At 47.0% G+C, this 72089-nt stretch overlaps 2 protein-coding genes and 2 non-coding genes across 4 annotated transcripts; 1 reads left to right on the forward strand and 3 right to left on the reverse strand.

Moving 5' to 3' along the window:
• Window positions 1-21093: 21093 nt before the first annotated feature.
• LOC120657789 lies at window positions 21094-21202 on the forward strand. The gene has a single exon (XR_005668326.1). It is a non-coding gene; the product is annotated as a small nucleolar RNA R71 (small nucleolar RNA).
• Window positions 21203-26366: 5164 nt separating this feature from the next.
• Window positions 26367-41728, reverse strand: LOC120653342 (extensin-like). Its single transcript, XM_039931101.1, has 5 exons — window positions 41630-41728; window positions 41229-41453; window positions 28845-29163; window positions 27529-27672; window positions 26367-26581 (listed from the first exon to the last, which is right to left on the reverse strand). Exons 1-5 carry the CDS (start codon window positions 41726-41728, stop codon window positions 26472-26474), a joined length of 897 nt encoding a protein of 298 aa, XP_039787035.1. The 3' UTR covers window positions 26367-26471.
• A 13500-nt stretch (window positions 41729-55228) lies between these two features.
• Window positions 55229-55337, reverse strand: LOC120657748. Its single transcript, XR_005668288.1, has one exon. It is a non-coding gene; the product is annotated as a small nucleolar RNA R71 (small nucleolar RNA).
• A 10817-nt stretch (window positions 55338-66154) lies between these two features.
• On the reverse strand, window positions 66155-67394 carry LOC120653343. The gene is made up of 2 exons (XM_039931102.1): window positions 66840-67394; window positions 66155-66235 (listed from the first exon to the last, which is right to left on the reverse strand). Exons 1-2 carry the CDS (start codon window positions 67392-67394, stop codon window positions 66155-66157), a joined length of 636 nt encoding a protein of 211 aa, XP_039787036.1.
• Between the last annotated feature and the right edge of the window lie 4695 nt (window positions 67395-72089).

The raw sequence follows: 72089 nt of genomic DNA on the forward strand, positions 1-72089 counted from the left end.
TTCGACTTTGCAGACTAACACCACGCAAGCTGCACTCTGCAACCTACATTGTCGAACAATCAGACTATCAGAGGCTAAGCATTGCACCTTTATTGCCCCGGTACTTGAAACTCCAAATTCATTGTACCTGGACTGGACACAGGACGAGCAGCCCGTCCTGCATGGTGACGAGACGAGCAGCTTTAGATTGGATAAGGTACGTACCTGGACAAGAGGCTCTAGCTCGGAGATGCGAATAATGAACAGTCTGCCCTGACGCCTGAGTCAGTGGCCGAGTAGTGTCCAGTGCAACGGCTAGGTAGCTCCAATCCATGTTGCTGGGGGTTGGGCACACACGAACATGGATCTCCGTGGCCTCCAGTCGCTGTCCGCGTACACGGCCGCCTAAGCTAGCTAGCGGCCTACCGTGATCCTCAGCGAGATCCTCCAGCCTCCAGGCGTGCACATGCCAACATGTGCGGGCAAACTGACAAGGGGTTGCACTAGCAGCAATAGCAAGCAGGGGCATCATGAAGGCAAGCAATAGACATATAGAGCCTGCCCCAGCGCGCGCCATGCCGGGAGGAGCGAAGAATCCGGAGACCTACATGCTTTGTTGGGAGTACTAGCTAGCTTGGCACAAGCTTGGCCACACGAGCTAGCTAGGCGGATACACAAACACACTGTTGTTGCCTGAGATCTTCGCCGTACTCCACAGTAGTGACATCGCTTTGCTTTTCCTATCCGTGCGTACGAGAGTGAAAAGTTATGAAAAAAAAGTTTTGTTAGTTTGGGGCAGGGCCGTGGTGCCCTTTACTCTAAAAAAAGTTTTAAGACGATGACAATAAGACAGACTTATCGATATATTGTTCGATTGGAACACTTTCATCTATATATGGTACTGTAACGAACATGGCCCCATTTAGACCATTTCGAGTGATTTTGGTGATCGTGTGACAACGTAATCAATGGGACTAACGAGTTTGCGAGATCATATTTGTAGGATTTTTTAGATCCCTTGGATGACGTCCAAGTCATATCCGATACGTCCAATGCACCGTTGAGACGAAGTGTCCAATGCACCGTTGAGACAAGACGTCCAATGCACCGTCGAGACGAAGTGTATAACCCACCGCATATATTTGAAGTGTCCAAATGACCGCTGCGACAAGTTGGACAAGTGCAACAAGGAAACAGGAAGTTCTCAGTGGGATCGGATAATCCGAATACACAGGGTCGGATAAACATATCAAAGAACCCAGATTATTCAACGCAGCAAGAAGCAGGTCGGATTTTGACTCGTAGCATTCTGCAGAGAGCTTGTCACGCGAGTTGGAAAAATACCTTCAGGTTCGGATTATCCGACGCCAAGGATTTGGGAATCGGATTAAGGCTCGGGTGATTCTGTAGAGAGCCTGTATTTTCAAGATGGAATTTTGGCTTCAAGGTCAGATGATCCGACGTGACACTCTCTGAGCGTCGGACTAATGAGCAGTGGCAATGATCAGTGGCTGTTGTTCTGGAATTCAAATTGACCGTTGCACCGGATGATCCGACGCCTCAGTCAAGAACGGGTCGGATGAACAGGTCGGATAAATGACGTCAGCAAAAGTTGCAGAGAGTAACGGCTACCGGGGAATCTCAGTGGGGTCGGATGATCCGACGCCTACGCAGAAAAAGCAGTAATGGCTCAAAACGGCTAGTTCGATTTGGTAGCCTATATATATGGTTTCCCCCGGCCATTTTGGAGTTGCTGGAGTTCAGTGAAGATCTAGACACATTGAAGAACATCTCCAAGCCAACCCAAGAGCAAAGTGATCAAATTCTTTAGGTTTAGCACATCCTTTGTAAGTGAGAGTGCTAGGATAGCTCATGAGTGAGTATAGTAGCAAGGTGTTGTACCTTGTGGCTGGTTCTTGAGTGAGCCAACAAAGAAGATCTCGGTGAGCCGGCAATCCTTGGAGTCTTGGTGACTCGCCGGCACGTCTTCGACCCTCCGGTTTGGTATGGAGCGGCGACGACAAGCTTTGTGCGGGGCACGTGGAGACCCCATTCCTTAGTGGAGAAGCTCCTTAGTGGAACCCGGGGCCAAGGTGACCGTGATTGTGTTCACGGGAAAGACTTGGTGGCCGAGAAGCAATACTCTTTTTGTGAGTGCTTCAACAACGTGGATGTAGGTGTGCCTTTGTGGCTAACCAAACCACGGGATAAATCCTCGTGTCACAAGAGTTTGCATTCTCTCATCCTTCTTTAAGCTTCCGCATTTACTTATTGCAATCCTTGTTTGTCTTTACTTTTTAGAGTAAAATCTTGATAGGATTGGCTATAGGTTGCATAACTCTTTTGAGATGAGGGTTTTCACACTAGTTGAACACTAGTTGCATATCTAGATAGCATGATCTTAGTTTAATTTATATGCAAGTAGTTGGAGCTTGAGGTTAAGATTTTTAGTTTGCCTAATTCACCTTCTACCCCTCTTAGGCTACGAGCACTCGATTCCTTTCAGGTACTAGATTAATCATGTATGTAAGTGCTTTCAAATTAAAAGTGCTGTGTCTTGGATGCACTCGGGCGAGTTTCAGAGCGACACCCACCTTGATGTGTGGCTATTGGATCAAGATCCAACGTCCCACGTGTGCTTCTTCTCTACCTCCATCTTCATCAGCGTGTTCCGGGATCTAGCTAGGGGGGAGCTCACCAGAGCACAAATTAAGATGCGCCACCCAAAAAAGGTTTTTACAACAGGTAAAATACTATTAGTAGGGACGGGTAATATCTGCTTCTACTTTTTGCAGCTAGAAATAGCTATTTATAAAGACAGGTAACGTGTGTGTCCATGCAAATGCTTTCCCATAGAGGAATGGGTCATGCCCTAGCCTACTCCTCAAAATGCATTCTTAGTACGTGGTGGGCTCATCCACCATGCATTAGAAATGGTATTTGTAAGGAGGGACATGCCATGACCCGTCCGTGCAAATGCTTTCCCATGGAGGAAAGGGTCATGCCTAACCTGCCCCTCAAAATGCATTCTTAGGGTGGGCCCCTCACCTACCTATGGAAATGGTATTTGAAGGGCGGGATATGTCATGATGCGTCCTACAAATTAATTTCAATAAATAAATAAATAGAAAAATAAAAACAACAAAATAAAAAAGAAAATATTTCAGCCAACCAATCACTTTACAACACAGGTACAATTTTTTTGACAAAATATGCACCACTTGTGTTAACCGGGATATGAACCGCTTACCTCAAGTCTCGCGCATATCCTCCTTTCCACCAAACTACATAGGCACTTCTGACTCTTTTGATTAACTCTGAAATAAATTTGTTGGAGGCTGACACCATCACACGCCCCTAGAAATCCATTTCCAGGGTGGGTGACACCACCACCCACCCCTAAAAATATTTTTCTATTTTATTCCAAAAGATCATTTAAATCTTATAATATATCAAAACAAATAAAAAGATGAAACTTCTACACTATGATTATAGTGACCTATAGATATAGAAAAATATTTCAAATATATTTCAGTGTATATAAAGATTAAGATTGTGGAAATGACTTGAATAGTTTGTATGAGATACTATATAGTACAACAAGTCAATCATGGGTATCCTAAATGGTCTTAAATGAATAATTTTTAAACTATAAAATTTTTAGATTTCACCACTACAACTTAGATATGTAGCTACTCTACATCCGAGGTTGTTTGAAAAAAAATCAAAACTTCTAGATTTTAGAATTAGAAAAGTTGCAATTATTTTTTGGACTATTAAATGACTATATAAATAAAAAAGTTCTCAACTAAAATTTTAGATCTCATCAACTACTGTAAAAAAGTTTGACTTCATCCGAGATCATACGAAAATATGGTGAATTTATATCTTGACCATGGTAGGAGCGGGCCATCACCTGTCCCAAAAAAAAATGATTTAGGAGCAGAAGATGCCATGTCCTGCTCCTAAAAATACATTTTAATGGTGTCACCCACATCTCTAAAAATATATTTTCAGAGAGGGGTGATGGCGTCACATGCCATAAAAATTGCATTTTTAGGAGCGGATCGAATGCTACGATAACCCTATTTTTTTGTTGGAGCAGGTTATTTTGGGCCTCCCCTAGAAAAAAGGCCCTCAAAATTATTTCCGCAGTAGTGATGAAAATAAGGCAACCACAAATCTAAGAGGCAGTAAAGCCCAGCCATAAATGCTCATGTATGTATGGTATAAACTCTATCCTCTTCAAACTATAGGTTGTTTTGAGGTTTCTAAATATATAGGTTTTAGTATATGTGCATATATATAAAGCTATATAGCAAGAAAAGATAAAACAACCTAAAATTTGGAATTAAATGATTAATTTTTTCGAGACGAAAAAGAGGAGGCAGGTGTGTGTGTGGGGGGGGGGGGGCGCACTACTGATCATCTTCTGACTAATCTAAGGCAACAACGCATATGCCCTCGTCCTTCTCAGCGATGGCTACCTTTTTGCAGCGATCCCAAGGTCATTTTCGTCCATACAAAAAAAACGTTGTCTCACGTTACATTTTTTCCCCACGACAATAATGCATCTATCACTCATCCAACCTATAAAAACAAAAAAAATGTATCTATCGTCACCGGTCGTGTGTCGCGACATGTGTGTGCACAATAATGTGCTGATCCCAAGTGCATTAGGTGGTGACGAGTGAGATGAAGCAAACGGAGCACGGTGTTTGCCGTCGTCGTCGATGGCCTTCCTATAGTTACACGAACACGACGCACGAGCTTCTACTGGAGACAGAGCGAGCGACAGCTAGAATAGAGAAATATAATCTCCGGTGCTGCTGTCACCTCGCTGGACGCAGCGTTCGCTCGTTCTTGTGTTGGTGTCCGCATCCACCCCCCGTCAATGCGACTTGACGCGTCATTAACCAGTGAAGAGTGTGCCTTTTGTCGCTCTATCACAAGCTTTTAAAAAAAAAGCTCTTAGTAGGTACTATGGACTAGCGTGGAGCCAGGCAAAAGTCACTGGACGATTTTTTTTGGGGGGGGGGGGGGGGGGGGGGTGGCGGGGGGTGTCACTGGACATGCTACTCACCCAGCCGGTGTCGGACGCAAAGCAACCATAAGTACGAGGGGTTCATGCGCCTCTCTTTTCCTTCCTCTTCTTTTCTTCAGATCGTGCCTGCCCTATAGATATTCCTATATGCTGGTGCTGGTGCTGCAATGAATCGATCATAGCAATAATAATATATTCGATCGTGCCTGCCCTCATGGTCCATGAGCATTACACACTTTGTTTGTCTTCACTCTTATCTATGCATTTGTGCGTTTCATGTCCTGAAATAATAAGAGAGTAAAATGCACCGCCGGTTCTCAAACTTGATTTGGGATGTTATCCCGTTCCTAAAATTTTAAAATACACATTCAGATATGTAAATTTGTTAATCGTATCATGTGAGGTCCAAATCACATTTGCTTATGCTAAGTCGAAAGTTATATAATTTATTTAAAATAATGCAAAATATATACACAAAAATAGTTCATATTGATTTACTTATTGAAGAAATCGGGTGCTCATAGCCTAAGAGGGAGAGGAGATGAATTAGGCAACTAAAAACCTTAACCTAAGGCTTCAATTAGTTTGCACATAAATTTAAACTATTGCAGCTATCTAAATGTGCAACTACGGTACTCCTAGTGTAAAACCCTCATCCCAAAAGGATTTTGCAATCTATAGCCAATCCTAGCTTTAAACTACTCTAAGAAAATAGAGGCACACAAGTTGCAAGTATGAAATGCGGAAACGTAAAGAGGGGATGAGACGAAGCAAACTCTCCAAACGAAGATTTATCATGCACGTGGTATCAGTAGGTACTAAGCCACCCCTAGTCCACGTTGTTGAAGCATTCTATCAGAGTATTGCTTCTCGGTAATCAAATCTCTTCCGGAACTCTTCTTGACTCGCCACAAAGGCTATGCTAAATCACTACGGTCACCTTGATCCCGCTTTCCATTAAGGAGCTTTTCCACGAAGGATGAAGGTCTCCAGGTCCCCCGCACAAAGATGTCGACGCCGCTCCGCACCAAGCCGGAGGGTCGAAGTTGATCAAGTAGCTCTTTGGGTGGAGAACTTCTCTAGTGTGTGTGTGACTTCTCTTGACTCCAGCAATCTCCAAATAGTTGGGGTGAGACATATATATAGGCCACCAACTCGGAGTAACCGCTACTAGCTGTCATCCACTTTCTGCACAAAGCATCGGTTTAACCAGTGAGGGATCATCGGTTCAACCAGTCACACGGAGTGCTGAAGTTGCCATTGGGCTTCTAACACCGACTGCTGCTGACAGAACAGCCACCAGTCACAGCAGACCTGCCTTAGCCGTTGCACTTCGTCTTCTTCTGCTAACGTCATTCCACCGACGTCTTATATCGACGCACCGGCGGTTCAACCTGTGCTGAAGACTTTGCTCCTGGCTAGTTGCATGATCTCTGGACAATGGCATGGTGAATGCACATATCGATGCACCTTGTTGCACCGTCGGTTTAACCGATGCTAAGTTTCTTTACTTCCTCCCCAAATGCATTGTCCAATGCACTTATGATTGAGCATCGGTTTATCTTGTATTTGGTCGTCGGTTTAACTGGTACTGTGTTTTCTGCATCCACTTGTCCAACTTGTCGCGGCTCTCATTTGGACACCTCAAATATATTCTCTTTGCCTTTTCACTAAGATTTGACGTCTCGATAGCGAATTGGACACATTGGATTATATCCATGAGACCTAAAAGTCCTACAAACTTGAGGTCATAAACTTGTTAGTCTCATTCATTATGGTGTCACACAATTACCAAAATCACAAATAATGGACTAATATGGCCGTTGTCCTTACACTTGTATAAATATATTCGAATTTATAAAACATGACCGAATTTGTAAAAAACCAGAAAATAAAAAGGACAAAATTTGGAGGAAATATTGAACAGAATATTCAGCATAAAGTTTTGAAACAAAATTTTGAAGAAATATTAGAAAATGTTAGAGTTGAGCAGAAAAATTTAAAAATAAATTTCCACATGTAAGCTCCGCATAAATTGAAAATTTGAACTTCACATGATATAATTAACAAGTTTGAGGATTTAAATGTGCATTTCAAAAGTATAGAACCAGAATGACATTCCGAACCAAGTTCAAAAACCTCCAGTGCACTGTACTAAAAAAATACTACTTGTTTGGTGGATTTTATCCGTATGTCAAGAAACCCAATCCACATACGGTTCACCGCCCATACGACTTTTGGCTCCAACAAAGATAACAATGGTTCCCCAAAACATTCAACGCCTAGATAACTCGATCCAAATTAGGCCCCATGCACAGAATCACAGCTCGTGTACTGTCCACACGCTCATCGCCCGTAGAATAATATACCCTAGCTCAGGCTCGGCCATCAAAGTCAAGTGGTTAATTTGGCCGGCTTGCCGAGAAGCTGGACAGCACTGCAAGCATGTGCGCCCCGAACCGTCGAGGGATGTTAATTGGTGACTTTTAAGTGTATCTTTAATCTTTTTTAGTTCAAAATTTATACTACAATTTCATATTGAAATTTTATTTTAGAAAAACTGTACAAAAATTTGAAGTAAAAAGAATTGGACACTCCTAGCGCCGCCTATCAAACACATGCGCACATGGCGTGGGTCGCCCGCAAGCACGCGCGATGGAGGAGACGGTTGGAAGGGAGGAAAGCACGGGATGCACGGGGATGAAGCGAAAGGCAGCATACTATCCGGATGTTTTTGGTCCGAGAAAAGAGCTACGAGGCCCATCGTTATATCACGCTCATTCTTGTTTTGGTTGAAAAATAATCCCTCCATTTTAAAATATAAATGTTGGAATTGCGGGCTTCGTCCATTTATTCTCTTCAATGCAATTAAAAGAATTCAAAACCCACTATTAAATGCTAGGGAATCAATTGCTTAATTCCGTATCGGGATTTGAGTAGGATCTTAACCGATTTAAAGGGTGGACCCTGTGTACACCACTGGTGAAGCCGGTAAGAGGAGGTCGGTGAACCACACGCGCGCTCGCTCGCCTCGCCGGGCCGAGAACGTTTTGCTGTTAAATGCAATAATTCAGAGATTCTTACAGATGAATGATAACACAGAATAAAATCTTGGCGGTTAATGATTGGCGGTTAATGAGATTTCTGTGATTCAATTGCACCAGTAACTGCCGCTCATCAAAGCCCATTATAACGTCCAAGTTCCTCGTCCAGGTTCCTATCCCTGATGACACAAAATAAAACCTTGGCGGTTAATGTGATTCCTGTGATTCAATTGCATCAAACCCATTATAACGTCCAGGTTTCTCTCCCTTCTCCCTCAGCTGCTTTTTGCAATCTCCATTGCTAGCTCTGCGCGCACAAGCGCACAGTCAACTGCTTTCTGCAATCTCCATCGCTAGCTCTGCACGCACAGTTCTAGCGAGAGCATTCAATTGCACCAGTAAATGCCCTTTCTGCAATCATCAAAGCCCATTATAACGTCCAGGTTCCTCTCCCTTCTCCCTCAGCTGCTTTCTGCAATCTCCATCGCTAGCTCTGCGCGCACAGTTAGCTGCTTTCTGCAATCTCCATCGCTAGCTCTGCGCGCATAGTTCTAGCGAGAGCAGGCCTCCGGAACCTCTGCTCGCTCATCAAAGCCCATTATAACGTCCAAGTTCCTCTCCCTTCTCCCTCAGCTGCTTTCTGCAATCTCCATCACTAGCTCTGCGTGCACAGTTCTAGCGAGAGCAGGCCTTTGAAACCTCTCCTCGTTGAAGGTCCTGCACGGGATAGCGAGCCATCAGGTTTTTGGGGAGCATCTTGACGCGACTGCTCATTCTCTGAACGACTACTTCCTGGCGGCGGCATGAACGACTACTTCGTCTACATCCCGGTGACCAGAACGACTACCTCGTCTACTTCCTGGTAATCGTTCGTGGGACTGCACTGCGAACATCTTCCTGCATCAACGTCGTTCGGCTACATCAAGCAAGGTCAGTCGAATAGAATGTCTATTCCAGCTGGTCCCGTCTTGGGGTATATACTAAACCTATTCTGGTTTAAATTTTTGTTCATGCTTATTAGTGAGAATAACATGAACACAAGCACATATTTTGTTCACACATTATCACTCATTTATATCATGAAATTATTAGTAATATTTGGAATTAAAATATACCGAAAAATACCTAGATTTCTAACAATCCAAAAACCTGATCTTGCTAATAGGCTTTCGGTATCTAGCTTTGCTGCAACAATCGAACCACCACCTTTTGATGGTTCCAATTACAAATGTTGGCATGAGCGGCTTATACTATAGTTGACAGTACTGAGAGTGATGCATGTAAAAGAGGGTAAGCCTGAACCATTCACTCCAGAGGAAGGGAGTGCGTTCGATGAGGCTGATACCCTCTTTCGAGGCTGCATCATTAGTGTTCTCGCTGAAAACCTGGTGGATTCTTATATCCAGCTGTCAACTGGCAAAGCGTTGTGGGATGCTCTTGAGGCTCAATATGGAGTGTCTGATGCCGGTAGTGAGTTGTATGTGATGGAGCAGTTCGTTGACTATAAGATGGTCGAAAACCGTTCTGTGGTGGAACAGGCTCATGAAATACATACTCTAGCAAAAGATCTCAAAAATTGTAGCAAAGAGTCTCCATGTGTGTTACCCAATAAGTTTGTGACCGGAGGTATTAACTCTAAGCTGTCACCTTCTTGGAGGGACTTTGCTACTTCACTGAAATACAAGAGACAGGAGTTCACCATAGATGGACTCATTGGGACTCTTGATGTTGAGGAGAAGGCGAGAGCAAAGGACATACGTGAGAAATGAGTTGTTGGTGCTTCAATCTTGTTCAGAAGAACAACTCCCACAAGGATAAGAAAAAGCCACTGCTGAACCAACCAAAGTCTAAGAAGACAACTACTTTCAAGAAGAAGAAGAAGGGAGCTTGCTAAGTGTGCGCTAGTACGGATCACTTTGCTGCTAAGTGTCCGGAGCGCAAAGGCAAGAAATCCGCCAACATGGTAATTAGCGAGCCTAGATGAACATCGGAGTACGGTAATTCATTACCTACAGTTCTTTCAGTACTTTGTTCACCCAAGTAGTGGGTTCACACTAGTGCTAATACTCATGTTTGTGCCGATGCTTCTTTGTTTTCTTCTTACCAGGTCGGAGGGACTACCTCCTTGCTTATGGGGAACGGATTGCATGCGCGTGTTCTTGGTGTTGGTACGGTAAATCTGACGTTTACTTTGGGGAAGACTGTGCAGCTGAAGAACGTGCAGCATGTCCCACTATCAAGAAGAATCTAGTCAGCGGCTCTCTATTGTGCAGAGATGGTTTTAAGTTAGTCTTTGAGTCCAATAAATGTATCTTGTCTAAGTTTGGTACTTTCATTGGAAAAGGTTATGAAAGCGGAGGATTGTTCAGTCTTTCTTTGGCAGATGTTTGTAATAAAATTGCGTACAATGGTATTAATGTTGATGAGTCAAATATTTGGCATTCGAGGCTTTGCCACATTAATTTTGGTTGTATGATGCGCTTAGCTAATTTGAGTTTAATTCCAAAGTTTACTTTTGTCAAAAATTCTAAGTGCCATGTATGTGTTGAATCAAAACAAACTCGCAAGCCTTATAAGGCCACGGAGGCGAGGAGCTTGGCACCCTTAGAATTAATTCATTTCGGTTTGTGCGAAATGAATGGCGTGTTGACAAAAGGTGGTAAAAGATATTTCATGACTTTGATTGATGACTGCACTAGATTTTGTTACATTTATTTGTTGAAGTCAAAAGATGAAACTTTACACTACTTTAAAATCTATAAAGCTGAAGTAGAAAACCAACTTGAGAGAAAGATCAAAAGAGTTAGTTCAGATCGTGGTGACGAATACTTCTCAAATTTATTCACTTTATTCTGCGAGGAACATGGTATTATTGATGAGAGGACGCCTCCCTATTCACCTCAGTCAAATGGGGTTGCCGAAAGAAAGAACCGCACTCTAACTGATTTGGTTAACGCCATGTTAGATACAGCGGGACTTTCCAAGGAATGGTGGGGTGAGGCTATATTGACTGCATGTCATGTCCTAAACCGTGTTCCTATAAAGAATAAAGAGATAACACCATTCAAGGAATGGGAGAAGAAAAGGCCAACACTTTCATACTTACGTACATGGGGTTGTTTGGCAAAAATGAGTGTGCCAATAACCAAAAAACGTAAGCTTGGACCTAAAACTATGGATTGTGTCTTTCTAGATTATGCTATTCACAGCGTTGGGTATAGATTTTTAATAGTGAAATCTGGGGTACCTGACATGCATGTTGGTACAATAATGGAGTCCAGAGATGCTATATTTTTTGAAAACATTTTTCTCATGAGAGATGGAACAAGTTCATCTAGGCAAGAGTTCATCGAAGATTATAGCTCTGGTGAGCCGATAGAACACAATGAACCTACTTGTGGAAAATCCTGAGGAGTATAACAATGATGCTCCTAGAAAGAGTAAGAGACAAAGGACTGTAAAGTCTTTTGGTGATGATTTCATTGTATACCTCATAGATGATACACCCAGAACCATTGAAGAGGCATATTCTGTCAGACCCGGGGCAACGGGACTGCTTATAGGCATAGAATGTTCTAGAGTAAGGGATAGCTCATGGATGTACCTTACCTCTTTTTTAACTACCCGAATAGGCGTAGAACTAGTTGTAAGTACAAAGGAAACTACCCGATCGTGCTGTAGAAGGACTCCAACTGTACTCGGCTAGGACTTTCCATGTAACCATGTCCCCCCGGACATATAAGGGCAGGCAGGGACCCCCTCAAAAGATATCAACACCTAAGGCAATACAAACCACCACACAAGACGTAGGATATTACGCAACTCGCGGCCCGAACCTGTCTAAATCTTTGTGTTCATTGCACCTTCGAGTTCCAGAGCAGTCGATCCCTACCTACAAACCTTATTGCTAAGGGTATTCCTGAGCAGGCTTGGCGGTAAACACCGACAGCTAGCGCGCCAGGTAGGGGACTCGGCGAGTTCATCGGCGAATCCGATGGCCACTTTCGCTTTCAACCCCATGGCGCATCCTCAAGGCGCCACCTTCGTCTTCGGCTCGTGGGTCTGCGTCGCCAACGGTTCGGGCGGCTTTGACAGCCACCTAACCAATCCACCCATGCTGAAGGCGGCCACGTCGGAGAGTTTCAGCAAACTCGCCGGATCAGATGATCAAGGCGTCATGCTGCTTCCCGACTTTGCTAAAGAGGTCGAGATGAAACTCGAAGACAACTCGGGTTCTACTTGGACTTAGATTGGTCTCAAACTGAATTCTACTCGGATTGAGACTCCTCTCGTTCAACCCGTCCTTGGGTTGCGCAATGCTTCATCTACTTACAAACAGATGATCAGATCCATCTATAAAAATAGCTTGGATCGTCTCCTCTACGTCGAGAACCACTCAGTCACCGCTAGCCGGGAGGCACCCATTTTTGACGTATATCCAGATCCAGTCGAGTCATCTCAAGATAGCATGGATTTCATCACCAATGTGCTGGCAAAAATTCAACTCAAGTCCTGCCAAAGTCATACTCTCGCAGAACTACTCGATAACTGACAGAGGTAGATCTATGTACCTCCCTGCCGAGTGGGGTCCCCGAACCCGGGTGACTACCCTGCTCGGAGACTCGGCTACGACTACTCGACGTGCAGGACTCAGCTGTGCGCGGAAAGGATTCCTAGTGGATCAGGATGAGAGGCTCCAGCTAAAAGCCCGGATATCTAGGGATCTTAACCGACCTCCTTCCTTGTAAAACAACCCGAGCATATCATTCCTTGTACCCCTACGACTCCTAGTCTATATAAAGGAGGCATAGGTAGACCCATAGGGAGACTCTTTCTTTTCGCAGCATTCCACAAACCCTAATACAACCCCGAACACAGGACGTAGGGTATTAATCTCATCGAGGCCCGAACCAGTCTAAGTCCCTGCGTCTTTGTGTTACCATAGAGCTCTTGGTCCTGAGATCCCCATCCTGAAACTCTACCGCCGGGTACATCCCTGGTGGACTGGCCGGAATAACAATCCGACAGTTGGCGCGCCAGGTAGGGGACTCAGGGCTCATACGTCAAGTTCAATGGCAGCCAACACCGGCGTCATCTTCTCCACCAGCGTCACCGCCTAGATGGAGGCGACAATCGGCTTCTCCTTCACCTTCGGGAGCTTCTCGGAGGTCACGGTTCCCAAGAACCCAGCTTCCGGCTCTCCTACCACCGGAGGCAGTGTCTTCGCTAGGGTTAGATCCGATCTGACCCCCAGGCCTTCGTCACCTCTCAGATTTCCGAATCTGAGAACTCCAACATGGCGACCACGCCAGCCAGGGTGACCCATCGCCCTACTGAATCTGCTGATGATCTGATCTTCCAGATAGATCGCATTGGTAGATCCATCACTGAGTGCATCCGACTCGGTGAATTCGCGCTTCATCACCAAGACGGCCCTGACCGAGTCCCCCGCAGACTCGGCAGCACTTCTACCAGGACCAGATCCAATCTGGCCATCCCGAAACCCGTCACACCTCGAGTTCCCGAACCCGAGGTGGACTACGTGACGGTTACTCCTTCTAGGACAACCCGTCGCCCCGCCGAATCTGCTGACGATCTGATCTTCTAGATAGATCGCATCTGTAGATCCATCGCTGAGTGCATCAGACTTGGCGAGGACGCACTCTGACACCGTGACGACCCGGATCGGGTCCCTTTCGGACTTCGCAATGCTGCTGCAATGTACTCGGATCAGATCCGAGTGCGACTACTCGACTCGACTACCTTAGGTCAGATCCGATCTGACCCGGCTTCAGGAGCAGAACATGGCTTCCAAGATGCCTCGTTCACCCTCCCACCCAACTGCTCTTCGACGACACATCATCGCCAGATCTTCGTCGTCTCCGACGACTCCGATACTCGTGAAAACGAGACCGACGAGGAGAAGGCGCAATGACTCCGCCGCAACGAGGTCCGCGCCGACATGAGGCGCAATGACGAGGCCATTGATCGGGCCAACTGCGACCTGGAGAACGCCGATCATCACAACCCCAGGAACCGGCGCTCACTGATCCGGCCCCGCAACCACGACACCGACTTCGTCCTCGACTACAACGGCCAAGACGTCTTCGCCATGCCATCGGCCAACCTCGCCGCGGTATTCCAGGTGCACGAGGGCCTCCAGGAGACCGCCGAGATTGTCAAGGCTCGCGCTCGTCTACATGTGGCCGCCATGCAAGTGTTGACATTTCTTAGCGCAATCACTAGGAATGATTAATCCTTAGCAACAGCGCCAGAAATGCCTGTTGGCAGTCCTTAGTGCAATCACTAGAAATGAGGGTGCCGAACCCATCATAGCAACTACACCCAAGGGGTGCCACTCTCGTGGTATAATCAATACGATTACAGATGGATCCGCAAGTGCACGGATATACCATTGTAGCATTTCACCCGGAGAGTAAGGGTATCGTCATTTATTTGTGTCCCAAAGGACGGCAGCGGCAAAGGTATTGTACTCAACATTAACCATGACATTGTGCCTCAAGCAATAGGCAATACTCTAACAGGGGTAAGTACATATAAAGAATAAGCAAGGGTAATGCGACACAGCACACATCCACACTCCAAGAGGAAGGAATAAAGGAGAGAAACTATAAAACAAAGAACTACTCTATCCTACGTCAAATCATCTGGAGCATAGGCTAGGTTAGGTGTCCTAGTGCTTCTATCCAAAGCTGGGGTCATGTTAGATCAAGGTTAGGACTGCAGGTGCCAGGAAAATGGGATAGTGGGGAGAAGGTCCCGCACAGGAGTACATCCAGTCCCGTTACCTCTTTGCATGAACTCCTACACCGGACGGACAGGGCTGTCACCACCTGCCGTCTACCCTAATCACACCGTGGAGCACAGTCATATCCGAAGGATCCCGCATACCCGAGCACCACGCTCGTGTATAAAGTCACTACTCTAGTGCCCCCAGGTCTCCCACCCTTCGGATGGACGAGTAAAACACTAGAGCAAGCCCGAAAGCACAACGAACCTCTATCCGTACTGGGATCATCTGGCCTAACCAAGACCGTAGCATAACTTATGAACGAACTAAGCATGGATTGATAAACTATCAAGATAGTAAAGCAACCATGGCAAAACTCTATATTATGAATAGAAGTCTCACAAGTCGGATACAAAGCCATACCAGGAGCCGAGGATTGCTCAACGACCCCGAGGACGACTTGCTCGCTAAAGAGAACTAGCCTAGCTTCGCTACCTAGCTAAGAGAGCAAGAGAGAGGAGAGCCTTCTTGGAGAGAATGGAATGAAGTGTGTGTGTGTGTGTGAGGGGTGAGAGGGGGCCCTATTTATACTAGTGGAGGCCGGTTCCCGCCAAATGCACGTATGGAAGGTAATCAGGAGACTTGGGGCTGACTCCTCCTCGAAATGCACCTGGACGGGAGGCCGGCCAGGTTCGGCCGACCCAGGGGGTCGGTCGGCCCCACCTGGCCGCCTCTCGTCCTTATCCTTCTCTGCCAGGCTGACATGTGAGCCTTGATATCTTTCCTTGTATGCATTATGCGTGGCGCGCCCTTTTGCTTTGCCAGATGGGCCCTCCTTGTAAGTGGGTGACGCTGGACGCGATATTCTGCGTAGTTGTATGGCGTCTGCTGTGTGCTTTCGTCTTATTCCGCTCCTGCTCATCTGAAATGTACAAAACTCGAAAACAACTGTGGAGCAAGGTTAGTGATACAAATATGCGAGTAAGGCATGCAGTTTTCCTTTATTATTGAGTATAGTTGACGGGTGAAAATGTCACTTAAGCACCATCAACAACTCCCCCAAGCTAGCCCTTTGCTCGTCCCGAGCAAAGTTTCAGACTTAGGTTGTTGATCAGGAGTTGCTACAATGTTGCATTCCTGACTTATGCCCAAGGCACAACCGAGTGTTCTTACCTTTATTCTGAATAAGTTGGCCTCGTTTGCACCTTTTACCTTACTCCTGTGGGGCTTATAGCATCATCCTCATCTTTGGCGGTTGAGGGTCAGAATGGCTTGTAGAGTACCACTTACCACTCCTTTGTTCAACCGTCAATCCAGAGGTTTTATAAAGGTTTTGAAAAGAAATTTGTAAGTTCCTCGGGTGATCTCTCGGATCGCTCAAATGTGATTCATTCCTTACCAAAGCCTTTTTTTATGCGCCTTTCTTTTTCCACCCTACTTCCAATGGCTTCTTTTTGGTGGATCTGTAGGTATGGAGGATATGATGGCAACCTTGCTTCTCATATTTCGCTAAGTCAAAGACCAGATCCAAAGGAGAAACAAGTCATAAGCCTTGATCAAGATGTGCAAGTGTGTGGATATTTTTGGTGGATGATGGATGAGAACTCCTTTATATGAATTCTCTTTCCCTTGTAATGTTTTTGGTATGGGCTATATTTTCTCTCTCTCTCTCTCTTTTGACACACCTTGTGGGTGTGTAGCATACCTTCTTTGGGTATGCATCTTTTCTCTTTTTTTTACATGCCATGTGGGCATGTGGCATACCTTCTTTGGGTATGCATCTTTTATTTCTTTTTGTATATATAGTCCATACATTATGATGATAACTTTGGAGAGAGATAAACATGACACATCTTGGAGTTTTATTTGTGGATGGATGGGGGATGTACTTGCTATCTTCCAAGTGTAGAAGTATAGCCTGTGAGTGGACGTGTACGTGATCTTGATCATGGGCGTATGAAGTGATTCTCACAAAGGGTCACAACAATTTGACAAAGCTCAATAAGAAGACAAGTTGCATATGTAGAAAAGGCTTTTCAAACATGTAACTCATATGGCTCTGGATAGGAATTGCATATCACCGAGGAACTTTATTTTATTTTTGTATTTTTGAAAAGAAATACTCCGGATATCAAGCATCATGTAGGAGAAGATCATAGCAACTCTTTCCAGCCATATCATAACCCACATCAACCTAGATTCAAATTCTGCTTTTTCACTACCCACAAGTTTCAAGCTTAAGGTTTGAACAATTTAGCCACCAAACTCAAAACTTAGGCAGAGCATAAGGTTGTAACTAGGCATATGAAACGATCTAACAAAGCAACTATTCATCATCTCAACAAGGAAAAACTACACATGCTTACTACACATACTGGAAAGCAAGTAAATATTTTTGGGGTTTTATGGGTTTTGCTAATTTTTATTTGATTTTAGTTATGCAAATTTTTGTGGATTTTTAGAATTTTGCAAATTTTTGTGGATTTTTAGAATCATGCAAGGTTTTTGAAAGTGGTAAAGGTAGAGTTGGATACAAGTACCTCTCATGGGGGTCCTCCACCAAGCTAGCTTCAGGCTCACTGCTGCTGGTTAGGATTAAACCCAGCACAACGGTAGTAGGCCCTCCACTCCTCCTGGGATTGCTGCTGTTGCTGCTCCAGGTTGCGGATCCTCTCGCCTGTGTATCGCTTCCAGTTTTGAGTTGACTCGATGTGCTAGCCCAGCGACTCGTCGATGTTGGTGGTGCGCATGTTCAGCTCGCCTATCTGCCGAGTCAGAGTGGCAAAACCTCTGGACGAAGCTGTATGTCGCGGGGGTCCGCTGGAGCTGGAACTGGTAGATCGGTGCCCTGAGGCCTGCCATGCCCACTCAGTGGAGCTGGCACTCTGCCATGACAAACCTCCAGCCTCATATTGCTATGGTTGAGGCTGAGGTTGCTGCTGCATGAACTCCTCCCTTCTGGCCTTACTTCTTGTAACCCTGCCAGGAAGACCAGAAACACTATGCCGGCGGCTCTCCTCTTATGGAACAAGAGGGATGGTTAGCGAATGGCAGTTATACAAATGATACCCCACATTTGGCAACGGGATTTCATTTGCATAACCAAGCGAAAAGAAAATCAAGGAGTCATCTGGGCCTTTCTTGAGCGTGTGGCCTTGAACCAAGTACGCCTCATCGATCATAACACGGGGCTCCTCAATGAAGGGAACGGGTTCCCATCTAAGATTCCCATGTTTGATGCAATGCTAGTAACCAAAGAAGTGCATTCAATAGGACCCGTCATCCGAAAATTTTTGAGCCATTGCTTAACCATTGCTTGTGCGGGGGAGATTCGGATTTTGTTGACCATGGCATATAATATCATCAACTTATCGTTCCGCACTGGTCGTGGTTCATCTCTTGGAAAGAGAGTGATAGCCACCTACTTGTGCATCAAACGAAGAGTCGGATTTTGAATGTCATTGCACCGAGGTGCAAACTTGCCATGAACAACTTGACCCGAAATCAAACCCCAAAACTCATGTCGATCAAAACCGTGGCAAGCTTTTGCAAGGGAAATCGTCAAGCGCGTGCTAAAACCAAGGAGGCGACTGAAATTTCTCCAATTAAAATAGCATTCAATTCCAAAAAGTCGGAAAGAAACACCATCGTCCACCTCCCGAAGAGTGCAAAGAAATTGGATGGTGAGGAGACGAGAACCATTCTCCTCAACGGGCACAAAACCATCCCATCCAACCGCATGCCAAAGACGAGCGAAGTCAACGTTCATACCTGTTTTTTCGGGAAGGTCCGGATCGAAGGCTCTGGTATGACCAAAGCTTCGATTCTTGATCATGGCGTAGGCTTGATGCTCACAGTCATCTTGCAAGTCGAGGTATGGTGCATCATCTTCATCTATCTCCATGTCCTCAGCTTGCGGTTCTGCAGCTTGCTCCTCGAACTGTTCTTCTTGTTCGTCTTGCTCATAATCCATTGTAGTCGATGTTGGTGCAGGTTCGGGGGAATGATGAGAGCTCAACTCGCGCTGCGAACGGGACGAGCCCAACCTCGTCATCCTCTTGAGAGCTCCGGAAATTTTCTGCCCTGCACCTCTCATGCTTGCAACAAAAACGAACGAGAACAACTCGATTCGGGTTACGTTAGTGAAATGAAAATGAAACTCTTACCCAAAAGTTGTTCCTCCAAATATGTGATCAATCTTGCAGCAAAGAAATGAGAAAGAGAGTGTTCTTGCAATCAAACTTGAGTCAAAATCCAAAGGAAACCTGAGTAAGAATGTGTGAGAGGGAGGTGAGAGGGAGTGAGAGTGGAGAGAGTAAGCATGAGAGCTCATCACCCCTCTCTCGGCCTCTATTAAAAGGAATTTGGGCGAGTGCACCCGAGGAAGAGTCAGGCACAACAGTCAGGTAGCCGTTGGAAAAAGGTGAGGCCCAGGAGCCGTTGGTCCTGGGTCGGCCGACCTGTGGGGTCGGCCGGCCCCAGGGTGGGCCCCCTGGTGCCCCCTTTGGCCAAAAGCTTCCTCAACGGTTATGAACTTTGGAAATATGGTGCACGGCCAAAAGTTTGGTCGAAAAGGTGTCCAAATTATTTTTCCCAAAGGATTTTAAAACTCAGAAAATATTTTTGGTCTTTTTGTAAAAAGGGAAAAATGCTAGAAAAATTCCAGCATGCGGAAAACAATTTTGAAAATTTCAAACATGCAGTGGAGAAAAACAAATAAGGTGCAAAGAAAATGTTGAAAAGCGGATGAAACAAACATGAGATAAATACCAATTTACCTTTGGCAAGGGTGCATCGTTTAAAGTCTGACGTGCACGATTTTTCTCCATCGTTCTTACCATCCGTCAGCTCGTCCTAGAGAACTGGACGAGGCCGAACTCTCGACCTTCCGCCACACCTTCTTTTCCTTCTTCTTTCTTTTAGGTGCGGAGGGTCGTTGTTCTAGCTGGGGTTCTGGTGCACCCCAGAGTGCTTGCCCTTCACTGTCTTGTTGGATCATGAAGCGCTGCTCTTCCTTCTTCTTGAACCTGAAAAACATATCCTCCCTTCCGACACGGAAACGGATTTCTCCCTTTCCGACATCGATCCTTGCCTTGGCAGACCTTAGAAAAGGACGCCCAAGTACGAGATCGACTCCGAGGTCGCCCTCCATATGCATTACCACAAAGTCGGCAAGGACAAAGGAGTCTCGTACTCGTATGAAAATGTGTTCAGCTATCCCTTCGGGATACCGAATGATTGAATCTGCAAGCTGTACGAGCATAGTTGTTGGGGAAAGAGCGGGGTATTCAAGTGCTTCATATATTACCTTGGGCATTATATTTATGCTTGCCCCCATATCGCATAGGCATCGCTTGAAGTGTTTGATGTAGATTGAGAAGCTGATCATGGGGACCCCTGGATCCTCTTGCACCACTGCCACCATGCCATCCCAAACGTCGTTCCTTGGGGGATAGTACCTACCTGCATGGTTATTGCGTGGTGGCCTCCGGGACGAGTTATCCCGTCCGGTAGACACCATGCTGACATTTTCAACGGGAGACTCGGGTTGCCCTGGGATCTTCCCGCTCTCAACAGTAGGTAACGAAGCAGCAATTTGTGCAAGCTGGGTTTCGATCGTTTTGTTGAAACTTAACTGGTTTTTAAGAGTAGAAGACAAAGCTTCAAGCTTAACATTTAAACTTTCCAGGGATTTGTCATTGGCCAAAAGCTTTTTATTTATATTTTCGTTGATTTTAACTTGGCCAAGAACAAGTTCTCTCAAGGGAGGTTGGTTTGAATTGAAATTTGAATTGAAAGAAGAGTTGTAATTATTACCTCCCTGAAAAGGTGGACGTGGCTGGTTCCACCCCTGGCCTCCTTGTTGTGGATGGAACTCATTGTTGTTGTTGTTGTTGAGGTAGGCGCAGTCTTCACGGGTTTCAGGGCAGTCGTTCCCCGAGTGTCCTTCATTAACACAGACTTCGCACGTGAAGTGCGAACCCATGGCGTAAACGGGAGCATGGATTGGTTGTTTGCTCCCTTCCTCCATTTTCTTGATTAGGAGGTCCAGCTTCGCGGCAATCATATCCGTCTCTTTGATGGTATGCATGCCTTTGGTGCGGGGTTGGAGTCGTTCATCGCTCCACCCCTGATTGGAGACCATCTTCTCGACCAATTCTTTGGATTTGGCTATGGTCAGGTCGAGGAAGGCTCCTCTAGCAGCGGCATCAATATTGGCTCGAGATGTCGTTGTGAGCCCGTTGTAGAATCTTTGCAGGACGAGCCACTCTTCCATGCCATGATGAGGACAGGCCAGGATGTATTCCTGCAGTCTCTCCCAAGCTTCTGGGATGGATTCCATCCCTGTCTACTGGAAACATGAAATTCTCCCGCGCAGGGCATTTGTTTTGCCCAGTGGGAAGAATTTTGCGAGGAACGCCTTGGAGCATTTGGCCCAGGTGTCAATGTCCTTTTATTTATAAAACCACTGTTTCGCCTTCCCCAGGAGGGAAAAGGGAAATAGACAAAGCTTGACAACGTCGGTGGCAACACCCCGTATGACAACTATGTCGCAGAGCTCCAGAAAATTCTGCAAATGTGCATTTGCGTCCTCATTTGGCTTGCCACAGAATGGGCTAGCCTGCACCATGTTGATGAGGCTTGATTTGAGCTCAAAGTTCACGTCCCTGATATTGATGTTGGGGCCAGTGGCCACATTGTCGGTGGAGGGGACGGAGAATTCGCAGAGAGTCTTTTCAGCCATAGCCTCAAGAACGAGTGGTGCTTCCAAAATGGGTTTCTGTGCTGGGAGGATAGCGAGAGGAGGAACGACGCGAGGTGGTGCCCTTCTCACGAGCCTCTCTGGATTGTCTGTGTAGTTTTCCGACAGGGAGAAACCGGTCATACACCACCCCTGTCTTCTTTCAAATCAAAAATAAAAGAAGACATAAAGTGACATTAGCCTGAAAGAGTAAAGACTATATCCTGAGTACAAGGTCTAAGTTAATATTAGCACAATATCTTTGTTCACATGCCGTCCCCGGCAACGGCGCCATAAATGTTTGTTGACATTTCTTAGCGCAATCACTAGGAATGGTTAATCTTTAGCAACAGCGCCAGAAATGCCTGTTGGCAGTCCTTAGTGCAATCACTAAAAATGAGGGCGCCGAACCCATCCTAGCAACTGCACCCAAGGGTTGCCACTGTCGTGGTATAATCAATACGATTATAGATGGATCCGCAAGCGCACGGATATACCGTTGTAGCATTTCACCAGGAGTGTAACGGTATCATCATTTATTTGTGTCCCAAAGGACGGTAGCGGCAAAGGTATTGTACTCAACATTAACCATGACATTGTGCCTCAAGCAATAGGCAATACTCTAATAGGGGTAAGTACAGATAAAGAATAAGCAAGGTGTAGCGAAAATGGCCTCTCATGCCATATTCAATATAATGTTTTGGCGATTGATGACACACATAACACTTGGACTAATATGATTTTTAAGATGACCATTCTCAGGATTTTAGGTTCAAGTGATGTCAAAAAGAAGATAGGCGTAGCTAGGCCCGAAGGGACAAGAATTGAAGAGACCGTGAAGAAATACAAGTCAAAGAAATTAAGACAGACGAAATTCTATACACCGGTTAAACCGGTGTTGAAGAAATTGCATACGTCGGTGCATTGACTTCGAACAGTTCTGGAGTCTCCTACACTCACCGGTTGAACCGACGCTACGGAAGTTATATACGTCGGTGCATTGGTAGATGAAAACCAAGGAAAATACATACACCGGTTGAACCGATGATGCACCGGTCAATCTCATCGGTTCAGTTGTCCAGAGAGGTGATTTTTCATGGAACGTGAAGAAGTTACACTCACCGGTTAAACCGACGATACACCGGTTGATTGCCAACGGCTAGTTTTCAAGTAGGCAGTTACGATACACTCACTGGTTGAACCGGTGATGGCTACTGGAGGAGCGTCGGTTTAACCGGCGTTACGAGCTTTTTCTGTCAGCTTTCCTCCAACGGCTAGTTTGAGGGGTTGGGCTATATATATGCCACCCCACGCCTCATTTGAGAGTGCTGGAGACCATTGAAACATACAAGTGTTGAAGAACACCTCCAACCACCATAGAGCTTAATTGTACATCATATAGGCTTAAGCACACTTGTGAGAGTGCTTAGTGCTTGTTTAGGCTTAGTTCTTGAGAGAACTAGCTTGAGAGAAAGCCTTGCTGCGGCAAGCAACTTGTGATCTGTCGTGTGACCCTCCGTCTTTGTGTGGAGTGGCAACGACACTTTGTGCGGGGGAAGAGGAGGCCCCCTCCTTGGTGGAGAAGCTCTGTAGTGGATTACGGTCGGGTGACTGAGAGAGACGGTGGCGGTGCACGAGACTTAGTGTCTTAGGGGCACTTGCCTTTGCTTGCCGGCATCGCCTTGGTGGCGTAGTGCAAGACAGTGATCGGAAGAGTCTCGGTGTCCCGTGGACGTAGGCGTTTATGCCAAACCACATTACATGACCGTGTCTACTCGGGAGTTTGCATCCCTCTTGCACTTACTTCTTTACTTACCGCATTACGTTTCCGCATTTACTATATCTTGCGTACCTTCACTTTCCTAGTTAGTTTGATTAGGATTGGCTAGGTTGCAAGTCTTTTAGGGGTAAGTAGAGAGCAGCATAGATAAACCTTAGTCATAACTAGCATGTATAGGACGTGTTAGGTTTATCTTATGCAAGTAGTTTGAGTCCTAGGTTAAAAAGCGATTAGCGACCCTATTCACCCCCTCCCCCTCTAGGGTCGGACACCCCGGTTATCCTTACACAAGGGTAATGCGACACAGCACACATCCACACTCCAAGAGGAAGGAATAAAGGAGAGAAACTATAAAACAAAGAACTACTCTATCCTACGTCAAGTCAGCTGGAGCTTAGGCTAGGTTAGGTGTCCTAGTGCTTCTATCCAAAGCAGGGGTCATGTTAGATCATGGTTAGGACTGCAGGTGCCAGGAAAATGGGATAGCGGGGAGAAGGTCCCTCACCGGAGTACATGCAGTTCCAGTACCTCTTTGCATGAACTCCTACACTGAACCCGAATGTCGGGGAGTACGCTAAACGCAACACCGCTGTTACGCCGGATGGACAGGGCTGTCACCACCTGCTGTCTACCCTAATCACACCGTGGAGCACAGTCATATCCGAAGGATCCCGCATACCTGAGCTCCACGCTCGTGTATAAATTCACTACTCTAGTGCCCCCAGGTCTCCCACCCTTCGGATGGACGAGTAAAACACTAGAGCAAGCCCGAAAGCACAACGAATCTCTATCCGTACCCGGATCATCTGGCCTAACCAAGACCGTAGCATACCTTATGAACGAACAAAGCATGGATTGATAAACTATCAAGATAGTAAAGCAACCATGGGAAAATTATATATTATGAATAGAAGTCTGACAAATCAGATACAAAGCCATACCAGGACCCGAGGATTGCTCAACGACCCCGAGGACGACTTGCTCGCTAAAGAGAACTAGCCTAGCTCCACTACCTAGCTAAGAGAACAAGAGAGAGGAGAGCCTTCTTGGAGAGAATGGAATGAAGTATGTGTGTGTGTGTGAGGGGTGAGAGGGGGCCCTATTTATACTAGTGGAGGTCAGTTCCCGCCAAATGCACGTATGGAAGGTAATCAGGAGACTTGGGGCCGACTCCTCCTCGAAATGCACTTGGACGGGAGGCCGGCCAGGTTCGGCCGACCCAGGGGGTCGGCCGGCCCTACCTGGCCACCTCTCGTCCTTATCCTTCTCTGGCAGGCTGACATGTGAGCCCTGATATCTTTCCTTGTATGCATTATGCGTGGCGCGCCCGTTTGCTCTGCCAGATGGGCACTCCTTGTAAGTGGGTGACGCCGGACGCGATATTCTGTGTAGTTGTATGGCGTCTGCTGCGTATTTTTGTCTTATTCCGCTCCTGCTCATCTAAAATGTACAAAACTCGAAAACAACTGTGGAGCAAGGTTAGTGATACAAATATGCAAGTAAGGCATGCAGTTTTCCTTTATTATTGATTATAGTTGAAGGGTGAAAATGGCACTTAAGCACTGTCAACAGCAAGCCCAGTAGCTGCGCAAGGACAACTCGGCCTACCGCGCCTAGTCAAGTCACCACTCGACACGACCCCATGGCGACGACGAAGAGGAGGCCAACCAGAACGACCTCCGCCTCCATCTCAACCAACAAGACCTGCATCCGCGCATCAACAACCGTCATCGCCAACGCGACGCCGCCGAGCGCAAGCGATGTCGCCAATACGACGAGGAACACGGCGTCCCGGATCTGCCCCGCCATGATGCGGGCGACCCGGTTTGTGGTTTCTTCCTGGGGGAGCTTGCGCTCTTGTCCCCGGGTCGGGCCCTGATGACCTCAGTACTCGAAGGCCGGGTGGATGCTCTCATGGATCGGCAGCGCGAGCCGCTTGCAGAAGGAAATGGCCACCGTGGCTGTAACACCCTAATTTAAATTCCAGCATTTATCAATAAATTTAATTGGCTTTATTTAAATTTCTAAGGTTTATTGTGTTTAGCCATGCATTTAATTTAATTTTGTTTCACAAGTAATTAAAAATTTGTCTAAGTTTTAAAAAAAATTGTGTTGCATTCATGCTGGTGCATACTTTTATTTGAGTGTGGTTTGAATTCAAATTTATATTTGAATTCATCTAGTTTGGTTTGAGTTAGAATTAGAAATAGAAGAAGAAGAAGAAATAGAAAAGGCCCAAACCCAAACTCCAAGTAAACCCAAACCCACCGGCCCAGCTCAGCAGCCCAACACACACAAAACCGGCCCAGCTAAACCCCTGCGCGGCCCATCCTTTTTCCCCTCTCCCCCTCGGGCCCGCTTCCACCCGCAAAGCCCAGCGGCTCCTTCTTTCCCGCGGCCCAGCCAGTAACGCCAGCTCGGCCCAAAGCGCGCGGCCGTCTCTCTCCGCCTCTCACCCCGCACTCACCGGGCCCGCCTGCCAGCGTGCGCCCACTCCCCCTCACTCAGCCCGCGTCGCCTTCCTCCCTGACCGCCCGGGCCCACGCGTCGGGGTCATCCCCTTCCTCGCGCAACGGCCGTGCTCGTCACGCCGTTTTTCCCGGCGAGGCCCCCCCACGCCAGGCGCGCACGCCAAGGCCGCCGCCGCCCTATAAGTAGCGCCCCGTGGACCCCCCAGCACCCTCACTCCACCCCACGCGCCGCCCCAAAACCCTAGCAGTGCCCACTCGCCCTGCTCCGCCGGGACGAGACCCTGCGCCTGTGGCAGCCCCGCCCGACATAAACCGGCTTAAGTGCGCTAACCATCATCAAAATGACAATCAGGGTTAACACGCACTTAAAACGGAGAAATCCGGCAGTGCTGTCGGGTAAATTCCCGATAAAACCACTTAAACCTGGATCGAACAAAGCAGCATCCCTCACGCGGAGGCGAGTCCAGAGATTACAACACGACACCAACAATTACAACACAGAGTTTAACGATCTGCAGTAATACAAACCAAGTTCGACATTTAACACAGTGCTTTGTACAACAACATAAAAGAAGTCCACCAGAGTTCTTTATTGCAGCGGAAAGTAAACACGTGAACTAACGACGATATGGGTGTCACGATGAAGCCCGATTCGTGACATCACTCGCTCTTGTCATCGTTGGCCGGGGACGGATCCCACTCCACGGACCAACCAGGCGGGAGGGTACAAGGCCAGGTTAAACTGGCAATCATGTCCTCAAAAGTATTTCCTGAAACAAAATGAGCCACAAGCAAGGCTGAGTATTCTAATACTCAGCAAGGCTTACCCGACTGAGGGTATACTTAGCCCTTTATCTAGACATGCAAGGCTTTTGGTTTGAGAGGTTTGTTTTGCCGAAAAGCAGTAAAGAGTAGATCCTTAATTTCATATTTTAGCCTTCATGTTCTAGTTCAAATAACCATTCTAGGTGAGCATCTATCCAATAGCATCTATGGTGGAAACAATTATTTTTCATCAACCAATCAACTATATTCATCATCATAATCATCTTCCACTTCTTACTCTATGTTGCAAAAGGGTTAAGCAGTCCCAAACCGTGAGAAGCGGACGATTCGAATCGAATTTGTTAACCTGGCCAGGCAGACCTAAACACACGTCACGTGGATACTCACAGAGTCACACGTGCAACATTTCCCTTCAATTCCCGCTTCACGGAACAGGCCCACCGCCCTCAAGTACAGCAGTACGACGACTCTGTACTCGCCATTAGCTAGATGTGAACGAGTTCAAGACGGTGGGGAGTATATTCCGGCAGCGGTTCAATCCAGTACTTAAGCTTACCGATTACCATATTCTCGGCATGTGATTAGTACGTTCAAACGCTTAACCACCACTACCACACACTGCGGCCTTATCATTTTTCACTAAACAGACGGGGCATCCAGAGTATCACGACCCCGCCCGTAGACCTTATAGTGGTAGCAAGTAATAAACAACCAACCCCTATCATTTCTCGCGAGTGACCGGAAATCACTCGACTTCTACCGAACCTTTAGCATAGCTAACTAACGACCTGTACCAACTAGTGTTCAAGCATCGGTACCTAGGATTATGCAACTAAGGTTTCAGTCAACTCCTGTAACTTAAATGCACAAATAGATATGAACAATAATAAGTTGCATAATTTAAAATAGAGGGACATGCTCCGGGGCTTGCCTTCCTGGGCGTAACTGGATCTGGGCTCTTCCGAAATCGGGTTCGGGTCTTCAGTAACTTCAGTTAGATTCACCTGAGCTTCACGCTGTTCACTCTCGGACCCGGGCACCAGTTCGTAAGTTCCGTCAGCGAGAGTAGTAGTATCTATATGAAATGCACATGAGTGAGTTGTTGTGATGGCAGTAATTAATGAATTATTTCATCATAAAAGCGTAAACCAATAAGACTCAAAACAGCAATAAACACTGTCATGTTTCTTCCATTGGGCAATCGTGTATAGAGTAGAAAATAATATTAGTTAGTGCATAAGTTCCGAGTGGAGTTTTCGTTATATACCAAAACATACAAAAATGGCTTTCTTTAACAAAAATAACGATATCATGTTTTATCTAAAACTATAGTTACACATAGATTCTAAATCTCAAATTTTTGCAGAGGAGTCTACATATGATCCTCAACACACTTTAAATTTATCAGAAATTTTCTAGACGTAAATCAGGAGTAATAAAATTGACAAATCCTACTCACATATAACAAGACTAATTAGTACAGATAGCTGCAAAGTGTTTTTGGCTCTAAAAATTTATATTCTAGCTTATCTTCTGAAGACTAAGCCACAGTAAAATTTTCAGATTTTTCCAACAGCAACATCTATTTATCACAAAATAGCACCATTTTTAAGGATTAATTCACAGCGTTAGCTACACAAATCTAAAAATAATGAAACTTGGACAGTGGTGTTAATTTAGTATTGTAAATATACATAAAAAGTTTCATACACAAATCTATATCATAACATCCAGAAATAAAAAGTAGATTATTCTACTAGATTTAGCCAAGACTATGGTTTCATCTAGTTACAAGTGTCAACTGGTGCTCAAATTTTTAAACAAAGCTAAACATGGCATGAAGTAGCTACTAGCCAAAAATCATCTATATACATTGAGTAGAACTCCTAGAATAATTATAGCCTATATAAACTAATCTTTTTCGTAGATTAAAATACAGACAGAAAATAAATATGTGCAAGTAACAAAAGTTGTAGATCTTGTTGCAAGGATTCCAAAACATTTGGATTTGTATTTTTCTGATTTTTCTACGATTTTATTTCGAATTTACAAGTTTGCTGGTTTTGAAAACAAAAGAAAAAGGAAACGCAAACTTGCATCTAAGCCCCTGGAAGTTTGTTTCTTCTCAGCGTGGGTCCCTGGCGGACATTGGAGAACAGAGGAGGGTCGGGCGGCCGTTTTCCGGCGAGGAGAGGCTCCGGCGGTGGGGGAAAAGTTGGGGAAAAGGGAGAGGAGACTGAGCCGCACCTCTGGGTGTCCTTGGTTCGCGGGGAGGAGGTCCGAGGCGACGGCTCCGCGGAGAGGGGCGGCCGGCGGTGGACTGGGCTTGCGGCGGCGGCGTTCCGGCGGGCTTGGGCGGCGGCGCGTGGGTCGGGGAGTACCAGCGGAAGGTGAGGAAGCTAACTGCGGGGTCGAATGGGCGCGAGGGAGACCAGAGGAGGGAGCTCCGCGGGAGCCTATGGGGCGGCGGCGGCCATGGTGGCGGCAGCGGCCGTTCCAGGCGAAAGGGGGCGCGCGGAGCGGGGCTATCGAGCTCAGGAGGTGAGAAGGGAGGTCGGGGACGTCTCTGAGCTCGAGGGGAGGCTCTAGACGGTCAAGGCGCGAGGCGGGGGCGAGGCGCGGTCGTCGGGTCGTCACGGCGTCGCCGTGGCGCCTCGGCAGCCATCCTCGGCGTGCGCGCGGGGGATCGGCGACGCGTGGAGAGGCCAAGAAGCTACGGGAGAGCTTGGGACAGGGCGCGGCGAGGAAGCGGCGCGTGGCCGGCGGCCTTGACCGGCGGCGACCACGGCTCAGCACAGAACATGGGAGGGAGGAAGAGAGAGAAAAGAGAGAGTATAGAGAGAGATTAAACTGATTCAAATTCAAATTTTCCTCAAAAAATCCTTTTGACACATGAAAAACTCCGAATACGAAAGTTGTAGAGAATTTAAAAACCTACAACTTTTATTTCAGGAAAAAGTTTAATCGAGCAAAGGTTTAAAAGTTATTTTAAATTTTCGAAAACTATAAATCAAAACACTTATCATTTCATGTGATTTTCAACATTTGTACCCCTAGAGTTCAACTGGACATTTACCATTCTTTTCATGGTGAACATGTCTATAAATTTTCATCTGCAAGTTCGCCTTGGTGTGAAGTTATTTGAGGTTCCTGACCTATGCACATATACACACATACATATGCACACACATAAGTTATTTTCCAAAAAGAAATGCATAATTTGAAATTCTCTTGTTTATTAAGCATGAAATCACGTTTAAGTTTTCTTGATTAGCATTTTAAAACTCTGAGATGTCACAGCGCCGCCGTGGAGCCGCCGCCCCATTGCCCTCCGCTCCACTACGACCAGCGCAGGAGCTTCGCCAAGGTCCCGTGAAGCCCCCTGATTCCCCCACACCGACCCCAGGCCTACCCCTCGCCGCAATTTCTTCTACGGCGCTCGGAGGTGAGAACGCTTCGCCACTGCAAATCCTCGCCGCCGATGACCCCGGAGCCCCCCTGAACCCCTGGCCTCACCGCAGGAGCACCCCGCGTCGATCTGAGGCGCCAGGAGGACCGGAGCTGCGCCCCATCGACCTCTCCCCGAACCCAGCGCCGACCCGCCGCTCGGACACCGCCGACGACCACCCTGCGCCACGCCTTTCCCCGATCCCGACCCTAGGTGAGCACCCCAGGGTCCCTGTCCTCCTTCTGCGCTAGATTTGGATCGCCCTGGCACACTCTAGGTGCCTAGTCACCGCACTCCGGCGAGACCTCGCCGCGCCGAGCCGCCACCACCCTTGTCCTCCCCGCTCTAGGCCTCTCAGAACCCCAACAACCCCATAGGAAGTTTACACGTGCCACTAGCTTCCTCCCAGGCCAAGCGGCACCCCGTTTCGAGCTCTGGAACGCCAGTTTCGCCTTCTCCGGCGCTGCGCCGCCGCGGGAGCACGCCGCCGGCGCCTTCCGCCGCCGTTCCCGCCCCTTTTCACTCGGGCCGTTAGATCAGAGGCCAACGCCCACGATTAGAACCGGTTTGGATCAGATCTGGACCACCAGATCGAGATCCAGCGGCCGTGATTCGCGCGTGACGGTTCGGCTGGGAATTTTTGTTAAAGAGCCCCTGTAGTTTCCAGTAATCAACCCGCAGTCCACCCTTACCTAAAAGAAATTGCAGTTTGGTCCAAATTTTAACACGCAGCCCCCTGGCCTTTCTGGAAATAGAACCCGCCGTCCATAGCTGCTGTTTTTACACGTTAGACCCTAGGTTTATCCTTTAATTATGTTTTAGCCCTCGGTTTTAGCAGAAAAGCCCCTGAAACTTCAGTTTTCTTACAAATAAGCCCCTAGAACTTGTTTTTGGCCTAGATTATGCGTTTTAGCTCCGTTTTTAGCGTTCTTTATGTCCACGCGATCGTCGTAACGCGTAGAATAGTTTTAGACTAGTTAGTGTGCTGTTTTTATGTATTGATGTACTGTTTCTTAGTTTTTATTAATGTTTGTTTGTATGCTTATTATTGTACATTGTTTTGGCCATGTGTTCGTGAGTAGATGTTGATCCATCTGAGGAGCCCCAGTACCAGTACCAGGAGCAGCCGTCTTCCGAGCAGTTTGAGCAGCAGCCAGAGCAGTACGAGGAAGGCAAGTGTAACATGAACAACCTATCACTTTTAAATACAATTTCATACTGCATTTAATACTGTATGCCTATAAGGACTATCCTAGCCACTTTATATCCTTCATATATATATATATCCTTTGGGTTGCATTTTGTTTAGTTATGCTAGGTTGCTGCGCTATAACACAGTCTGGTCCTTTTTAATTAATTTGATTAATGGTTTACTTGAACTTAATTTCTGAGAGTGGCCCTCTGTGCTTCGTGCTTGGGTGGCTCACGTCTCGTTAAAATATGGTTTTGTAGAAACATGGTTTAGGGGGCCAGCACGGTGCTTAGTGCTTGGTTGGCCACTCTCCATAAGGACCGGTTCATAGAGCGACAACCTGGGACAACAGCGCTACCACAAGGCTAGAATGGGATAGACTTGGCGTAATAATTAGATCTTTTTGGTTTGGAGTAACTTACCTGCGGGGTAGGGGCGGTAAGCTTCTATGGCCCTCGTGCTGAGTGGCCTCGTCTGTGCTTCGTGTCTTGACGCCCACTAGACCTGCTCCATAGTCGCTGATCCACCCTCGCGGTTACTCCCTACCAACGAGATTCTTTGTAAAGGCCTCGTAGTGAGTCGCTGGCCATCTCACCTAAGGAAGTGTGATGAACAACTAGCGTAGCTCACGACTTGTGGGTAAAGATGTGCAACCTCTGCAGAGTGTAAAACTGGTATACTAGCCGTGCTCACGGTTATGAGCGGCCCAGATCCTCCTTTTGATTAGTGGGGTTGCCTCCTTCCGACGAGGGAGGTGCCTCTCGGGGTTACCTTGGTGGTTTGGTTTTGGTATGGTTCTCAGTAGTTACATATTTAATTCTGATTAATTACTATGTAACTGGGTTAAGGGTAATTCATCAACTTGTAGTAAATAGCTTTAATAAAATCTTGCCAACACTTAAAAGCTAATGCAGTTGAGTCAGACAACCTTAGAGCCTCATAGTTTGTGTTATACTTGTTGAGTACAAGTTGTGTACTCACCCTTGCCTCTTCTCTACTTTTTCCTCTTGGCTACGCTACTGCTGCTCAGTTCCTGCCGACACGAGGGAGTTCGTCCAGCGCTACCAGGACTACGAGGACTTCTAGGTGTTCGTCTCCCAGTCGACGTCCCTGTGGCGCCCTCTTCCGCTTCGGAGAGCTTTTATCGTATTTTGTACTTCGCTTCCGCTGTATCAGACATTTTGTCATTATTGTAATAAATAACATTCGTATTTTGATTTATTATGTCTTATTCGTGATATGTGCTGTGGTATACTGTTCATTCTGTTGTATATACGTGTGACTTGATCCTGGCACGTATATGATTGCTCGGTTTATGTCCTTTTATAAACCGGGTGATACAGAGTGGTATCAGAGCCGTATCGACTGTAGGACGAAGCCTAGATAGAACTGGTCGAGTTTTAGGACTTCTTCTCACTAATCCTTGCCTGCTGAAATTATTTTACTATTATACCCCTTGACTTCTTGACTTTTTACCCGTCTTGCCTTGATTTTTTCTCTCTGAAGAATAGTTTTCGTAGATTTTGGCCTGAATCAGTCATCTGACCACCATGAGTATTAGCTAGGTGACCCTTTTATAATAAAACGATAGCACGTTCTGAGACGCGTTGTGTTAGTCGAGTCGTATGTTAAACTCGGCTAAGTCGTGAAAATTGTCTGCTTGTTATTATGCTACATGTTTGATTTGGATTTTTGAATGATTGCATAGTTTAGTAGTTTAAATTTGTTTAAAGAAAATCACTCAAATGTTAAAGTTAACTAATTAATAAAATGAGTTAGATCGTTGGGGGTAAAACAGTCAACTCTATCCTGTCTACTTTATCATGGCTGAGTCTTTTTCCGCAAGGAGTTATCATATCCATCTGAGTTTATTCCTGCAATATCCTTACTCGTGAAATCTTTTGTTCAAATCAGATGGTGAACACCAGGAGCACCGGTTCCGGTTCTGGCCAGCAGCAGGGTCAGAACAACCAGAGTACCGGGATCCCGATGCCGCCGCCTTTGACTCCGGAGCAGTACTTCCAGCTCCAGATGCAGATGATGGCCACCCTGAACAATACTGTTCAGGCTCTTCAGCAGGCTCACACTCAGCCTCCGCCTCCTCCACCGCCGCAGCCTCGCGACAGGCGTGCTGAGTTCCTGAGGGGTCACCCGCCGACGTTCTCTCACACGTTCGACCCTCTTCAGGCTGACGACTGGCTCCGTGCAGTGGAGCGCCAGCTGGACATCGCCCAGTGCGATGATCGGGAGTGAGTCTTGTACACAGCAGGACAGCTGCAAGGGGCAGCTTTGGACTGGTGGGAGCCCCACCCAGTCCATGACCGCGAGTCTCTCACTTGGCTCCAGTTCAGGGAGCGTTTCCGCAGCCACAACGTCCCTGCGGGCGTTATGAAGATGAAGCAGAAGGAGTTCCTTGCACTGAAGCAGGTAAATCCCAGATATAATCATTCAGAGTTTCATTTTGAGCTAATAACCCCTTGAGCTATCCATCTGAGTCATGAATTAATCCTTCGATATCTATCTGTCTTTGTGAATTCAGGGGACTATGTCGGTCACGGAGTATCGTGATCGCTTTCTTCAGCTGGCTCGCTACGCCCCTGCCGATGTTGCGGATGACCGCAAGAAGCAGGAGCACTTCATGGAGGGTCTTGAGGACTACCTCCAGTACGCGCTGCTCAACCTCCGCTTCGACGACTTCAACCATCTGGTTGACAGTGCGCTCAACACTGAGCGCAAGCACCTGGAGATGGAGGACAAGAAGAGGAAGATTGTCCCCGTTGCTTCCAGCAGCAACACTCGCCCTCGACTCCAGCAGCCCCAGCAGTACCAGCCTCAGTACCGGCCTCCTCAGCAGTACCAGCAGAGGCCGCAGCAGTACCCGCCTCGACAGCAGCAGGCAGGTCAGGGCCCGAGGTTACCGGCACCTCCGGCTCGTGCTCCACAAGCTCCGCCAGCACTTCAGGCTCCGCGTCCGGCAGCTCCTACCGGACAGCAGGCTTCGACACTTGCACGCGTCTGCTATCACTGCGGCCAGCCGGGGCACTACGCCAACACTTGCCCCCGGAAGGCGCAGGCGGGACAGCAGGGGCGCCCAGCTCAGCCCTGGGCGCCAGCACAGGCTCGGGTGAACCACGTGACGGCCGAGTCAGCGGCCGAGGCTCCTAACGTGGTTATTGGTACGTTCATGGTCAACTCTCACCCCGCTACAGTGCTTTTCGATACCGGTGCTACCCATTCTTTCATTTCCAAGTCATTTGCCGAGCAGCATGGTATACCGGTTTCTTGTATGAGGACAGCTATGGTAGTTACCTCACCTGGGGGTCAGATTCGTACTTGTTCTATATGCTCCAGAGTTAGTATTGTCATAAAGGGGGTAGATTTCCGCACTGGCTTGATAGTTATTGACTCCTCGGGGATAGATGTGATTCTGGGCATGGAGACCCTTACCAGATGGGGAGTCCGTATTGATTGTGCTCAGCGGACAGTTCACTTATCGGCATCTGATGGCTAAGAGGTGACAGTCAGTGCTTCAGAGCCTTCTGGATTTCTTCATCAGATGGAGGCTAGACCCACGGATGGTATTCGCGTGGTGTCTGAATTCCCGGATGTCTTTCCGGATGATCTGCCAGGTATGCCGCCTGAACGCGCCATTGAGTTTTGCATTGATCTCTTGCCTGGCACAGCTCCTATTGCAAAGCGGCCCTACCGCATGGCACCTATAGAGCATGAAGAAGTTAAGAAGACTATTGATGAGTTGCTAGCCAAGGGCTATATCCGTCGCAGCTTCTCTCCTTGGGCTTTTCCATTGTTGCTGGTAGATAAGAAGGATGGCTCGAAGAGAATGTGTGTGGATTATCGGGAGCTGAATGCAGTTACTATCAAGAACAAGCATCCACTGCCCCGTATTGAGGATCTCTTCGATCTGCTTCGAGGTGCTCGTATATTCTCGAAGATTGATCTTCGTTCGGGATATTTTCAGCTGAGGATCCGTCCTGGGGATATTCCGAAGACGGCATTCACCTGCAAGTACGGGCTATATGAGTATACGGTCATGTCCTTCGGCTTGACTAATGCCCTGGCTTACTTCATGCATCTGATGAACATGGTTTTCATGGACTATCTGGATGTCTTCGTGGTGATTTTCATTGATGATATTCTGATCTTCTCCAAGACAGAAGAAGAGCATGAGGAGCATCTGAGACTCGTATTGCAGAGATTGAGAGAGCATCAGTTGTATGCCAAGTTCAGCAAGTGCGAGTTCTGGATTGATGAGGTGCCATTCCTCGGTCATGTTATCTCTCAGGGAGGCATTGCTGTTGATCCGAGCAAGGTGAAGGATGTGCTCGAGTGGGAGATACCGCAGACAGTGAAGGAAGTCAGGTCTTTCTTGGGCTTAGCTGGATATTATCGGAGGTTCATTGAGAATTTCTCCAAGATCGCGAAGCCTTTGACTTCCTTGCTAGAGAAAAATGTGGCTTTCGTATGGACTGATGAGCGTCAGAGAGCCTTTGATGAGCTGAAGAAGAGGTTGACTACGGCGCCAGTCCTGACTCTGCCAGACCAGACGAAGAGGTTCACGGTGTATTGTGATGCTTCGAAGGATGGTTTTGGGTGTGTTCTGATGCAGGAGGGCAGAGTGATTGCTTATGCTTCATGGCAGTTACGTCGGCATGAGCTGAACTATCCCACTCATGATCTTGAGTTAGCCGCAGTTGTGCATGCTCTGAAGATTTGGAGGCATTACTTGTATGGGCAGCGGTGTGATATCTACACTGATCACAAGAGCCTCAAGTACATTTTCACGCAGAATGAGCTGAACATGCGGCAGAGAAGATGGCTAGAGTTGGTCAAGGACTATGACCTGGAGATTCACTATCATCCGGGCAAGGCCAATGTTGTAGCAGATGCTTTGAGCAGGAGAAGCTATGTCAACATGGCCGTGGCTTTCCAGATGCCTCCAGAGTTATGCGAGGAGTTCGAGCAGTTGAGTCTGGGCTTCTTGCATCATACCTCCAGTGCAGCATTTGAGGCAGTACCGACTCTAGAGTCAGAGATCAGGCAGCATCAGAAAGATGATGAGAAGCTGCAGGAGATCCGTGAGTTGCTCAAGAAGGGCAAGGCTCCTCATTTCAGAGAGGATGATCAGGGTACCTTGTGGTACAAGAATCGGATCTGTGTTCCCGATGTGAAGGATCTCCGGAAGTTGATTCTGAGTGAGGCCTCATGATACAGCTTACTCTATTCATCCGGGCAGCACGAAGATGTACTATGATCTGAAGGAACGTTTCTGGTGGTATGGGATGAAGCGTTTAGTGGCAGAGTACGTGGCTATTTGTGACACCTGTCAGCGTGTCAAGGCTGAGCATCAGAGGCCAGCAGGTCTATTACAGCCTTTGAAGATTCCAGAGTGGAAATGGGAGGAAATCACTATGGACTTCATTGTTGGATTGCCTCGTACTCAGAAAGGGTACAACTCCATATGGGTAGTGGTGGATCGTCTGACGAAAGTTGCTCACTTCATTCCAGTGAACACTACTTACTCCGGTGCCAGACTTGCGGAGTTGTACATCTCTCGGATTGTCTGCTTACATGGTGTGCCCAAGAAGATCATATCTGACAGAGGGTCTCAGTTCACTTCTCGGTTCAGGGAGCAGCTTCATGATTCTTTGGATACGAAGCTGCGTTTCAGTACGGCTTATCACCCTCAGGACAGATGGGCAGACAGAGAGAACCAACCAAGTGTTGGAAGATATGCTGAGAGCTTGTGCTATTCAGTACGGTACTAGTTGGGATAAGTGCCTGTCATATGCTGAGTTCTCATACAACAACAGCTACCAGGCTAGTTTGAAGAAGTCTCCCTTTGAGGCATTGTATGGCAGAAAGTGCAGGACTCCTCTCTATTGGGATCAGATTGGTGAGAAGCAGCTCTTTGGCCCTGAGATCATAGATGATGCAGAGCAGATGGTTCAGGCTGTGCGAGAAAATCTGAGAATTGCACAGAGCAGACAGAAGAGCTATGCTGATGGCAAACAGAGAGATCTGACTTTCAGTGTCGGTGATTATGTGTACCTGAAGGTGTCTCCGATGAGAGGAATCCGCAGATTTAATGTCAAAGGGAAGTTAGCACCTCGTTATGTGGGGCCATTCAAGGTGCTAGAGCGGAAAGGCGAAGTTGCTTATCGTCTGGAGTTACCTCTCAGCCTCTCAGGAGTTCATGATGTCTTCCATATATCTCAGCTGAAGAGATGTCTGCGAGTACCCGAGGAGCAGGCACCCCTGGATGGAGTCGATGTGCAGGAAGATCTGACTTATACTGAGCATCCGGTGAAGATTCTGGAGACATCAGAGAGGATTACTCGGAACAAGCGCATCAAGATGTGCAGAGTTCAGTGGAGCCATCACAGTGAAGCTGAGGCTACTTGGGAGCGAGAAGATGAGTTGAAGAAGACATATCCAGATCTCTTTGCTAGCCAGCCCAGCTAAATCTCGAGGACGAGATTTCTTCAAGGGGGTAGGGTCTGTAACACCCTAATTTAAATTCCAGTATTTATCAATAAATTTAATTGGCTTTATTTAAATTTCTAAGGTTTATTGTGTTTAGCCATGCATCTAATTTAATTTTGTTTCACAAGTAATTAAAAATTTGTCTAAGTTTTAAAAAAAATTGTGTTGCATTCATGCTGGTGCATACTTTTATTTGAGTGTGGTTTGAATTCAAATTTATATTTGAATTCATCTAGTTTGGTTTGAGTTAGAATTAGAAATAGAAGAAGAAGAAGAAATAGAAAAGGCCCAAACCCAAACTCCAAGTAAACCCAAACCCACCGGCCCAGCTCAGCAGCCCAACCCACACAAAACCGGCCCAGTTAAACCCCTGCGCGGCCCATCCTTTTTCCCCTCTCCCCCTCGGGCCCGCTTCCACCCGCAAAGCCCAGCGGCTCCTTCTTTCCCGCGGCCCAGCCAGTAACGCCAGCTCGGCCCAAAGCGCGCGGCCGTCTCTCTCCGCCTCTCACCCCGCACTCACCGGGCCCGCCTGCCAGCGTGCGCCCACTCCCCCTCACTCAGCCCGCATCGCCTTCCTCCCTGACCGCCCGGGCCCACGCGTCGGGGTCATCCCCTTCCTCGCGCAACGGCCGCGCTCGTCACGCCGTTTTTCCCTGGCGAGGCCCCCCCACACCAGGCGCGCACGCCAAGGCCGCCGCCGCCCTATAAGTAGCGCCCCGCGGACCCCCTAGCACCCTCACTCCACCCCACGCGCCGCCCCAAAACCCTAGCAGTGCCCACTCGCCCTGCTCCGCCGGGACGAGACCCTGCGCCGCCGTGGAGCCGCCGCCCCATTGCCCTCCGCTCCACTACGACCAGCGTAGGAGCTTCGCCAAGGTCCCGTGAAGCCCCCTGATTCCCCCACACCGACCCCAGGCCTACCCCTCGCCGCAATTTCTTCTACGGCGCTCGGAGGTGAGAACGCTTCGCCACTGCAAATCCTCGCCGCCGGTGACCCCGGAGCCCCCCTGAACCCCTGGCCTCACCGCAGGAGCACCCCGCGTCGATCTGAGGCGCCAGGAGGCCCGGAGCTGCGCCCCATCGACCTCTCCCCGAACCCAGCGCCGACCCGCCGCTCGGACACCGCCGACGACCACCCTGCGCCACGCCTTTCCCCGATCCTGACCCTAGGTGAGCACCCCAGGTTCCCTGTCCTCCTTCTGCGCTAGATTTGGATCGCCCTGGCACACTCTAGGTGCCTAGTCACCGCACTCCGGCGAGACCTCGCCGCGCCGAGCCGCCACCACCCTTGACCTCCCCGCTCTAGGCCTCTCAGAACCCCAACAACCCCATAGGAAGTTTACACGTGCCACTAGCTTCCTCCCAGGCCAAGCGGCACCCCGTTTCGAGCTCTGGAACGCCAGTTTCGCCTTCTCCGGCGCTGCGCCGCCGCGGGAGCACGCCGCCGGCGCCTTCCGCCGCCGTTCCCGCCCCTTTTCACTCGGGCCGTTAGATCAGAGGCCAACGCCCACGATTAGAACCGGTTTGGATCAGATCTGGACCACCAGATCGAGATCCAGCGGCCGTGATTCGCGCGTAACGGTTCGGCTGGGAATTTTTGTTAAAGAGCCCATGTAGTTTCCAGTAATCAACCCGCAGTCCACCCTTAGCTAAAAGAAATTGCAGTTTGGTCCAAATTTTAACACGCAGCCCCCTGGCCTTTCTGGAAATAGAACCCGCCGTCCATAGCTGCTGTTTTTACACGTTAGACCCTAGGTTTATCCTTTAATTATGTTTTAGCCCTCGGTTTTAGCAGAAAAGCCCCTGAAACTTCAGTTTTCTTACAAATAAGCCCCTAGAACTTGTTTTTGGCCTAGATTATGCGTTTTAGCTCCGTTTTTAGCGTTCTTTATGTCCACGCAATCGTCGTAACGCGTAGAATAGTTTTAGACTAGTTAGTGTGCTATTTTTATGTATTGATGTACTGTTTCTTAGTTTTTATTAATGTTTGTTTGTATGCTTATTATTGTACATTGTTTTGGCCATGTGTTCGTGAGTAGACGTTGATCCATCTGAGGAGCCCCAGTACCAGTACCAGGAGCAGCCGTCTTCCGAGCAGTTTGAGCAGCAGCCAGAGCAGTACGAGGAAGGCAAGTGTAAGATGAACAAACTATCACTTTTAAATACAATTTCATACTGCATTTAATACTGTATGCCTATAAGGACTATCCTAGCCACTTTATATCCTTCATATATATATCCTTTGGGTTGCATTTTGTTTAGTTATACTAGGTTGCTGCGCTATAACACACTCTGGTCCTTTTTAATTAATTTGATTAATGGTTTACTTGAACTTAATTTCTGAGAGTGGCCCTCTGTGCTTCGTGCTTGGGTGGCTCACGTCTCGTTAAAATATGGTTTTGTAGAAACATGGTTTAGGGGGCCAGCACGGTGCTTAGTGCTTGGTTGGCCACTCTCCATAAGGACCGGTTCATAGAGCGACAACCTGGGACAACAGCGCTACCACAAGGCTAGAATGGGATAGACTTGGCGTAATAATTAGATCTTTTTGGTTTGGAGTAACTTACCTGCGGGGCAGGGGCGGTAAGCTTCTATGGCCCTCGTGCTGAGTGGCCTCGTCTGTGCTTCGTGTCTTGACGCCCACTAGACCTGCTCCATAGTCGCTGATCCACCCTCGCGGTTACTCCCTACCAACGAGATTCTTTGTAAAGGCCTCGTAGTGAGTCGCTGGCCATCTCACCTAAGGAAGTGTGATGAACAACTGGCGTAGCTCACGACTTGTGGGTAAAGATGTGCAACCTCTGCAGAGTGTAAAACTGGTATACTAGCCGTGCTCACGGTTATGAGCGGCCCAGATCCTCCTTTTGATTAGTGGGGTTGCCTCCTTCCGACGAGGGAGGTGCCTCTCGGGGTTACCTTGGTGGTTTGGTTTTGGTATGGTTCTCAGTAGTTACATATTTAATTCTGATTAATTACTATGTAACTGGGTTAAGGGTAATTCATCAACTTGTAGTAAATAGCTTTAATAAAATCTTGCCAACACTTAAAAGCTAATGCAGTTGAGTCAGACAACCTTAGAGCCTCATAGTTTGTGTTATACTTGTTGAGTACAAGTTGTGTACTCACCCTTGCCTCTTCTCTACTTTTTCCTCTTGGCTACGCTACTGCTGCTCAGTTCCTGCCGACACGAGGGAGTTCGTCCAGCGCTACCAGGACTACGAGGACTTCTAGGTGTTCGTCTCCCAGTCGACGTCCCTGTGGCGCCCTGCTTCAGCTTCGGAGAGCTTTTATCGTATTTTGTACTTCGCTTCCGCTGTATCAGACATTTTGTCATTATTGTAATAAATAACATTCATATTTTGATTTATTATGTCTTATTCGTGATATGTGCTGTGGTATACTGTTCATTCTGTTGTATATACGTGTGACTTGATCCTGGCACGTATATGATTGCTCGGTTTATGTCCTTTTATAAACCGGGTGTTACAGTGGCCCCTGTCAGATCTTGCGCCGACAAGTTGGCGATCTCCTTGAGGAGGCGCTCCACTTGCGCCATCTCCTCGGTGGTTGGCGGCTCCTCCCAGCACACCATGTACTCCGGCGCGCGACCAGTGTGCGTCGGGAGGCAGGGCGCTGGGTTCGCCACCACGAACCATTCCCGCGCCCACCCCTTGTTGGTGTCGCAGAGCTCGAAGTCGGGGTAGATGCTCCCCTGGCGCAGTGAGAAGGCAGCCTCGGCCACAACGTTCCGGCGAACATTGGACGGTGCCCCTTGAGGTGGTACAGAGCCCGCCACAAGTTGAAGTGGGGAGCGATCCCCAAATACCCCTCGCAGAGGTGGATGAAGATGGCAATCTGGGCAATTGAGTTGGGCTTGAGATGAGTTACCTCGAGCCTGTACAAGTGAAGAAGCCCGTGGAAAAAGGCGTCCACGGGCAGCGCGAAGCCCTTCTCGTAGAAGGACTTGAACACGACCGTCTGGTCCATGTCCTCCGACGGGAATTCCTCCCCATAACAGCACTGCCACCCGGAGATCTATTTCTCCAGGAGGATGCCGCGCTCCACCATGTCCTGGATGTCGCTCTCCAGGAGCAAGCACTTCTGCCAGGGAGACGACGGTGTTGAAGCCTCTCCTACGCTCCCCGAGGTCGAAGACACCGATGCGGCAGGCGTGACGGCCATGGTGATGGTGTCGAGGCTCAGAGGAGGGGAGGAAATCACGAGGAAGAAGATGGCCGAGAGCTCTAGAAATTTGCCGGGTCGGCAAGGCGGCGGAAAGCTCTAGAGCACTCGGGAACAGGGTGGTTGCTTCGCGCCGCCTCCCCCGTTTAAATATTGGAGGCCCACAGCGGGAAGATCCGAAATCAACGGCCGAATCAGATCGGGCCGGCATTCTTACAGTGGGATAAACGGTAACTTTCTTTTTACCGTTGCCTCTGACAGCCCCACTCCTCTGACAGGCGCACTAGATCCGCGCAGAGAAATAACGGTTGGATTTTTACCACAATGCAATTATGCTCGGAATATTCCTGGAAACGACTCGGCGTGTCTCCGTGACCCAGCCAGGGCCTCAGGGCCCGGATGCCGTGAATACTCGGCGCGTCTCTGAGACTCCGCTAGTGACCCTGCTCGGGGGCTGGGCGCCACCTACGACCCGGCGTGTCTCCATGACCCAACCAGGGCCTCAGGGCCCGAATGCCGTGACTACTCGGCGCGTCTCCATGACTCCGCCAGCGACCCTACTCGGGGGCTGGGCGCCATATACAACCTGGCGTGTCTCAGTGACTCAGCCAGGGCCTCAGGGCCCGGACGCTTAAACCACTCGGAGAGTCTCAATGATTCAAACCTTGGCTTCAGGGTCAGGTAACCAAGTCGGGTTCGCTCACTACGGCTATTCCGAGGTAGCCAAAGGCTGATATCCCCAGGGGATCGGTGTAACAAAAATGGTGGCTGAATGTTCAGGCATTCGGATTGGCAAGAATTAAAGATCAGTTCTATGACCCTCGAAATGCTTCTTCGAAACATTCCGAGGCTCGAGGGCTACACCCAACGGGTACGCCCAGGGGCGCATCCCGTTCTGGATCTTCAACAACAACGAACATTTATAATGAGCACAGAAGGACTTCGTTCGATATCACAAAATTTGTCTCGGCCCTCCGGCGCTCGGGGGCTTGACGGAGGTAGATCTATGTACCTCCCTACCGAGTGGGGTCCCCGAACCCGGGTGACTACCCTGCTCGGTGACTCGGCTACGACTACTCGGCATGCAAGACTCGGCTGTGCGTGGAAAGGATTCTCAGTGGATCAGGATGAGAGGCTCCAGCTAGAAGCCCGGATATCTAGGGATCATAACCGACCTCCTTCCTTGTGAAACAACCCGAGCATATCATTCCTTGTACCCCTACGACTCCTAGTCTATATAAAGGAGGCGTAGGAAGACCCATAGGGAGACACTTTCTATTCGCAGCATTCCACAAACCCTAATACAACCCCGAACACAGGATGTTGGGTATTACGCTCATCGTGGCCCGAACCTGTCTAAGTCTATGCGTCTTCGTGTTACCATCGAGCTCTTGGTCCTGAGATCCCCATCCTGAAACTCTACTGCCGGGTACATCCCTGGTGGACTGGCCGGAATAACAATCCGACAATAACATTTGAGAAGTTGCCAGCATTGATGATCTCCCGTTTCAACACAGTACTCCCCTTGCAACCGAGAGGGAGATGGGTTCCGGGGAAACTATCCTAGCTTATTGCGAATCAGATCTAGAAAGCTTCTCCCCCAAACGTTTGGTTCCGGCGATCATCCAACAAGCCGGAGATGCTCCAAATCAGCATGACCCCAACGAAGCTTTGGATCTGATTTCAGAAGACAATCTGACCCAAGACGATCCACAAGATGAGGACGAAGCTACTCACACAGCTCGCAGGGCAAGAAATCAACGCAAAGGAGAACACAGGGTTCGAGCTGCTGAGCGAGCTCGCCTTCCCCCGTGCAATCTCAACAACGAATTCAACAACGTCGCAGATCCAATATTTAGAACCCCAATCGCCGCGATGACAGAAGCAACCCTACGGCTCATGCAGATGCCTCAAAATCCAGAGATGGAACGTGTCAAACACCTTGCCAAAAACGTTGTTGAACAACTCGAGAGACAAAACCCGTTGTCCTCGCTTCACGGCACTCGGTCGAGGGCCACCGCAACAGTCATACCTCAAGCAAGCCGTACTCCTAGAGGCCATCATCGTCAACAACAGCTGGAGCAGCAAAATCAAAGAAATCAAGAGGATCAATAAGTCGCGAGCATCGATCGCCCCAGGGGTGGCCAACCACCAGCAAACCAAACTCCTGGGCCCCAACCAAGTCGCAACAACAAGCGCGCCCACAATAGGGAAGAAGTAGCCGATTTCGTACTGGACGCACGGGACATCATCAACGCAAGACGCAGATCGCAGCTTACAGACAACTCCGATCACTTCCAAGCCCTCAGCAGTGTCTTCGATAACGTCTTATCAAGTACCCGAAGGACTTCAAGCTAACAAACATCCAAAAGTACGACGGTAAGCAAGACCCTGCTCAATGGTTACGTTTATACTCGACAGCTGTTAGTGTTGCAGGAGGAGACACCAACATCAAAGGTCCTCTACTTCTCGATGATCCTGGAGCCCGCACCCCTCACGTGGCTCGAGAGGTTGGCACGCGAGTCCATACACTCATGGGATGATCTCAAGAAGGCCTTCATCAACAATTTCCAAGGGTCGCTACATCGAGTAGCTAATCGACACGCCTTGTCGATGTGCAAGGAGGAGCAAGGCGAAACGATCAGATCCTACGTCAAGAGCTTCTTCGACACAAGAGCCACCATCCCCAATGTCGCCGACGATGATGTCATCAACTACTTCCAGACCGGCATTACCATTCAATCTCTATACTGTGATTTTGGGCGTAACCGCCCCAAAACGGTAGTGGAGCTACGAGATATGATGCAGCGCTGGGCAGATGAAGAGGAGCAAGAACACAGCCGGTTTCCGCGCCGTAACAATGACAACAACGGAAAGCGTCACAACGACCGTGGAGGGCCAAGCAACCAGCGGGATCCGGCACGCAAGCGCAAGCCTGATGATACTGTCGATACTATGGATCGTACCCCGTGTGGTAAAAAGAATGAGAAGCCGCAGCACCAGTTCGACAAGAGGTGCCCAATTCACCCCAAGAGCAACCACTCGATGTGGGAGTGCACGATCCTGCGCAAATCCTTCCAGTCAGCACCTCCAGATGCCCCTAAGAAAAGCAGAACAAGGATGATGAAGACAACAAGAAAGACCCTGACGGGTTCCAACAACCACAAAACGTCGTCAACGTCATATTTGGAGGGGATCCCAGCTTCTCCAAGAGAGCCCAGAAGCTTCTACTCAGAGAAATTCTTTTAGTTGAGCCAGTAATTTAGAGGCCATTAAAATACAGCGAGGTCCCCATCACATTCTCCAGGGAGGATCAATGGACCAGCTTCTCTGAACCCGAAAAGTTCCCGCTAGTACTCGACCCAGTCGTTCAAGGGTCGAAACTCACTCGAGTACTCATTGATGGCGAAAGTGGGCATAACTTGATCTTTGCAAGTACATTGGCTAAGATGGGCCTCAACTACATGAGTCTGATCAGCCCAAGCAAGGCCCCATTCTACGGCATCGTTCCCGGAAATTCTTCTACACCAATCGGCTTGGTTACCCTCCCAGTCACATTCGGTACAGAACAAAACTTCCGGACGGAGTACATCAAGTTCGAAGTAGCTAACTTCGAATCTTCCTACCATGCCATACTGGGAAGACCTGCGCTGGCTAAGTTCATGGCAGTACCACACTATGTGTACCTGCTCCTCAAGATGCCAGGCAACACAGGAGTACTCTCCCTGCGAGGAGACCTCCTCAAGTCCTTCGAGTGCGACAAAGAAGCAATAGATCATGCTGCTACAATTCGAGTTCCTAGCCCCGTCAGCGAGATACTTGCTGCCGCTAAGGAACTCTCACTCAACAAGGACTCAACGCCATCCAAGAAATCAAGCCAGTTGTCGGTTAAACCAACCGGTAATGTGGGCACCAAGACTATACAGCTACAAGAGGGAGATGACTCCAAAACTGCTATCATCGGAGCTGGCTTGGTCAACAAATAGGAACTCGAGCTTGTCAACTTCCTTAGGGCCAAGCGAGACGTATTCGCGTGGAAACCAGCGGATATGCCAGGAGTGTCCAAGGAGTTGATCGAGCATGCCCTGAAAGTTGACCCTACAGCTACACCAAAGAAGCAGCGACTACGGCATTTCTCCCCGGACAAGCGAGAAGCCATCAAAAAGGATCTGGCAAAACTACTGGCAATAGGGTTCATCAAAGAAGTCTACCATCTAGAATGGTTGGCCAACCCTATACTCATCCAGAAGAAAAACAACAATGAGTGGAGGATGTGCATCGACTACACAGATCTAAACAAGCATTGCCCAAAGGATCCTTTCGGTCTACCTCGCATCGATCAAGTAATCGACTCCACGGTAGGATGTGTCCTGTTATCCTTCCTCGACTGCTATTCAGGCTATCATCACCCCTTACAGGGCATACACCTATAAGACCATGTCCTTCGGGTTGAAGAACGCTGGTGCCACTTACAAGCGTGCGATACAGCTATCCTTCGCTGATCAACTACATCGCAATGTTGAAGCCTATGTCGATGATGTTGTCGTCAAAACCAAGACCCAGGATTAATTTATTATTGACCTAGAAGAAACCTTCAATAGCCTTCGAAAATTCCGTTGGAAACTCAACCCAACCAAGTGTTTCTTCGGCGTACCTTCTGGAAAACTACTTGGATTCATCATCAGCAACCGAGGAATTGAGGCCAACACAGAGAAGATCAATGCCGTCATGGTCATGGATGCCCCAGCTACTATCAAGGATGTCCAGAAGCTTATAGACTGCATGGCAGCTTTAAATCGGTTCTTGTCCTAGCTTGGCGACCGGGGCCTACCCTTCTTCAAGCTTCTCAGAAGCAGCGGAAGCACTCGAGAACCTCAAGCATCATCTCCAGTCGCCGCCAATTCTCACAGCTTCACTACCAGGCGAGGAATTACTCCTCTATATAGCTACGACTACTCATGTGGTCAGTACAGCGATAGTAGTCAAACGTCCGGAGGAAGGCCATGCTTACGGCGTTTAGAGTCTAGTGTACTTCATCAGCGAAGTACTCTCTGAATCAAAGGTCAGATACCCATCAATCCAGAAAGTTCTATATGGAATTCTAATCACCTCTATGAAGCTTCGACACTACTTCGACGAGTACAAGATCTCAGTAATAATTGACTTCCCATTGGCAGATATACTCCACAATCGGGATGCCACTGGTCAAATCTCAAAGTGGGCAGTTGAACTGGGAGCCTTGAAAAATAACTTCAAGCCAAGAACAGCAATCAAGTCACAAGCACTGGTCGACTTCTTAGCTGAATGGCGAGAAAATCAAATCCCAGCACCTCACAACGTCCTTGAGCATTGGGTAATGTACTTTGATGGCTCACTCAAGCTCGATGGAGGCGGTGCGGGAGTTCTGTTAATCTATCCTAAAGGAGAACAGCTAAAGTATGTGTTCCAAATCTTATTCAAAGTCTCCAACAACAAAGCAGAGTATGAGGCATTGCTACACAGGCTTCGCCTAGCAATTTCTCTCAGCATCAAGCGACTACTTGTCTATGGAGATTTTCTACTCGTTGTCCAGCAAGTAAATAAAGAATGGGACATCAACAAGGATACAATGGACGCATACGTTGAAGAAATCATAAAGCTCGAGAACAAGTTCGCAGGATTGGAAATCCACCACGTGGACCGTGACAATAACGTGGGAGCAGATGTCCTTTCCAAACATGGATCTACTCGAGCAGCCGTTCCACCTGGAGTCTTTGTCCATGAACTTCATCATCCATTAGTCAAAGTACAAAGCCAACAAGCTACTGATGCGGAAGCCCCGGCCACAGTTAGAGAAGTACTAATGATCAAAGAAGACTGGCGAATTCAGTTCATTGACTTCATCAAGGAATTCAAGCTTCCACCATATGTCGATCCCAAGAGCGTTGAAGCTGCCCGCATTATCAGGCGTAGCAAGGGAAAGTTCTTGTCGGCGACAACCTCTACAAGCGCTCTGCCTCCGGCATCCTCATGAAATGTGGTATCCTCGAAGAAGGCAAAGACATCCTCAGGAAGATACATGAAGGAGTTTGCGGCAATCATGTCGCATCACAAACACTAGTCGGCAAAGCTTACAGATCGGGGTTCTTCTGGCAACAGACGTTTCAGACGAAGAAGACCTTGTCAGATGATGTTCTGGCTGCCAATTCTTCGGCAAGAAGACTCATGTCCCAGCACACAATCTAATAACAATCCCTCCATCGTGGTCGTTCGCCTATTGGAGTTTGGACATGATCGGATCATTAACCGTAGCTCCAGGAGGATTCAATCATGTGCTGGTAGCAGTCAACAAGTTCACCAAGTGGATCGAGTACAAGCCCATTGTTAAGATCTCATCAGATAGAGCAGTGGATTTCATCTCCGACATTATTCATCGGTTTGGATTTCCTCACACCATCATTACAGATCTTGGTTCTAACTTCACATCACAGTCTTTCTGGGATTTCTGCGACAATTCTTGCATTGAGGTCAAGTACGCATCAGTAGCTCATCCTAGAGCTAATAGTCAAGTAGAGCACATCAATGGCTTAGTACTCGATGGCTTGAAGAAAATACTCTATGATGATAACACCAAGAAAGGTGGCAAGTGGATTCAAGAATTACCCCATGTGGTCTGGGGGCTGCGAACGCAGCCTAGCAAAGCAACTGGACAGTCTCCTTTCTTCCTTACCTATAGGTCAGAGGCTATACTATCCGCAGATATCATGTGGAAATCTCCAAGAATAGAAGCCTATCATGAAGGAGAGGCGGATGAGGCTCGACAACTTGAGTTAGATTCAGTCGAGGAAGTTAGGATCAATGCCCTGACCCAATCGGCTAGATATCTTCAAGGAGTCAGGCGCTACCACGACCGCAACGTCCAGCAAAGATCTTTCAATATTGGAGACCTAGTTCTACGAAGGATTCAAGATGAGACAGGACTGCACAAGTTAAATTCCAGATGGGAGGGGCTTTCATCGTATCTAAGGTCACAAGACCCGGTTCATACAGAATTATTGATGCAGATGGCAATGAGGTACCCAATTCTTGGAATATTGAGCACTTGCGCAAATTCTATCCTTGATCCAAGTAACATGGCGATGTCAGTTGATCTCTTTAATAAAGTAAGGGTTTTCATCAGCTTTTCGACTACATTAAAGGCAGTTTTCAATCTGGCAACACCATCCTCGACTACTCGCCAAAAGGTTTTTCCCAACCAGGATAATCTCCACAGATTCATACAAACTAGATAAACCTGTTTAGGATAGCTTACACAGTTTTCCATCGGGATAACTATACAAGCCACATCCTTTGCCTCGATATAAGGGCACAACCTACTCGCTAGCTCGAGAAGGTATATGGATACCTTTACTAGTTTGTCCATCTTGGGTAACTCGACGGAGTTCATCCTAACAGGTCAACTATAAGGAACTCCAGTCTTGCTTTAAAGGCAAAACTACTCACTTGCTCGAGTATGTTATGGATACTACTAAATTTTGTCCTTCTGGGGTAACCCGATGGGGTTCATCCTAACCGGTCAATCTTAGTAGTTACTCCATTCTACAAGTTAGACACCCTATTTGCTAGCTCGAATAGGTATTAGATATTTCTAAGATGGTTTTGTCTTGGATAACTCGACGGGGTTCATCCTAACAGATCTATCTTAAAAATTACTCCAGTTCATGGTCAGGACAAGCTACTCGCTTGCTCGAGTAGATTATGGATATCTTTACAGTTGTTTCTATCTGGATAGTCTGACAGGATTCATCCTAACTGATCAACTATATAGATTACTCCATGCGAGCATTCTACTCGATTACTCGAGTATTTCGTATTTATCCTATGGTATCAGATCATACTTCTGAAGATACACCAACAGGATAAAAGCAATATATACAATGACAAGATCTTACAGAAGATGAAAAGAGCTGTTACAAGCATATCATTCTTCCATGTTCTTCAAAATCTCCTCAGCAATTACTTCTGACTCTTTACAACAGCTCTAGAATTTCTTGTCAGAACAGCCAGGAGCTATTCCTTTGGCTATGGGAGCCAAGTTATGCTGAGGCCAGTAAGACTTGACTATTCCTATCATATGGGTCAGATAATTCTTGGAGGTGACCGTCATGACATCAAAGAATTTCTTGGGAGCCTCTTCTAGACGCTCTACCAAAGACTTACTACTCGATGACTCCTCTTCAGAATCTACCATATCTACAATAACCTGAGCTGTTGCTACTAGTCGATTATGGTCGCATGGAGAGCCTGATGAAAGCATATTTTAGTCATCGGCTAAACAATGTCAAGACAAGGGTCAAAATACTTACAGGCTTGAGTAGTATGTAGTTGTTATTTGAGTTTGGCTTTCTCTTCTTGAAGGCTCTTGATCTGCTGCCTCATGTCACAAAGCTCTAGATGATGCTTTCAGTTTACTTCGTAAAGCTTATTCCGTGCAGCAAGAGACTCATCAAGGCGTTTGGCAATTAGAGCATTCTGCTGCTCCAATATCTTCTGATTGTCAATAGTCTTATACAAAGCATGTGACTTCAAGAAGGACTGATTGGCAACTTTCTACAAAAAACAAAGCAAGATTGGTCAGACACCACTAATTACTCGACATAAGCAAGTAGCAGCAGAAGAAGGTTTACCTTGGTATATTTAAAACTCCACTACATATAGTCTGCGAGTTTCTTCACGTTGTCTATATACAACAACGGATCATCAAAGAGCTCTTTACCCAATTCCTCCTGGGTAGATTATGGCATAGACTAGAAAGGTACTACTCGAACAGGAGGATCTCTCGATCCTTCAGCTCTACCACTGTTAGTTCTAGTAGCACTTGAGATACCTTCAGTCGCCACAGGAGTAAGCTTGGATGCTTCAGGATTTGGCTCATTTGATGTTCCCGGTATGTCTATATTCGGTAAAATGGCAGTTGAGTTCTCGATCAACCCAATCACTAGTGACTCGGGGGGTTGATCGAGTAGTTGTTTCTGAATCACTCTGCATCCAGTTACAGAAATCTTGGATCTGATCCTTCTCATGCGCTGGGAGATATTGGATCCTAGCCAAGCGAAATTCGAAATAAGAAAGCGGAGGCAAAGCAGGATCTAATTAAAAAATATCAGATTCTTACTGGCCACTGTTAAGACGGTATATTTTCCTCTGCAACAAAGCTCTAGGAGCTGCCTTCCGCTTCCTGCTATCATCAGAAGGAGTAGCATCTTCTGGAGATGGAGGCATGCAATACCATGTCTTAAAATTTTTCTGCACAGGATGCAAGGATTCATCAGAAGATTAAAAACTTTATCTACAAGTACTCGGCAGTATTCCTCAATTTCACAGGTCTTTTCGGGAGGATTGGCTGCCGTGATGAGTGCTGGCAGTTTCAGGGATTTGTCGAAGTTATCGAGTACTTTTCAACATCTTCTGACCACTTTAGAATGAGCTATTGCTTCTGGAGAGAGCCTAGTGGGATCTTTTGTAACTTCATATCAGAAGGCAGTATGTTTCCGACGTTGAAGAGGTTGGATCCGACGACTCACGAAGGAGAAGACCACATGCTCTCCAGTAACTCCTTTGTTTTTGAAATTGGCAATGGCGCGAAGAATGCACTCGACTTGTTTGCCACCGGGTCCTGCACTTGACCAGTTTGCTTGGATTCGGGGGGCACCAGCAACTTTTTCTGAAAGTGGGGATTCGAAGTTCCCGACATGAAACCAGAAACTTTTCCACTCGGTTCCTTTACCCACTAGATCATAAGCTAAGTACTTGTCTTGGGTCTCTGGACGGAGCACTAATTCATCTCCTGATGCTGACTATTGGAAGGAAGCAGTGAGGAGTGAGATGGATTCTATTATGTCTAATGGAACCTGGGAGGTTGTTGAACGTCCTTATGGATGTAAACCGGTTAGATGCAAGTGGGTGTTCAAGAAAAAGCTTAGGTCAGATGGTACTATTGAAAAGTACAAGGCTAGTCTTGTGGCCAAGGGTTATACCCAAAAAGAAGGAGAAGATTTCTTTGACACTTATTCACCAGTTGGCCGATTGACCACAATTCAAGTGTTACTTTCCTTGGCAGCCTCTTATGGTCTTCTCATTCATCAGATGGACGTTAAGACGGCTTTCCTCGATGGAGAGTTGGAAGATGAGATCTGTCGGTGTTTACCACCAAGGCTATTCAGGGATACCCTTAGCAGTAAGATTTGTAGGTAAAGATCGACTGCTCTGGAACTCGATGGTGCAAGGAACACAAAGATTTAGACAGGTTCGGGCCGCGAGTTGCGTAATACCCTACGTCCTATGTGGTGGTTTGTATTGCCTTAGGTGTTGATATTCATCGGAGGGGTCCCTGGCCGCCCTTATATATCCGGGGGAACAGGGCTACATGGAAAGTCCTAGCTGAGTACAGTTGGAGTCCTACTACAACACAATTGGATAGTTTCCTTTGTACTACAGCTAGTCCTACACCTATTCGGGAAGTTACAAGAGAGGTAAGGTACATCCATAAGCTATCCCTTACTCTAGAACATTCTATGCCTATAATTAGTCCCGCTACCCCGGGTCTGACAAGCCCCCGAGCTCTTCGTAGCCGAGTCCTGCAGGCGTCGAGTACTTGGCTGGGCGACTTTGAGTACTTCAAGTAGTCAGAATGTCCTTCTGGTTGCTACTGAGTCTTCCTTCAGATACATCGAGTAGTCCTCCAAATACTTTTGGTTGCTTCGAGGCTGTGAGGTGCACAAGCCCCAAAATCTTGATCATATATGGTGCGCGAAGTACTCGCGCTCCATATAGAGTAGCCCCCGAGGCTTAGGTTGAATCGCAGAATCAGGCTGAGGGTCACTTCAATCTTTTTCCTTCATTATTTTCCAAAAAAATTGAAAAATAAATCTCTGATGCACATATCCCGCAACCCCCGTGTCTTGAATTTAAATCTCCTAATTTAGATTTAAGGATCAAAAACTCGTGACAAAATATGTGATAAAACTGTCTGTTGTTGACGGTGCTTAAGTGCCATTTTCACCCGTCAACTATACTCAATAATAAAGGAAAATTGCATGCCTTACTCGCATATTTGTATCACTAATCTTGCTCCATAGTTGTTTTCGAGTTTTGTACATTTCGGATGAGCAGGAGTGGAATAAGACGAAAACATGCAGCAGACGCCATACAACTACGCAGAATATCGCGTCCGGCGTCACCCACTTACAAGGAGGGCCCATCTGGCAGAGCAAACGGGCGCGCCACGCATAATGCATACAAGGAAAGATATCAGGGTCCACATGTCAGCCTGCCAGAGAAGGATAAGGACGAGAGGCGGCCAGGTGGGGCCGGCCAACCCCCTGGGTCGGCCGAACCTGGCCGGCCTCCCGTCCAGATGCATTTCGAGGAGGAGTCGGCCCCAAGTCTCCTGATTACCTTCCATACATGCATTTGGCGGGAACCGACCTCCACTAGTATAAATAGGGCCCCCTCTCACCCCTCACACACACACACACTTCATTCCATTCTCTCCAAGAAGGCTCTCCTCTCTCTTGCTCTCTTATCTAGGTAGTGGAGCTAGGCTAGTTCTCTTTAGCGAGCAAGTCATCCTCGGGGTCATTGAGCAATCCTTGGCTCCTGGTATGGCTTTATATCCGACTTGTCAGACTTCTATTCATAATATAGAGTTTTGCCATGGTTTCTTTACTATCTTGATAGTTTATCAATCCATGCTTAGATTGTTCATAAGTTATGCTATGTTCTTGGTTAGGCCAGATGATCCGGGTACGGATAGAGGTTCATTGTACTTTCGGGCTTGCTCTAGTGTTTTACTCGTCCATCCGAAGGGTGGGAGACCTGGGGGCACTAGAGTAGTGACTTCATACATGAGCGTGGTGCTCGGGTATGCGGGATCCTTCGGATATGACTGTGCTCCACGGTGTGACTGGGGTAGACAGCAGGTCGTGACAGCCTTTTCCGTCCAGCGTAACAGCGGTGTTACGTTTAGCGTACTCCCCGACGTTCAGGTTTGGTGTAGGAGTTCATGCAAAGAGGTAACGGGACTGGATGTACTCCGGTGCGGGACCTTCTCCCTGCTATCCCATTTTCCTGGCACCTCCAGTCCTAACCATGATCTAACATGACCCCAGCTTTGGATAGAAGCACTAGGACACCTAACCTAGCCTAAGCTCCAGCTGACTTGACGTAGGATAGAGTAGTTCTTTGTTTTATAGTTTCTCTCCTTTATTCCTTCCTCTTGGAGTGTGGATGTGTGCTGTGTCGCATTACCCTTGCTTATTCTTTATCTGTACTTACCCCTGTTAGAGTATTGCCTATTGCTTGAGGCACAATGTCATGGTTAATGTTGAGTACAATACCCTTGCCGCTGCCGTCCTTTGGGACACAAATAAATGACGATACCCTTACTCTCCAGGTGAAATGCTACAATGGTATATTCATGCGCTTGCGGATCCATCTGTAATCGTATTGATTATACCATGAGAGTGGCACCCCTTGGGTGCAGTTGCTAGGATGGGTTCGGCGCCCTCATTTCTAGTGGTTGCACTAAGGACTGCCAACAGGCATTTCTGGCGCTGTTGCTAAGGATTAACCATTCCTTGTGATTGCTCTAAGAAATGTCAATATGCATTTCTGGCGCCGTTGCCGGGGACGGCATGTGAACAAAGCTATTGTGCTGATATTAACTTAGACCTTGTACTCAGGATATAGTCTTTACTCTTTTAGGCTAATGTCACTTTATGTCTTCTTTTATTTTTGATTTGAAAGAAGACAGGGGTAGTGTATGACCGGTTTCTCCCTGCCAGAAAACTACACAGACAATGCAGAGAGGCTCGTGAGAAGGGCACGACCTTGCGTCGTTCCTCCTCTCGCTATCCTCCCGTCACAGAAACCCATTTCGGAAGCACCACTCATTCTTGAGGCTATGGCTGAAAAGACTCTCCGTGAGTTCTCCATCCCCTCCACCGACAATGTGCCCACTAGCCCCAACATCAATGTCGGGGACGTGAACTTCGAGCTCAAATCAAGCCTCATCAACATGGTGCAGGCTATCCCATTCTGTGGCAAGCCAAATGAGGACGCAAATGCACATTTGCAGAATTTTCTGGAGCTCTGCGACACCGTTCTCATACGGGGTGTCACCGCCGACATTGTCAAGCTTCGTCTGTTTCCCTTTTCCCTCCTGGGGAAGGCGAAACAGTGGTTTTATAAAGAAAAAGGACATCGACACCTGGGCCAAATGCTCCAACGCATTCCTCGCAAAAATCTTCCCGCTGGGCAAAACAAATGCCCTGCGCGGGAGAATTTCAAGTTTCTAGCAGACAGGGATGGAATCCATCCCAGAAGCTTGGGAGAGGCTGCAGGAATACATCCTGGCCTGTCCTCATCATGGCATGGATGAGTGGCTCATCCTGCAAAGCTTCTACAATGGGCTCACAACGACATCTCGAGACAATATTGATGCCGCTGCTGGAGGAGCCTTCCTCGACCTGACCATAGCCAAATCCAAAGCATTGGTCGAGAAGATGGTCTCCAATCAGGGGTGGAGCGATGAATGACTCCAACCCCGCACCAAGGGCACGCATACCATCAAGGAGACGGATATGATCGTTGCCAAACTGGATCTCCTACTGAAGCATCTCGGCAAAAGGGCCGAATTCAAGAAGCATAGAGAAAACTATGCTCGTGCCATGGAATCGCACTTCACGTGCGAAGTCTGTGGTAATGATGGACACTCGGGGAATGACTGCCCCGAAACCCATGAAGACTGCACCTACCTCAACAACAACAACAACAACAACAACAACAACAACAACAACAACAACAACAACGGGTACTGTCCACAACAAGGAGTCTAAGGGTGGAACCAGCCACGTCCACCTTTTCAGGGAGGTAATAGCTACAATACTTCTTATAATTCAAATTTCAATTCAAACCAACCTCCCTTGAGAGAACTTGTTCTTGGCCAAGTTAAAATCAATGAAAATATAAATAAAAAGCTTTTGGCCAATGACAAATCCCTGGAAAGTTTAAATGTCAAGATTGAAACTTTGTCTTCAACTCTTAAAAACCAGTAAATTTCAATAAAAAGGTTGAATCTCTTCTTGCTCAAATAGCTGCTTCTGTTCCTGTCTCTGAGAATGTTAAAGCGGTGACCACGAGGGGTGGTAAGTCCACTCGTGATCCACCACACCCTAACCATCTAGGAAAAGCACCGGCAACCCAGGTAGAAGAACAACCAACAGATCAAGAAGAAACGAGGGAACCATAAAAGGGAACGGCTCCACAAGATTACATTGAGATCAGTTTCGTGTCGTTCCCCACCCGTAACAAGAAGGCAACTGTGGATGAACAATTCACCCGTTTTGTTGAGATGATCCAGAAGATACATGTTAACGTCCCTCTATTGGACGTTATGCATGTGCTGACCTACGCCCGATATATCAAGGACATCATTAACAACAAACGGCCGCTGCCCACCACAGAGGTTGTCAAGCTTACAAAAGAGTGTAGCGCAGCTATACTCAACCAACCCCCGGAAAAGAAGAAAGATCCAGGATGCCCCACAATCACGTGTTTAATCGGGGCACAACACTTCAGCCATGCCTTGTGTGACTTGGGAGCAAGCGTCAGCGTAATGCCAAAAGTTGTCTACGACAAGCTAAACTTCACACACCTCACGCCAACTTTAATGCATCTTCAGCTGGCAGACTCCTCGGTACGGTATCCAGAGGGGATTGCAGAAGACGTACCGGTAAAAGTCAGGGACTACTTCATCCCTGTCGACTTTGTGGTACTGGACATGGACATTTCCAAGGATACACCACTTATCCTAGGGAGACCATTCCTAAGCACTGCAGGGGCACAAATCAATGTTGGAGCGGGAGAAATCCGCTTCAATATCAATGGCAAGGAAGAAAGGTTCCCATTTCAGCCAAAGGTTGAGCAATGCTCTATGATCAAAATCATGTTTGGGACAAATCCACGAGGCATACAAGAAGTTGTGGTAACACCACGAAAGAATGACAACATGATCGGCCTCGTGAAAGAAGTCATAAAGGAGGGTAATCATGAAGAGGTGGTAATACCAACCCAGATAACTCTACAAGGTTAACCCTCCTCATCAAGAATGAAAAAGGCGGAGAAAGCACAACAATCCGTCGCTGCTCCTCCCAGGACGGATGCTCAATCTAAATCGAAGAGGAGTCATGCACGTCGGACTTTAAACGACGTGCCCTTGCCAAAGGTAAATTGGTATTTATCTCATGTTTGTTTCATCCGCTTTTCAACATTTTCTTTGCACCTTATTTGTTTTTCTCCACTGCATGTTTGAAATTTTCAAAATTGTTTTCTGCATGCTGGAATTTTTCTAGCATTTTTCCCTTTTTACAAAAAGACCAAAAATATTTTTTGAGTTTTAAAATCCTTTGGGAAAAATAATTTGGACATCTTTTCGAGCAAACTTTTGGCCGTGCACCATATTTCCAAAGTTCATAACTGTTGAGGAAGCATCTGGACAAAGGGGGGCACCAGGGGGGCCCACCCTGGGGCCGGCCGACCCAGGACCAACGGCTCTTGGGCCCCACCTTCTTCAATGGCTACCTGACTGTTGTGCCTGGCTATTTCTCGGGTGCACTCGCCCAAATTCCTTTTAATAGAGGCCGAGATAGGGGTGATGAGCTCTCATGCTCACTCTCTCCACTCTCACTCCCTCTCACACATTCTTGCTCGGGTTTCCTTTGGATTTTGACTCAAGTTTGATTGCAAGAACACTCTCTCGCTCATTTCTTTGCTGCAAGATTGATCACATATTTGGAGGAATAACTTTTGGGTAACAGTTTCATTTTCATTTTACTAACGTAACCCAAATCGAGTTGTTCTCGTTCGTTCTTGTTCGTTCTTGTAGCAAGCATGAGAGGTGCAGGGCGGAAAATTTAAGGAGCTCTCAAGAGGATGACGAGGTTGGGCTCGTCCCGTTCGCAGGGCGAGTCGAGCTCTCATCATTCCCCCGAACCTGCACCAACACCGACTACAACAGATTATGAGCAAGACGAATAAGAAGAACAGTTCGAGGAGCAAGCTGTAGAACCGCAAGCCGAGGACATGGAGATAGATGAAGATGATGCACCATACCTCGACTTGCAAGATGACCGCGAGCATCAAGCCTATGCCATGATCAAGAATCAAAGCTTTGGTCATACCAGAGCCTTCGATCCAGACCTTCTTGAAAAAATAGGTATGGACGTTGACTTCGCTTGTGTTTGGCATGCGGTTGGCTGGGATGGTTTTGTGCCCGTTGAGGAGAATGGTTCTCGTCTCCTCACCATCCAGTTTCTTTGCACTCTTCGGGAGGTGGACGATGGTGTTTCTTTCCGACTTTTTGGAGTTGAACGCTATTTTAATTGGAGAAATTTCAGTCACCTCCTTAGTTTTAGCGCGCGCTTGCCAATTTCCCTTGCAAAAGCTTGCCGCGGTTTTGATCGACTTGAGTTTTGGGGTTTGATTTCGGGTCAAGTTGTTCATGACAAGTTTGCACCTCGGTGCAATGACATTCAAAATCCGACTCTTCGTTTGATGCACAAGTGGGTGGCTATCACTCTCTTTCCAAGAGATGATCCACAACCAGTGCGGAACGATGAGTTGATGATATTATACGCCATGGTCAACAAAATCTGAATCTCCTCCACACAAGCAATGGTTAAGCAATGGCTCACAAATATTCGGATGACAGGTCCTATTGAATGCACTTCTTTGGTTACCCGCATCGCATCAAACATGGGAATCTTAGATGCAAACCCTGTTCCCTTTATTGAGGAGCCCCGTGTTATGATCGATGAGGCGTACTTGGTTCAAGGCCACACGCTCAAGAAAGGCCCGGATGACTCCTTGATTTTCTTTTTGCTTGGTTATGCAAATGAAATCCCGTTGCCAAACGCGGGGTATCATTTGTATAACTGCCGTTCGCTAACCATCCCTCTTGTTCCACAAGAGGAGAGCCGCAGGCATAGTGTTTCTGGTCTTCCTGGCAGGGTTATAAGAAGCAGGGCCAGAAGGGAGGAATTCATGCAGCAGTAACCTCGGCCTCAACCATAGCAATATGAGGCTGGAGGTTCGTCATGGTAGAGTGCCATCTCCACCGAGTGGGCACGGCAGGCCTCAGGGCACCGGTCTACCAGTTCCAGCTCCAACGGACCCCCGCGACATACAGCTTCGTCCAGAGGTTTTGCCACTCTGACTCGGTAGATGGGCAAGCTGAACATGCGCACCACCAACATCGACGAGTCGCTGGGCCAGCACATCGAGTCAACTCAAAACTGGCAGCGATACACAGGTGAGAGGATCCGCAACCTGGAGCAGCAATAGCAGCAATCCCAGGAGGAGTGGAGGGCCTACAACCGTTGTGCTGGGTTTAATCCCAACCAGCAGCAGTGAGCCTGAAGCTAGCTTGGGGGAGGACCCCCATGAGAGGTACCTTGTATCAAACTCTACCTTTACCGCTTTCCAAAACCTTGCATGAAACCAAACAAAAATTTGCAAAATTCTGAAAATTCATAAAAATTTGCATAACTAAAATCAAATAAAAATTAGCAAAACCCATAAAAACCCAAAAATATTTACTTGCTTTCCTGTATGTGTAGTAAGCATGTGTAATTTTTCCTTGTTGAGATGATGAATAGTTGCTCTGTTAGTTCCTTTCATATGCCTAGTTACAACCTTGTGCTCTGCCTAAGTTTTGAGTTTGGTGGCTAAATTATTCAAACCTTCAGCTTGAAACTTGTGGGTAGCGAAAAAGCAGAATTCGAATCTAGGTTGTTGTGGGTTATGATATGGCTGAAAACAGTTGCTATGATCTTCTCCTAAGTCATGCTTCATATCCGGAGTATTTCTTTTCAAAAATACAAAAATAAAATAAAGTTTCTCGGTGATATGCAATTCCTATCCAGAGCCATATGAGTTACAAGTTTGAAAAGCCTTTTCTACATATGCAACTTGTCTTCTCATTGAGCTTTGTCAAATTGTTGTGACCCTTTGTGAGAATCACTTCATATGCCCATGATCAAGATCACGTACATGTCCACTCACATGCTATACTTCTACACCTGGAAGATAGCAAGTACATCCCCATCCATCCACAAATAAAACTCCAAGATGTGCCATGTTTATCTCTCTCCAAAGTTGTCATCATAATGTATGGGCTATACAAAAAGAAATAAAAGATACATACCCAAAGAAGGTATGCCACATGCCTACAAGGCATGTCAAAAAAAAAGAGAAAAGATGCATACCCAAAGAAGGTATGCCACACACCCACAAGGTGTGTCAAAAGAGAGAGAGAGAGAGAGAGAAAGAAAATATAGCCCATACCAAAAACATTACAAGGGAAAGAGAATTCATATAAAGGAGTTCTCATCCATCATCCATCAAAAATATCCACACACTTGCACATCTTGATCAAGGCTTATGACTTGTTTCTCCTTTGGATCCGCTCTTTGACTTAGCGAAATATGAGAAGCAAGGTTGCCATCATATCCTCCATACCTACAGATCCACCAAAAAGAAGCCATTAGAAGTAGGGTGGAAAAAGAAAGGCGCATAAAAAAGGCCTTGGTAAGGAATGAATCACATTTGAGCGATCTGAGAGATCACCCGAGGAACTTACAAATTTCTTTTCAAAAACTTTATAAAACCTCTGGATTGATGGTTGAACAAAGGAGTGGCAAGTGGTACTCTACAAGCCGTTCTGACCCTCAACCGCCAAAGATGAGGATGATGCTATAAGCCCCACAGGAGTAAGGTAAAAGGTGCGAACAAGGCCAACTTATTTAGAATAAAGGTAATAACACTCGGTTGTGCCTTGGGCATAAGTCAGGAATGCGACATTGTAGCAACTCCTGATCAACAACCTAAGTCTAAAACTTTGCTCGGGACGAGCAAAGGGCTAGCTTGGGGGAGTTGTTGACGGTGCTTAAGTGCCATTTTCACCCGTCAACTATACTCAATAATAAAGGAAAACTGCATGCCTTACTCGCATATTTGTATCACTAACCTTGCTCCACAGTTGTTTTCGAGTTTTGTACATTTCAGATGAGCAGGAGCGAATAAGACGAAAACACGCAGCAGATGCCATACAACTACGCAGAATATCGCGTCCGGCGTCACCGACTTACAAGGAGGGCCCATCTGGCAGAGCAAACGGGCGTGCCACGCATAATGCATACAAGGAAAGAAATCAGGGCCTACATGTCAGCCTACTAGAGAAGGATAAGGACGAGAGGCGGCCAGGTGGGGCCGGCCTCCCGTCCAGGTGAATTTCGAGGAGGAGTCAGCCCCAAGTCTCCTGATTACCTTCCATACGTGCATTTGGCGGGAACCGACCTCCACTAGTATAAATAGGGCCCCTCTCACCCCTCACACACACACACTTCATTCCATTCTCTCCAAGAAGGCTCTCCTCTCTCTTGCTCTCTTAGCTAGGTAGTGGAGCTAGGCTAGTTCTCTTTAGCGAGCAAGTCGTCCTCGGGGTCGTTGAGCAATCCTCGGCTCCTGGTATGGCTTTGTATCCGACTTGTCAGACTTGTATTCATAATATAGAGTTTTGCCATGGTTGCTTTACTATCTTGATAGTTTATCAATCCATGCTTAGATCGTTCATAAGTTATGCTACGGTCTTGGTTAAGCCAGATGATCCGGGTACAGGTAGAGGTTCGTTGTGCTTTCGGGCTTGCTCTAGTGTTTTACTCGTCCATCTGAAGGGTGGGAGACCTAGGGGCACTAGAGTAGTGACTTCATACACGAGCGTGGTGCTCAGGTATGCAGGATCCTTCGGATATGACCGTGCTTCATGGTGTGACTGGGGTAGACGGCAGGTGGTGACAGCCCTGTGCGTCCGGCGTGACAGCGGTGTTGCATTTAGCATACTCCCCGACGTTCGGGTTCGGTGTAGGAGTTCATGCAAAGAGGTAACGGGACTGGATGTACTCCGGTGCGGGACCTTCTCCCCGCTATCCCATTTTCCTGGCACCTGCAGTCCTAACCATGATCTAACATGACCCCAGCTTTGGATAGAAGCACTAGGACACCTAACCTAGCCTAAGCTCCAGCTGACTTGACATAGGATAGAGTAGTTCTTTGTTTTATAGTTTCTCTCCTTTATTCCTTCCTCTTGGAGTGTGGATGTGTGCTGTGTTGCATTACCCTTGCTTATTCTTTATCTGTACTTACCCCTGTTAGAGTATTGCCTATTGCTTGAGGCACAATGTCATGGTTAATGTTGAGTACAATACCCTTGCCGCTGCCGTCCTTTGGGACACAAATAATGATGATACCCTTACTCTCTGGGTGAAATGCTACAACAGTATATCCGTGCGCTTGCGGATCCATCTGTAATCGTATTGATTATACCACGAGAGTGGCACCCCTTGGGTGCAGTTGCTAGGATGGGTTCGGCGCCCTCATTTCTAGTGATTGCACTAAGGACTGCCAACAGGCATTTCTGGCGCTATTGCTAAGGATTAACCATTCCTAGTGATTGCGCTAAGAAATGTCAACACCCGTATAAGTAAATATTCTGTTGATCTTCCAGGTATTCACAGAATTGCCATCAGAGACCGTATAAACCCTGTCCGGTGGCTTCTAGGGTTTTATCTTCTTGAATTCTGGCCGCTGTCAAATTTAGATCCAAGCTTCCCAAATACTTGTGCCATCTATTAGCCCCTCTCGTACCCCCCGAGCCTAACTCGTGACACTGAGATGGCTCCCAAGAAGAACAAGTCCAAAATCGAAGATGAAGCAGTTACAGATCTTTCCACGGGCTGGCGCAAAAGCAAATTGTGTCAAGCAGCTATACAAGAATTGGAGAATATGGGTCTTCTCCAGAGTCAAGCTGTAATCCAATGGCATGCAGGCAAAGGAGAGGATTATCCTTTCGAAGGTACACTTGAAACCGTTGTGTTCCGTGATTTCGTGGAACGTGGTCTTGCAGTACCTGTGTTTGAGTTCTTTCATGCTCTTCTGCAATTCTGGCTGGGGAATCCAATTGCATCATTTGACTCTACAATCTATCTTGCATCTTTCTATATTCACTCATTTCTACGAAGCATTGCTTGGTATCCTTCCCCACTTCCATCTTTTCCAACAATTCTTCACCCTTGTACCCATTCCAAATGCTACCAACCCCGCCGTCATCGGGGGATATGAATTAGTGCTCCGTCCTGAGACCTGAGATGAGTACTTATCTTATGATCCAGTGGGTAAAGGAACCGAGTGGAAAAGTTTCTGGTTTCATGTCAGGAACTTTGAATGTCCACTTCCAGAAAGGGTTGCTGGCACCACCCAAGTCCGAGCGAGCTGGTTGAGTACAGGACCTGGTGGCAAGCAAGTCGAATGTATACTTGGCGCCATTGCAAAATTCAAAAACAAAGGAGTTACTGGCGATCATGTAGCCTTTTCCTTTGTTAGTCGTCGGATTCAACCTCTTCAGCGTCGGAAACATCCTGCTTTCAGATATGAAGGTACGAAAGATCCCACCAGACTCTCATCAGAAGTGATGGCTCATTCTGAAGCGATCAGAAGATGTTGTAAAGTACTCGATAATTTTGACAAGTCTTTGGTACTGCCAACACTCTTCTCGGCAGTCAATCCTCCTGAAAAGACCTGGGTAAGTGTTTGAGAAACACTATCGAGTACTTGTAGATATGCATTTTGATCTTCTGATGAATCCTTGCATTCTTTGTAGAAGAATTATAAGACATGGTACTGCATGCCTCCGTCTTCGGAAGATGCTGCCCTTCTGATGATAGTAAGAAGCGGAAGGCAGCTCCTGGATCTTTGTTGCAGAGGAAAATACCCCGTCTTGACAGTGGCCAATAAGAATCTGATCTTCGTTAGTTAAATCCTATTAGCCTCAGCTTTCTTATTTTGAATCTCTCTTGGCTAGGATCCAATATCTTCCAGCACATGAGAAGCATCAGATTCAGGACTTTTGTAACTGGATGCAGAATAATCTAGAAACAACTACTCGTCAGCCCCTGAGTCGCCAGTAATTGGGTTGATCGAGAACTCAACTGTTATATGTCCGAATGTAGACACACCTGGGACATCAAATGAGCCGAATCCTGGGACATCAAATGAGTCGAATCCTGAAGCACCCAAGCTTGCTCCTTCTGCAGCTGCTGAAGGTACCTCAAGTGCTGCTGGAATTGGTAGTGGTGGAGCTGAAGGATCAAGGAATCCTACTGTTCGATTAGTACCCTTTCAGACTCTGCCACAGTCTGCCCAGGAGGAATTGGGAAAGGAGCTCTTTGATGATCCATTGTTAACTATAAACAATGTAAAGAAGCTCGCAGATTATATGCAATGGAGCTTCAAATATACCAAGGTAAACCTTCTTCTGCTGTAGTTGCTTATAACAAGTAGTTAGTGACATCTAACCCATTATTCGTTGCACTTGTAGGAAGTTGCCAATCGGTCCTTCCTGAAGTCACAGGCTTTGTATCAGACTGTTGAAAATCGGAAAACCTTGGCCCAGCAAAATGCACAAATTGCCAAATGCCTTGATGAATACCTTGCTACGCGGAACAACCTCTATGAAGCGAACTGAGAGCATACTCGAGAATTTTATAAGATGAAATAGTAGATCAAAAGCCTTAAGGAGGAGAAAGCCAAACTCTAGGAACAACTACAGACTGCTCAAGCCTGTAAGTACTTGATCCTTCTCTTGATGATGCTTCACCAATTGATTGAATAATCATTGAGATGTCCTTTTATCAGGTTCTTCAATTGACCATACTCGACTAGTACCAGCAGCTTAGGTCATTGTAGATATGGTAGGTTCTGAAGAGGGGTCGTCGAGTAGTAAGTCTTTGGTAGAGCGTTTAGAAGAGGCTCCCAAGAAATTCATCGACGTCATGACGGCCACCTCCAAGAATTATCTGACCCATATGATTGGAGTTGTCAAGTCTTACTGGCCTCAGTATAACTTAGCTCCCATAGCCAAAGGAATAGCTGCTGATTGTTCTGATGAAAAATTCCAAAGCTATTGTAAAGAATCAGAAGTAATTGCTGAGGAGATTTTGAAGAACTTGTTAGAATAATCTGCTTGTAACAGCTCTTGTCATCTTCTGTAAGAACTTGTCTTTGTATGTATTGCTTTTATCCTGTTGGTGTCTCTTCAGAAGCATGATCTGATACCATAGGATAAATACAAACTACTTGAATGATCGAGTAGAATGTTTGCATAGAGTAATCTCCGTAGTTATTCAGTTGGGATGAACCCCGTCGGATTACCCAAATAGAAAAAACTTCGTAGAAATATCCATAAATTACTCGAGCAAGCGAGTAGAGTGTCCTGACTAAGGACTGGAGTAATTTCTAAGATAGATCTGTTAGGATGAACCCCGTCGGGTTACCCAAGATGAAACCATCTCAAAAAATATCCAAAACCTTCTCGGACAAGCGAGTAGGGTGTCTATCATGTAGACTGGAGTAACTACTAAGATTGACCGGTTAGGGTGAACCCTGTTGGGTTACCCTAGAAGGACAAATTTTATTAGTATCCATAACATACTCGAGCAAGCGAGTAGTTTTGCCTTTAACACAAGGCTGGAGTTCCTTATAGTTGACCTGTTAAGATGAACTCTGTCGAGTTATCCAAGTTGGACAAACTAGTAAAGGTATCCATAGATCTTCTCGAGCCAGCGAGTAGGTTGTGTCCTTATATTGAGGACAAGGATGTGGCTTGTATAGTTATCCCAATAGGGAGACTGTGTAAGCTATCCTGGTCAGGTTATCCAGGTTGGTATGAATCTGTGGAGATTACCCTGGTCAGAAAAAACCTATCGGAGAATAATCCAATATGATGCTGCCAGGTTGAAAACTGCCTTTAATGTAGTCAAATGGCTAATGGAAACCCTTGATTTTATTAAAGAGATCAACTGACATCACCATGTATCTTGGATCAAGGATAAAATCTGCGCAAGTGCTCGATGTTCTAGGAATTGGGTACCTCATTACCATCTGCATTGGTAATTCTCTATGATCCGGGTCTTGTAACCTTAGATACAATGAAAGGTCCCTCCCATCTGGAATTTAACTTGTGCAATCCTGTTTCATCCTGAATCCTTCGTAGAACTAGATCTCCTATACTGAAAGATCTTTGCTGGACATTGCGATCATCATAGCGTCTGACTCCTTAAAGATATCTAGCTGATTGGGTCAAAGCATTGATCCTGGCTTCTTCGATTGAATCCAACTCAAGTTGTCGAGCTTCATCTGCTTCTCCTTCTTGATAGGCCTCTGCTCTTAGAGATTTCCACATGATATCTGCGGGTAGTATAGCCTCTGACCCATATGTGAGGAAGAAGGGAGATTGTCCAGTCGCTTTGCTAGGCTGCGTTCGCAGCCCCCAGACCACATGAGGTAGTTCTTGAATCCACTTGCCACCTTTCTTGGAGTTGGTGTCGTAGAGTCTCTTCTTCAAGCTGTCGAGTACCAAGCCATTGATACGCTCTACTTGACCATTTGCTCGAGGATGAGCTACTGAAGCATACTGGACCTCTATGCAAGAATTATAGCAGAAATCCCAGAAAGACTGCGATGTAAACTTAGAGTCCAAATCTGTGATGATGGTGTGAGGAAATCCAAACCGGTGTATGATGTCAGAGATAAAATCCACTGCTCTATCTGATGAGATATGGACAATGGGCTTATACTCGATCCACTTGGTAAACTTGTCGACTGCTACCAGCACATGATTGAATCCTCCTAGAGCTATGGTTAGAGGTCCGATCATGTCCAGACTCCAACAGGCGAATGGCCATGACGGAGGAATTGTTATCAGATTGTGTGCTGGGATGTGAGTTTTCTTGCCGATGAATTGGCAGCCGGGGAATCGTCTGACAAGGTCTTCTGCATCCGATACAGCTGTTGGCCAAAAGAATCCTGATCTGTAAGCCTTGCCGATGAGTGTTCGTGATGCGGCATGGTTGCCGCAGACTCCTTCATGTATCTCCCTGAGGATGTCTTTGCCTTCTCCAAGGGTGACACATTTCATAAGGATGCCTAAAGCAGAGAGCTTATACAAGTTGTCGCCAACGAGAACGAAACCCTTGCTTCGCCTAATAATGCGGGCAGCTTCAGCGATCTTGGCATCAACGTGTGGTGGAAGCATGAACTCCCTGATGAAGTCGATGAATTGAATCCGCCAGTCTTCTTCAATCATTAGCACTTCTCTGACTATGGCCGGGGCCTCCTCGTCAGTAGCTTGTTGACTTTGTACCTTGACTGATGGGTGGTGTAGTTCATGAACAAAGACTCCGGGTGGAATAGCTGCTAGAGTATATCCAAGTTTGGAGAGGACATCGGCTCCCATGTTATTGTCACGGTCTACATGGTGGATTTCCAATCCTGAAAACTTGTTCTCGAGCTTTCTAATTTCTTCATCATATGCGTCCATTGTATCCTTGTTGATATCCCATTCTTTATTTACTTATTTGATGACGAGAAGAGAATCGCCGTAGACAAGTAGTCGCTTGATGCCGAGAGAAACTGCTAGGCAAAGCCCGTGTAGTAGTGCCTCGTATTCTGCTTCATTGTTGGAGACGTTAAATAGGATTTGGAACACATACTTCAACTGCTCTCCCTTGGGGGAGATGAACAGAACTCCCGCACCGCCTCTACCGAGCTTGAGTGAGCCATCAAAGTACATGATCCAATGCTCTAGAATGTGGTGAGGTGCTGGGATTTTATTTTCCCGCCATTCAGCTAGGAAGTCGACTAGTGCTTATGACTTGATTGTTGTTCTTGGCTTGAAGTTGATTTTCAAGGCTCCCAGTTCAATAGCCCACTTTGAGATTTTTCCGTTGGCATCCCGATTGTGGAGTATATCCACCAATGGGAAGTCAGTTATTACTTAGATCTTGTACTCATCGAAATAGTGTCGAAGCTCCTGGAGGTGATTAGGAATCCCATACAGAACTTTCTGAATTGATGGATATCTAACCTTTGATTCAGAGAGTACTTCGCTGATGAAGTAGACTGGTCTCTGGACGCCGTAAGCGTGTCCTTCCTCTGGGCGTTCGACTACTATCGCTGTACTGACTACATGAGTAGTCGCAGCGATGTAGAGGAGTCGTTCCTCGCCTGGTAGTGCAGCTATAAGAATTGGCGGTGACTGGAGGTGCTGCTTAAGGTTCTCGAGTGCTTCCGCGGCTTCTGTAGTCCACTCGAATTTGTCTTGTCGTTTGAGGAGCTTGAAGAAGAGTAGGCCCCATTCACCAAGCCTGGACAAGAACCGGTTCAAGGCTGCCATGCAGCTTGTAAGCTTCTGGACTTTCTTGATGGTAGCTGGAGCATCCATAGCCATAATGGCATTGATCTTCTCTGGGTTAGCCTCAATTCCTCGGTTGCTGATGATGAATCCGAGTAGTTTTCCAGAGGGTACGCTGAAGACACACTTGGTTGGGTTGAGTTTCCAGTGAAACTTTCGGAGGCTGTTGAAGGTTTCTTCCAGATCGGCTATGAGCTGATCCTGGGTCTTGGTTTTGACGACAACATCATCAACATAGGCTTCAACATTGCGATGTAGCTGATCGGCGAAGCATAGCTGTATCACGTGCTAGTAAGTGGCACCAACCTTCTTCAACCCAAAGGACAAGGTCTTGTAGGCGTATGCCCCATAAGGGGTAATGAAGGCCGTCTTGATTTGGTCTTCTTCTTTCAGGGCGATCTAATGATAGCCTGAATAGCAGTCAGGGAAGGATAACAGGATGCTTCCTGCCATGGAATCGATTACTTGATCAATGCGGGGTAGCCCGAAAGGATCCTTTAGGCAATGCTTGTTTAGATCGGTGTAGTCGACACACATCCTCCATTCGTTGTTGTTCTTCTTCTGGACGAGTACAGGGTTAGCCAACCATTCGGGTTGATAGACTTCTTTGATGAACCCTACGGTGAGTAGTTTTGCCAGCTCCTTCTTGATGGCTTCTCGCTTGTCCGGGGAGAAACGTTGTAGCCGTTGCTTTTTTGGTGTGGCTTTGGGGTCGACTTTCTGGGCATGCTCGATCAACTCCTTGGGCACCCCTGGCATATCCGCTGGTTTCCACGCGAATACGTCTCGGTTGGCCCTAAGAAAGTTGACGAGCTCGAGTTCCTATTTGTCTTCCAAGCCAGCTCCGATGATGGCGGTTTTGGAGCCATCTCCCTCTTGTAGCTGAATAGTCTTGGTGCCTACGTCACCGGTTGGCTTAACCGATGACTGGCTTGGCTTCTTGGAGGGCATTGAGTCCTTGTTCAGAGAGAGTTCCTTGGTGGCAGCAAGTACTTCGCTGACAGAGCTAGGAACTCGAATTGTGGCAGCATGATCTATTGCTTCCGTGTCACACTCGAAGGACTTAAGGAGGTCTCCTCGTAGGGAAAGCACTCCTGTAGTGCCCTGCATCTTGAGGAGCAGGTACACATAATGTGGTACTACCATAAACTTGGCCAGCGCGGGTCTTCCCAGTATGGCATGGTTGGAAGATTCGAAGTCGGCTACTTCAAACTTGATGTACTCTGTCCGGGAGTTTTGTTCTGCACCATATGTGACCGGAAGGGTGACCGAGCCAATTGGTGTAGAAGAGTTTTCGAGAACGATGACGTAGAAAGGGGCCTTGCTTGGAGTGAGCAGATTCATGTAGTTGAGGCCCATCTTAGCCAGTGTACTTGCAAAGATCAAGTTGAGCCCGCTTCCGCCGTCGATGAGTACTCGAGTAAGCTTGGATCCATGGACAACTGGATCGAGTACTAGCGGAAACTTTCCTGGTTCGGAGAAGCTGGTCCATTGATCCTCCCTGGAGAAGGTGATGGGGACCTCGCTATATTTTAGTGGTCCCTAAATTGCTGGCTCAACTAAAAGAATTTCTCTGAGTAGCAGCTTCTGGGCCCGCTTGGAGAAGCTAGGATCTCCTCCAAATATGACGTTGACGATGTTTTGTTGCTGTTGGAACCCATCAGGGTCTTTCTTGTCGTCTTCGTCATCCTTGTTCTGCTTTTTTTAGGAGCATCTGGCGGTGTCGACTGGAAGGATTTGCGCAGAATTGTACACTCCCACATCGAGTGGTTGCTCTTGGGGTGGATTGGGCACCTCTTGTTGTGAAGGATCTTGTCGAACTGATCCTGCGGTTTTTTATTCTTCTTACCATACGGAGTACGATCCATAGTACCGACGGTGTCGTCAGGCTTGCGCTTGCATGCAGGATCCTGCTAGTTGCTGGGCCCTCCACAGTGGTTGTGACGCTTCTCGTTGTTGTCATTGTTATGGCACGGGAAGCGGCTGCGTTCTTGCTCCTCATCGTCTACGTGGGCGTGGGCGTGGCATGGCGTGGCTGGCCGGACGTGCGGTGCGGTGCGGTGCGACGTGATGTGCTGAGATGAGATGAGAACATTTTATTGTTGAATGCAATAATTCAGAGATTGTTACAGGTGAATGATGACAGAGAATAAAACATTGGCGGTTAATGAGATTCATGTGATTCAATTGCATTAGTAACTGCCACTCATCAAAGCCCATTATAACATCCAGGTTCATTGAATCTGAAGCACCTCCACGCCTATATAAACCAGCCCCTCCTCCACTCATCCTCACACAACCAGCACTTGCTTCAGGTACTCCTACTTAGGAGACCTCTCCCTTCTACCTCAGCTGCTTTCTGCAATCTCCATCGCTAGCTCTGCGCGCACAGTTCTAGCGAGAGCAGGCCTCCGGAACCTCTGCTTGCTGAAGGTCCTGCACGGGATAGCGGGCAATCAGGTTTTTGGGGAGCGTCTTGACACGACTGCTCGCTCCCTGAATGACTACTTCCTGGCGGCGGCGTGAACGACTACTTCGTCTACATCCCGGTGACCAGAACGACTACCTCGTCTACTTCCAGGTAATCATTCGTGGGACTGCACTGCGAACATCTTCATGCATTAACGTCGTTCGGCTACATCAAGCAAGGCCAGTCGAATAGAATGTCTATTCCAGCTGGTAACGACGCAACTGGTGCCTCCGGCACTGGTCCCGTCTTGGGGTATATACTAAACCTATTCTACTTTAAGTTTTTGTTCATGCTTATTAGTGAGAATAACATGAACACAAGCACATATTTTGTTCACACATTATTACTCATTTATATCATGAAATTATTAGTAATATTTGGAATTAAAATATATCAGAAAATGCCTAGATTTCTAACAATAAAGTATTGAAGGGTTCAAAATTTGTATCTAGATATGATGCATCCTAGGATATTCTGAAAACTAATTATTCCCAACGGTAATAAATCAGCAAAATAACAACCAAACAAGATAAAAAAGAGTACATGCATCATTTCCTCATCTCCTTAATCTGTCATTAACATTCTAGGATGCTCTATAGTACAAGATGGAGGGAGTACAATGGTTGATCATTCTCGTCTCGCCTCTATTATAAATGTGATTGATGTGTCATCTATCTATCCCATATATTCTAAAAACAGCAACGGACTATTACAAAACCTTATTTGGGCCGTCTGATAGCCCAAACTGTAAATTGGACCCCCTTTGCTGGTCCCCTGAGGAGAAGGTCTCCCAAGAGGAGAGTGAGCTACTGGACAGTACATTCTCAGATGATGAAATAAAAAAATGTTGTTTTTTCTATGGAAAAGAACACAGCACCTAGCCCTGATCATATGCCTGTGGAATTTTTTTCACTCCTGCTGGGAGATAATCAAATTTGATATATTACTTATGTTTGAGGAGTTTGAGAACCAGAATCTGGATCTAGGCAGGTTAAACTATGGAATTATTGCACTTCTCCCTAAAACTAAAGAGGCAAATAAAATACAACAATACAAACCCATTTGCTTGTTGAATGTTGTATATAAAATATTTACTAAGACATTGATGCTCAGGTTAGAAAAGATTCTGGAAAGAATCCTAAATAAGTGTCAGATAGCCTTCCTAAAAGGCAGAAATATCATGGAGGGGGTGTTGAGCCTGCACGAGATTCTACATGACACCAAATTAAGAAACAAAGGAGGATTGATCTTAAAATTGGACTTTGAAAAGGCTTATGATAAGCTGAATTGGGAGGTTTTGTTAGACTGTCTCATCCAAAGAGATTTTCCACAAAAATGTTGTAGCTAGATTA

The sequence above is a fragment of the Panicum virgatum genome, chromosome 1N (genome assembly GCF_016808335.1).
Source record: "Panicum virgatum strain AP13 chromosome 1N, P.virgatum_v5, whole genome shotgun sequence".
Lineage (NCBI taxonomy): Eukaryota > Viridiplantae > Streptophyta > Magnoliopsida > Poales > Poaceae > Panicum > Panicum virgatum.

Bases quoted from the DNA above. Each gene is read 5' to 3' on its own strand.
- LOC120653343 (XM_039931102.1), bottom strand. From the start codon at position 67,394: ATGGACGCATATGATGAAGAAATTAGAAAGCTCGAGAACAAGTTTTCA. The intron at 66,236-66,839 runs GTCAGACGATTC...CTCTAAGAGCAG, and splicing joins TATCGGATGCAGAAGACCTT to AGGCCTATCAAGAAGGAGAA.
- LOC120653342 (XM_039931101.1), bottom strand. From the start codon at position 41,728: ATGGACCAGACGGTCGTGTTCAAGTCCTTCTACGAGAAGGGCTTCGCG. The intron at 41,454-41,629 runs GTAACTCATCTC...TCACTGCGCCAG, and splicing joins TTCACTTGTACAGGCTCGAG to GGGAGCATCTACCCCGACTT. The intron at 29,164-41,228 runs GTAACACCCGGT...CCTCGAGCTCAG, and splicing joins AAGATCTGACAGGGGCCACT to AGACGTCCCCGACCTCCCTT.